Here is a 71378-nt window from a genome sequence, read left to right on the forward strand (position 1 = left end):
TTGTGTGGACATATATTTTCATTTCTAGGGTATATACCTAGGAGTGGAATTGCTGAGTCAAATGGTAAGGAGCTGCCAAACTTTTCCACAGCAGTTACACCACTTACATTCCCCTTAGCAATGTACGGGTTGAAATTTCTCCACATTCTCGTCAACACTGTTACTGTCTGTCTTTTTCATTATACCCATCTCAGTGTGTATGAAACAGTACCTTAGCATTAGCTTTGACTTGCATTTTTCTGATGGCTATGATGTTGAGCATCTTTTCATGTGTTTATTGGCCATTTGTATATCTTTTTTGGGAGGAATATCTATTTAAATCCTGTGTCCAATATTTGGTAGAACTTTTGTTGAGATATAATTCACATGCTATATAACTCACCCACTTGAAGTACGCCATTCAATAGCTTTCAGGATATTAACAAAGTTGTGCCACCATCATCACTAATTTCAGAACACTTAAATCACTTCAAAAAAGAAACCCCATACCTAGTAACTGCCAACCTTTAATCCTCCCATTTTCCCCAACCCTAGGCAACCATTAATCTACTATAGATTTGCCTATTCTATTTATATAAGTGGAATCATAAAATATGTGGTCTTTCATATCTCACTGAATACACTGCCTTCACTCACTTAATATAATGTTTTCAAGGTTCATCCATGTCGTTGAATGTATAAGTCCTTCATTGTATTACTAATATTCTCTTGTATGGATATACCAAATTTTACTTGTCCATTCATCAGCTGATGAACATGAGGGTTGTTTCCAACAAGTTATTAGTATACAAGTGGACGTATACTTTTATTTCTCTCGGGTAAACCTTGGAGTGGAATTGGTGGGTTAAATCATAACTATGTTTAACTTTATTTGAAATAGGTTTTTATTGGTTTTAAAGAGAAAGGAAGGGAGGGGGGTGGAGAGAGCAAAAGAGAGAAATATCCATGTAAGAGAGAAATATTGATCAGCTGCCTCCTGCATGCCCCTACTGGGGACTGAGCCCGAAACTCGGACATGTGTCCTGACTGGGAATCAAACCAGTGACCTTTTGGTGCATGGGACTATGCTCAACCAACTGAGCCACACTGGCCAGGGCTATGTTTAAATTTTTGAGGAACCACCAAGACTATTTTTAAAAGTGGCTATACCATGTTACATTCCCCACCCGCACCCCCCAGCAGTACATGAGGGTTCTATATCACCACCAATTGTTGATATTCTCTCTCCCTCTCTCGTTTTTAAGCCATATTAATGGAGGTAAAATGGTATCTCATTGGGATTTTAATTTTGACTTTGACTTGAGGATGAAATCCAGGTTCCTGGTTGGAATGTTTGGGTGAATGGAGATATCACTGGCTGCTTTGCATTGGATATTATAGGAAGAGACTTAGGAGCGAGATAGTGAATTGCATTTTGGACAAGTTGATATTGAGGTAACAAGGGGATATTCAGATGTAGTTTTCTAGAAAATGAATGGTTAAGTGGGCATGGAGCCCAAGAGAAAGGTCTGGTTGGGTAGGCAGGGAAGTCCTCAGGTGGAAATGGGAACCCTCAGGAAGTGTGCAGTAGAAGAGGCCCAGATCCAGAACCCCGGGGAGACCAAGCTTTATGGCAAATTAGTGTGGTGTTTCAGAGCACCGGGCTTTTGAGCCAGGCAGCCTGTTCTTAGCATTGTGACCTAAGGCAAGTTATTTTACCTTAGTTTCCACATCTGTAAAATGAGCATAACAATAGCACAGAACAGTGCATGCTGTTTTTCGTTTCTTTAAACGATCTATGAATAAAAAGCTGCCCAAGAAGGTGAAGAAGGAGGAAAAGCTCTAAGATATTTTGAAAAAAGAAAATTTCAGCGATCATGTCAAATTCTGCCAATACAATATAAGGTCTGTAAAGTGTCCATCTTTCAGCAATTAGTGGCCTCACCAAGTGCAATCTCTATGCAATGAAATGACTGTAAAGGGATGAAGAGTAATTAGGGTGGACACTGATACATCCTTCCCTGCCCTGACTAGCCAGGCTCTCCCATTAGATGCTTCCTTTCACGAGAGTCAGTTTGGGGTCTTATCCCACTTTTTCCAGTCAATTTCAGCCACCAGTGGGATATGTTGCACCGGGTTACCATTTTACTGTATTTTTGAGAGGAAGGGAGTGGGATAAAGAGATAGAAGAAACATCAACGAATGCGAGAGAAACATGGATTAACTGCCTTCTGCATGCCCCCCATCGGGGATGGAACCAGAAACCAGGCATGTGCCCTGACCAGAATCCAACCAGTGACCTCTTGGTTCATGGTGATGCTCACACGGCTGGGCACCAGGTTACCTTTAAAAAAATATATATATATATATCGTTACTGATTTTTTATGGAGAGAGGAAGGGAGAGGGAGATAGAGAAACATCAATATGAGAGAGAAACATAGATTAGCTGCCTCATACACGCCCCCTACCTGGGATGGAGCCCACAACCAGGGCATGTGCCCAGACCCGGGAATCCCACCGGGGACCTTTATTAAAGGGCATAAGATGATGTTCAACCAACTGGGGCACACGGGCCAGGGCGCACCAGGCTACCGTCCCCTCCTCCACATCTGTGCCTCGCACCCCTTAGGGCCTACGGCTTAGGCGACTGGGGTAACTGATGATGCAGGGGCTTCCACAGACTCCCTATGGCGTGTTGTTTGGAGTAGACCGCTGGGCACCAGGCCCAGGTAGACTTCGAGCAGTGTCATTCCCATCACGGCCACAAGGTGGTGCCCTCGCCCTCCTCTGGGCCCTGCCCCCCTCACCCCGCCCCCGTCACGACCTCGGAAGCGCTTCCTCCACCCAGCGCCCAGCAGAGATGGCGGCCGCGGCGGCCCGAGCGGTGATCTTACCCGCGGCGCGGCCGCAGCTTTGGAGTTTCGCCCGGAGGTTCCTGGCCGGAGGCGCTGCCGGACGGGTGAGCTGTCTTCCTCCATCGGGGTGCCGCCCCGGGCGGGCGGGCGGGCCTCTCCGGCGGACCCCGCGTCGCAGGCGCCCTTCCCGGCCGCGGCGTCGGCGCCGCTCACCCCGGCGGCGGGCAGGGCCGGGCTCCGCGAAGGGCGCCGGGCGGCCGGGGCGCCGCACTCCCGCCGGGCGGCTGGCTGCGGTCACCCGCTGCGCGAGGCCTGCCGTGACTTGTGGGAGGGATGGCCCTGGCTACGGGCCCGCTACCCCGGTACTCGGGGGTCACCATAGAGTGCACGTTGGTTGAGGTCTGTCCCGATGGGTCTTTCCTGCAGACTTACATCGTTGGAAACGCCTCGCAGAATAAGTATGGTGCTTCCTTTGTTCACAGAACTGTGTGTTAGATCTGTGGGAAGGAGTTACAAGACAGCTGCTAAAACTGCAGCAGATTTAATAATCTTTCTAATTTCTGTAATCTTAGGTACGTTTTTATACCCTGAAGATCTGTACTATTCTAGGGAGCGAGAGCTTAGGAGTGAAGATTTGCCCTTACTCATGTTTAGCGGGTGTCGGAAATGAAAAAAACAAAACAAAACAAACAGGCAGATCCATCTGCTCAGACCCTAACCATGGCCCTCAAGTACATTGCTTGAGGAAATTAGTTCCCAACGATTATAGGTGCGGAGTTTTTGAAGCATGTCCATATCCAAGTGTAGACCAGAGAAGCTCAACTGAAAAGAATTGTGGACAGACCGAAATGACATCAGGGTTGAGCAAAACAGGGAGTAAGATGATTAAGACTCAAACTCAGGAGGAACTAAGGAAGCGGAAGAACTAAGAACATGTGAAATTCCTTAAATAAATAAGGGTTTATTAACTTTAAATAATTGTGCCTATGTTACAAATAATAAAAGCCCTCTATACTTAAAAAAAAAAAAAAGTGCACGTTGGTCACTCAGACCAGTGATTGCGGACGGGGGGTGGGGGGGGATGGCGAGGTGAGATGGTTTCTGCCAGGTCTGTGTTGTGGAGACGTCCTTTCACCTTGTCCTCCCCCTTCCCCGGCTTCCCCTCCTGCTTGGTGGTAACGGCCCCCACCAACGGGTGGCTGCTCTGGCTTTAGGAGCGGGTTGGTGGCGGCAGGGCACAGGGGTGCCCCCCCCCCCCCCCCAACAGAAGCCGAGGAGGGGAGCGCACTGCACAGAGAGAGCCTCCCTGAGACAGATGTAGGGTTCCAGTCGACATTGACTATCGGAATGATGGCGTGTTTTGGTTCCTCCCCCGCCACAGCCATTGCCTTTTGGAGGAAGCAGGTTGAGAAGCACCCAGGCGGCTGCACAGGTGGTTCTGAATGTTCCCGAGACACGGGTGACCCACTTGGAGAACGGCCTCCGGGTGGCCTCCGAGGACTCGGGGCTGTCCACGTGCACAGTAAGTGGCTCCTCGGGAGGGGAGCCGATGGCTGCTTTTACCCTGAGCCGCTTGGTGGGCTGGCGCTTGGAAAACGGTGGCGGGTATGTCGCTTATGAGTCTTTGCTCCGGGGAGACTGCCATCCTGGGTGCATGTGCCCCCAGTTTAAGCGTCTACAGCTGGCTTTTGTAGCCTGTTGTTATATTATTTGTTGTTAGTAATGTTGATAGTAATGAACGTTATATTTGCTGGGCTGCTCTGTGCCAGCTGCTTTTACATACTATATTTTCTTATTTGATCTTTAAAACAGTTCTTTGTATTTAGGCACCGTCATCCTTTTTACAGTAGGGGAACAAGTTCAGAGACGTTGAGTGGTTTTGTCCGAGGTCACACAGCTAATACATTCCAGCACCAGGATTTGAACTTATATTTGACAATACCTGATATTCTTTATGTTATAGTTGTTAATGGCTACAGTACAAGTTGGACTAAGAATCTGGGTCCTCAGTGAAGCATCCAGCAGAGTATGGATGACCAAAATTTTTAAATCGCATAGTTCATAGCAATATACTATCAATCCACTCAAGTCAGGAAAACTTTAGTGTTAAGACTAGAAAGCATTTGTCAGATAAAGGAAGGTGCCTTCTCCCTGGTTCCCACTGCCATTTTCCCCAAAGAAAGGAAATGGTGCTTTACTTAATTGTGCCTTGGTTACATTAAGGTTGGACTCTGGATTGATGCTGGAAGTCGATATGAAAATGAGAAGAATAATGGAACAGCTCACTTTCTGGAGCATATGGCTTTCAAGGCAAGTTGTCTGACATCCTGTATAATAAAAGGCTAATATGCAAATCAAATGAACGGTGGAACGACTGGTCACTATGACACGCACTGACCAGCAGCGGGGAAGACGCTCAATGCAGGAGCTGCCCCCTGGTGGTCAGTGCACTCGCACAGGGGGAGCGCCGCTCAGCCAGAAGCCCTGAGTCGGGCTCACAGCTGGCAAATGTAGCAGTGGTGGTGGGAGCCTCTCCCGCCTCTGCAGCAGCGCTAAGGATGTCTGACTGACTGCTTAGGCCCACTCCCAGCAGGCCTAAGCCATCAGTATCCCCTGAGGGATCCCAGACTGTCAGGCCGGGTTGATGGACACCTCCCACCCCCCCAGTGCACGAATTTCGTGCACCGGGCCTCTAGTATTTTATAAAAATGCATTGTTTTAAGAGAGCACAAAATTTCATTCTAAGGCATGAAAAACTTCAACAGTATGGCATATTTTATTTTTAAAATCTTTTCTTTTTTCCAGAATAATTATCGGAAGTAATTACTTATAATTGCTCTGTAATATTGAAACAGAATTTTCTCTTGGGATGTAAGGGTTATCTGAAAATATACCATGATTTCTGAAGCCTAATGTACTTTAGAAACCAAATTTGCTCCTTGCCTGAAACTGACATAGACTTATGTCCTCGTACTCATTGTCTAAAGTATTTAGAACAGATGGGGGATAAAGGCAGGTATCATAAACCACCCCCCTCTTTTATTTCAGGGCACCAAAAAGAGATCCCAGTTAGATCTGGAACTTGAAATTGAAAACATGGGCGCTCATCTCAATGCCTATACTTCCAGAGAGCAGACTGTATATTATGCCAAAGCATTTTCTAAAGACTTGCCAAGAGGTATTGTTGTTATTTATACTGCAGATATGTAATTTCCATAAGTATTAAGAAAATTTAGTACTGTTTTTATTCTGCCTGTTGTGAAAGGGTAACCCCCAGAAGTGTAAAAAGAAAAAATTGTTTTTTCTCCCAATATGACAAATGATAGAAAATATTTATAGGCACCCTAGCTGGTTTGGCTCAGTGGATAGAGAGTCAACCTGCTGACTGAAGGGTCCCAGGTTCAGTTCTGGTCAAGGGCGTGTACCTTGATTGCAGGCTTGATCCCCAGCCCTGGTTAGGGCTTGTGCGGAAGGCAACCAGTTGATGTTTGATATTTCTTACATTGATGTTTCTCTCTCTGTCTCCCCCTCCCTTCCACTCTTTCTAAAAAAAAAAAAATCAATGGAAAAATATCCTTGGGTGAGGATTAACAAAAAAATACATATGTATGTTTATAGCAGTGATGGGCAACCTTTTGAGCTTGGTGTGTCAAACTTCGCCAAAAAACTGAGCATAACTCGGGTAGTGTGTCACTTTGAGGAAAAAAACATTATTTCGCAAATGTTTCATCCGCAGGAGCAGCAAATGTTTCATTCTCGGCATGCGGCCGCCTCAGCGGCCGCGTGTCATCAGAAATGGCTACGCGTGTCATAGGTTCGCCATCACTGGTTTATAGGCTGCAAGACTTGTGTAAACTAGGCCTTAATGCTTGATTTAAAAATACTTCCTACAGAGCCATATCTGTGTAGTTAAACATTTTTAATTGTTTGAATTTATTTATTTATGCCGACTGTTTTTTCCTCCCTCACTTTATATTGTTATCTGAATTTTTTATTTCTATAATCCTGAACACGTTTTATATTTACTGACTGCTGGGCTTTGTTTTTTTTAACAAAACTTGCTTGCTTTTTTTTTTTTTTTTTTTTTAATCCTCACCTGAGGATATGTTTTTGATTTTTAGAGAGAGGGAGAGAAAGAGAAACATTGATCTGTTGCCTCCCATATGTGCCCCAACTGGGGATCAAACCCACAACCTAGATATGTGCTCTGTCTGGGAATTGAACCTGCAGCCTTTTGGTGCACTGAGTGACACTTCAACCGTGCCACCTGGCCAGGGCAAAACTTGGTTACTTCTTTATTGCATTTGCACATTCTAACATTCTAGAGCCTTCTCCTAGAGTGCGCTTCTTTTTGACCTTCCTTTCCATTAATTTATTTTTTAGTTATTTTATTTAAACTAAAAACAAAAACAAAACAGTTCACCCATTCTTAGATGTTCTAATATGGCTAATTTTCTGCTTTGTAACTTTCATACAATTTACACATATGCAGGTGTCCATGACTTCTAAAAAAATGTATTTTTATTGATTTCAGAGAGGAAGGGAGAGGGAGAGAGATAGAAAAACATCAATGATGAGAGAGAATCATTGATTGGCTGCCTCTTGCACGCCCCACACTGGGGATTGAGCCTGCAACCTGGGCATGTGCCCTTGATGAATCGAACCTGGGACCCCTCAGTCTGCAGGCTGACTCTCCATCCACTGAGCCAAACCAGCTAGGACCATGATTTTTTTGTGTGTTTTTTTTTGTTAATCCTCACCATTGATCTTTTTGGTTTTTTTAGAGAGAGTGGGAGAGAGGGAAAAACAGAGAGAAACATTGATGTGAGAGAAACACATTGATTGGTTGCCTCCTGCACACCCCAGACCAGAGCCTGGACCTGGGAGGAGCCCACAACCAATGTACATGCCCTTCACTGGAATCGAACCCGGGACCCTTTGGTTCGCAGGCTGATGCTCTATCCACTGAGCCAAACCAGCTAGGGCGTCCATGATAGTTTTGAAGTGGTTGTAGGTAGTCATTAAGTGTGTGGGTCCTCTGGCAGATTTACATTTAAAAAATGTTAAGCCTGGCCGCAGTGGCTCAGTGGTTGAGCTTCGACCTATTAACCAGGAAGTTGAGGTTCAATTCCCAGTCAGGGCACATGCCTGGGTTGGGGGCTTGGTCCCTCCTGGGGGTTGGAGGTAACCGATCAATGATTCTCTCTATTGATGTTTCTGTCTCTCTCTTCCTCTCCCTCTCTGAAGTCAATAAAAATATATTAAATTTTTTTTTTTTAATATTGTCCTTTTAGATCTATTGAATGTATAGAAAAATGTGTTTCTTCTAAGTTTAATTATTTAGTCAATATTGAGTGATGGTCAGTATCATGGTTTTTGGTGCTAGTTAACTAGATTTTAATAGTGAATATTAAGATTCTTAGTATTTCCTATGCTTTATTTTCTATTAGCTGTAGAAATTCTTGCTGATATAATACAAAATAGCACATTGGGAGAAGCAGAGATTGAACGTGAACGAGGAGTAATCCTTAGAGAGATGCAGGAAGTTGAAACCAACTTACAGGAAGTAGTTTTCGATTATCTTCATGCCACAGCTTATCAAAATACTGCACTTGGACGGACAATTTTGGGACCAACTGAAAATATCAAGTAAGTATAATTTGCAGATTTTTTTTTTTTTGAGAAAAACTTATGAGTTGTGAAAATTAACATTCATAAACATTCAAAAAATGTGTTTCAAAAAGTAATTCCTCTCCCCCGCCCACCCCCCCAACCCATGCTAATCTGAATGAAATTGTAGTTAGCTATACTTTAGCCACACCTAATTCCCCGGTGTCTGGGCTCCTATCTACTTCTGGAAAAAACAAGTGATGGTACCACATCTGGCTTCTTTCTTCATATAAAAAAGTTTGAATTTTTTGATATTTGATGCCAATATATTTTTTCGGATTATGTATTTTTTATTGATTTCAGAGAAAGGAAGGGAGAGGGAGAGAGATAGAAACATCAGTGATGAGAATCATTGATCAGCTGCCTCCTGCACCCTCTCTTTCTCCCCACTGGGGATGGAGGCCCCAACCCTGGCATTTGCCCTGATTGGGAATAGAACAATGACTTCCTGGTTCATAGGCTGACACTCAACCACTGAGCCACACCAGCCAGGCTTTCTAACTGTGTTTAACTTAGATTTCCTTTAAGGTCTGATTTAATTTCAGGTATGTTATGTGAAGTTCTGTGCTTTTTAATTTCCGTTTAATTACTTTTCTTACTCCACTTCACAGATCTATAAATCGTAAGGACTTAGTGGATTATATAACTACACATTATAAGGGACCAAGGATAGTACTTGCTGCTGCTGGAGGTTAGTTGATTTAAATATCTATTACAGTAAAACTACAATATAATGGCTAATTTGGGCAAGGGAGTGTCTATTAAAGCCGAAAGTCCATTATATATAATAAAGTAGGTTTTCTACATGCATATGTTAAAAAATTGACAAATTAGTTTACCTGTTTTTACTTAAGTAGACACATTTGTGTAATTAAGTATGAAAAGTTTAGTTTCACAGAAAAGTTTTCTATATGTATTACTGTAATTTTAAATTTATACTGAATAGGTCTAGTACATGCGCACATTCAGCAGTCACCTTGAGTAAACAGATGCACACGTCTGGGGTGTGGCTTAGCACACTTTGGAACATTGGCTGGCACGTTAAAACTGCTGCAGAAACAGAACCAATTACCATGTGCTATGCGGTGTGATCCTGTACTAATCATTTGCTGAACATTGTTTACGAGCAGTGACGCTTGGATTTAAATATGTAGATCAGAGGTGGGGAATATCCCGCAGGCAGTATTAGGCCCACTAAATCATTTGGTCTGGCCCTGCCAAGGGATGAGTTAACTAAATGTTTGACCAAATATACAGGCTAATTTTTAAGTTGATAATTTTGTATGGCCCCAGAATGATGTTATAAATATCCAAATGGTCCTTGGCAGAAAAGGTTTCCCACCCATGATGTAGACTATAGTAGGTATGTAATATTTATATCTGTCAGTGAAATTACTACAATGTTTTTTCCAATATAATGGACTCTTTGCTAAAATTTGTTTAAAATAACAGTGAATTAGTAAAAAAATAACCTGTTAATTTAATTTTAAGCAAATTTTGGTTAAAAGTATTTTAAAATCAGCAGGGTGTTAATTTTTCACATAGGACATACGGACCGGAAATTTTGTCTGTTAAATCTGAAGTCTGTTAAATCAAGTGTTTACTGTACTTTTAAACAGAGTAATGTGCTTATCAGTTTGATTCCGTTGGGCGATGTCCTAAGAGTATTTACAGAGGGGTAAGGGGAACCAGACTTGCCCCTCTACTTTATAGTAGAGTTTTTTAATAGAAAAATGTATGGACTCTCTACTACGTAAGTGTACATACATGAAGGAATTTACTTGCAAGAGAGGGCATGAGTGAACTGGGAGACAATGACACTTGGAAGGCAGTGCCCTGCAGTTAGGGAATCTTTCAAGATTTTAAATTACTTTTTGAGAACCAGCTTCATTGTTGGTCAGGCATGGAATGGGTATGTTATGTTCTTTAATTCTTTCATTTGTTCATTCTTCCATTAATCTAATATTACTGAGAAGGGGAAGTACATAGGGAACCATGAGAATGTTTAATGGGAATCCAAACATGCAATCCACGTGGCTGACATTAGGACAAGGCTTCTTTGGGGACATGTTTAAAGCCGGTGAATGATAAGAAAATTCACATTAGATTCTGTTAGATTTCGTGGCACTCTGAATTCAGGCAAACAGTACATTTTATTGGTTTCCAATTTTTTTTCTTCTTTTTTCTCTTTCTCTTTAGGGCAAAGTGAAGATAGATAAAGTATAGATACTTTGTGTTAATTTTTCTTCCATTGGAAATTATAGTAAATTAAAATTCTAGTTGTTCTGGATAGACTTATGAGCTAATTACTTAGAAATAGTGGAGAAGATGAAAAGGAGGGTTAAATATCTCAAACATATTATTCATTGTGGCTCTCAGCTAAATTATGTTATCTGTGTATGGCAAGCAGTGCACTCCAAAATTCTCTTGGGAACTGAAGGACTGTTGGTTAGGTGGGACGTCAACATCCAAGCTGTCTGGAATGTCTCTGCTGTTGTTGTGGCATATGGACACAATGGGTTTTATTGTAGTTCATGAATTCATTTTAACATTACTGAAGTTAGGATATCTTATAGTAATGGTTTGTCCTAGATCAATTAGCCTTTTTTCTTATTGATACATAAACAATGATGTGCCTTATAAACATTGGCATCTTGAATTCAATGAGATAGGTAAGACTTAGCTTCATTAAAAAAAATTATTTGCTCTCCTGCCTTTTGGATAGAAGTAGTAGTAAGTAGAGTTGGTATTGGAACGCCCAGCCAGGGGGGCTACAGGTCAAGGTGATAGAACAGTAGAAGCAGTTGTCATCAGGTGCTGAGAACTATGTGCATGTTCATGGTTTTTCACTCTCTGCCTGTCATTCTTGTACCACAAAGATTTCCCTTGTTTTGTCACCCTCTGGATTGATATCTAAGGTGGCTCTCCTATATAGGGATTCTGAAAATGTACAAGCATGCCCTGCCCTGTCTTGTTTCGTACCACAGATTTGTTTGGAAAATATGGGTATAAGTTGTGCTTTTATATTCTAATAGAATGTTTTATTTATTTTTAAAGTATATATTTATTGATTTTAAAGAGAAAGGGAGAGAGATAGAAACATTAGAGAAAGAATCATTGATCGGCTGTCTCTGGCACGCCCTCTTCTCTGGAATTGAACTGGCAACTCGGGCATGTGCCCTGAATGGGAAATTGAACTGTGATCTCATGATTCATAGGTTGACGCTCAACCAACCACGAGCCATACCAGCTGGGCTAGAATGTTTTATTTAAAGAGATTTTGTGGCAATATTTTTTAAACCATTTATACATGCCTAAATTTGTTCTGTAAGTTTATATTTGTGTTTAAAAATCCTTCACTAAGATTGAATGTGTTTGGGTCTCGAGTTTGGATAGTAAGGGATATAGCATCTAAGTATTTCTTAAGTTTTGGGTAGCAAGTAATAAATATTTGCATAGCTAGGGATTTATTTGGAAATTTAGATGAAATTATTTTGTTCCTAAATTTGATAGCAGAGCTCAGAGAAAAGCATATCTGTATATCCAGCTTTCTTTAAGTGTTAGAGCTCACTTTTTCACTTAAAAAATTTTAAATATTACTTTTTTTTTTTTTTTGCTAGTTTGCATTCTAGGACTTTCAGTGACTTAATATAACATGATTTAATATGGAATATGGTATTTTCAAGTTGCCTTATCTTTTCCTGTGAATCCATTGGTATGTTAATAACTGTTGATTGCTCTACAGAATGACAAAGCTGTGCAACCAAAACTCTATAACACCAAGGGAAAAAGGTGTGCTGTATGAGCTTACTCTTAAATGGTTTAGTGAATGCAAATAGTTACGTGTAACCTATATCACATTACATCACCTTGAGTTATTGTAAACTGAAGTATTTAGTTCTCTGCTTTGATTGTACTGCTATTATATATGTAAAATATTTTCCTTTAATTAGGAGTTTGCCATGATGAACTGCTTGAGTTAGCAAAGTTTCATTTTGGTGACTCTTTGTCCACACACAAAGGAGAAATACCAGCTCTGCCTCCCTGCAAATTCACAGGAAGTGAGGTAGGGCAAACCTCCTAAGCTAGTAGTTAACCCTTTTGAGTTTCTTGTGTTGTATTTATGAATGAGTATACAAAATGTGCATGTTTGCAACAGGAGTAAAATGGAAGAAACCAAAAGCTTAAACCGAAAAAGGGAAGAGGATGGACTCATTTGCTTATATTCATTCCAATTTCATATTATTTAACCACCTACTTCTCCTAAGGAAGCAAGGTTTTAAGGGCAGCAAATTTAGTCTTTTTGTGCTTTTGTTTGGCACTATGCCCATTTATATATTGTAAGGTATAAAAGTAAACTTTTATTTTAAAAACACCCCAAATTTTGACTTTCACATTAGGTTTACTCTTGGTTAAGTTCTTTCTTCTGCCCAGTAGAGCCAGAACTTGCAGGAAATCTGCCGCTTGTCAGCTCTAGTTTTAAGTCTTAGTAGAGGCTTAGTCTGCCACATTAGGAATCATGCTCAAAGTAGTGTCTGGAAGGAGGCCTGATGTTGGCAGTTAAATAGAACATAGCATTGGCAGTACAAAAATAAGCTTAAATTCCGATTTAAAAATTCAGATCAACAAACACAAAAGATTGGTTTCTATCAGTAAAATAATGCAATCCTTTTTTACCAGGTAACCATCTGGTGGCTATGTCTAGTATTTCAATTGGAGACCTTTTGATGAAAGTCCCTAACTCATGAAATTCTTCTAGATTAGATTGTACAGTGTAATGAGGCTTAATAGTTTAAACCAAAATAAGTCATGGTGAGCATTTTAACTTTGCAATTAATGGGCATGGTGAATTTGTTTCTTTCTTGTTAAGCATGTTATGTAGTGTTTTGTTTTCTTTATCTTAACTAGATTCGTGTCAGAGATGACAAGATGCCTTTAGCACATCTTGCAATAGCGGTTGAAGCTGTTGGTTGGGCACATCCGGATACAATCTGTCTCATGGTTGCAAACACACTAATTGGCAACTGGGATCGCTCTTTCGGAGGAGGAATGGTAAGTGATTTAAAATTTTTTTTCAGCCCTAGACAGTTTTCTCAGTGGTTTCAGCCCACAAAGGGTCTCAGGTTTGATTCTGATCAAGGACACATACCTTAAGGGCACAGCTCCATCCCCAGTCCGTCTGGGCATGTGTGGAAGGCAACCAATCGATGTTTCTCTTTTGTCTCTCCCTGTCCCTTTCACTCTATCTAAAAATCAATGGAAAAAATATCCTCGGGTGAAGATTAACAAAAATAAAAACAGAAACCAAGTTTTTTCATAATAATCGCAAGATAGAATTCTGTACTAAGAATTTTGACTTTTAAAATTCTGAGCCAGAAAAAAAAATTTTTTTTCCTTTTGCCATAAAGTTTATTAGTGGGATAATTGGCAAGATTTGATTAAGGATAGAATTTGTTAACAGTCAAAGTTACATCCTAATTTTTAGTAGTTGTTGTGAAGTTAATTTTAATTTCCTTGTTTTTCTTAAGTGCACACTAAAAAGTATTTAAGAGTAAAAAGCATCACATCTGCAAAGTATTCTCAAATAGCTGAAAAAATATGTTAAAAAGAATGATAGTTTGCATTCTAGGACTTTCAGTGACTGGATAGTAATATAAAGCAAGCATGGTAATATAAGAATTGTTAGGTAATTTGAATAAAGGGAATTCTTTTCACTGTTTTTGTAACTTTCCTGTAAGTCTGAGATTATATCAAAATACAAAGTGTAAATTTGTACTCGAAGATTTCAACAAAATACATTTTATTTCTTAGGTTTCACATGCCCTATAATTTAAAATCTTTAAGCATACATAGCCAAGAGCACTACAGATTGGGTTGATAACAAGGTATTATTTTAGGAGTGTAACTATGTTAATTATAGAGATACATTTTTTTTTACATTATGAGTTTTTCTGGGGGTGCATTGGGCTGGTGAGATAAGTATAATTCTTAGTCTCATTGAATTTTAAATTATTGGACAGATGTTGATAGATAAAACTGAGAAACTCAGGCTCTTAGGTCATTCATGATTTATCTCATATCTCCTTATTCTTTCTGGTAAATTGGACATGTATGTATATCTACAGTTCTCTTGGACAGTTTTATTTTCCTTACAGAACTTATCTAGTAAGCTGGCCCAGCTAACCTGTCATGGCAACCTCTGCCATAGCTTCCAGTCCTTCAATACTTGCTACACAGATACTGGATTATGGGGAATCTACATGGTTTGTGAACCAGCCACTGTTGCAGACATGTTACATGTTGTTCAAAAAGAATGGTAAGAAAATAAATCTTGCCCAGAATTCACACCTAATTTCCTCTATACACTATTCATGTTGATTATTTTATACTGATGTTATAAATATGTAATCAAAAGAACGAGACTAGCAGCAGCCATGTTTTTAAAGATCACAGATGTTTCCTCTAAGTCTCATGTGAAGCTGCACTGACTTCAACTATAGAAAATTCTTTAAGGAGAATACTTTAGAAAGGAGATCCTAGAAGTTTAAAATCCTATATAATAAAACCTAATATGCAAAGTGTAACATGCTAATGATATGCTAAAGCTGCTCAACCACTCACTATGACATGCATGGACTACTAGGGGGCAGACGCTCCAGCCAGTAGGTTAGCTTGCTGCTGGGGTCCGGCAGATTGGGACTGAGCGAGACGGGCTGAACATGCCCTGGAGCCCTCCCGCGGTCCCTCCCTGGCCCCAATTATGCACCGGTGGGGTCCCTCCGCCTGGCCTGTGCCCTCTCGCAACTTGGGACCACTTGGGGGATGTCGGAGAGCCGGTTTCAGCTTGATCCTGCAGGCCAGGCCAAGGGGCCCCCCTGGTGTACAAATTCATGCACCGGGCCTCTTGTGTTTAAATAAATACCAACTAGAAGTTTGGAAAATATCTCTAAAAGTTATCTAGCTTGGAAAGGCAGTGTTATGAAAATGAATCTGAAGTTGCCATTGCTAAAAGAAAAATGTAGTGTTTTGTAGTCAAAACTAGTACCATGAGACAGAGGCAGAAAGACCCACAGCTTCTTGGAAAATTTCCTCCACCATTTCCTTTTCTCCACCATTCTTAAATGGCTTACATCTCTAAATCTAGTTGACTGGGGTATAATTATTAAGGATCAGGTTTAAGTTATATTCAATTGGATTCTTTTGAGAAACTAGTTGCCTACCAAACTATCCTCTAGCACCGTGGTCCGCAAACTGTGGCTCGCAAGCCACATGCGGCTCTTTGGCCCCTTGAGTGTGGCTCTTCCACAAAATACCACGGCCTGGGCGAGTCTATTTTGAAGAAGTGGTGCTAGAAGAAGTTTAAGTTTAAAAAATTTGGCTCTCAAAAGAAATTTCAATCGTTGTACTGTTGATATTTGGCTCTGTTGACTAATGAATTTGCTGACCACTGCTCTCGCATATCAGAGCCTAGCAGATGGGGATTTGTAAAGTCTCAAAATGGTATAGCATTTCTCAAAATATGGTTAGGCTATTTAAAAATATATTTTTATTGATTTCAGAGAGGAAGGGAGAGGGAGAAAGAGATAGAAACATCAGTGATTGGCTGCCTCCTGCATGCCCCACATTGATGACCAAATCCACAACCTGGGCATGTGCCCTGACCGGGAATCCAACCGTGACCTCCAGGTTCATAGGTTGATGTTCAACCACTGAGCCATACCAGCTGGGCTAGCCTATTTTTATATTTTATTGATCTTCTGTTTGCTAGCCATATCATTTTCAGAAATTAACAATACCAGGAAAATAATCAGTAATAGATTAGCTTTTGCTTAGCTATTGGGATCATTAGTAATTTCAAGTTTTTTATAAGTTGAAATCAAGTTGTGGTATAATACATAGGATATAGTATGTCTTTCTTTAGATCATTACTATAAAACATATACTCCAGCTACTTGACATTTTGATTTTTCCAATTGGTTTTTAGGATACGACTCTGTACGAGTGTCACTGAAAGTGAAGTTGCACGAGCCAAAAACCTTCTGAAAACAAACATGTTGTTGCAACTCGATGGTAAGAATAAAGATGTAAATTCTATTTTCATATGATTGATCTACAGCCCAATGCTTAGCTTTTTTTCTCTTTAAACAGGTTCTACTCCAATTTGTGAAGATATTGGTAGGCAGATGTTGTGCTATAATAGAAGAATTCCCATCCCTGAGCTTGAAGCAAGAGTAGATGTGAGTAGTTCTTACATACTTACTATTGGGTCTTGTGTAAAAATATTATTACAAAAGCTAAAAATATGTATCATTCCAGGTATCGAATTTGTTTTTACTGTAAAAAGCTCTGAATGCTAGTATCTTCTCTATTTTAGGCTGTGAATGCTGAGACAATTCGAGAAGTATGTTCCAAATATATTTATGACAAGAGTCCAGCTATTGCTGCTGTTGGTAAGCCTGGTCACTTTTCTCCTATGTAGAAAGTTGGCTAAGTACTTTCATTTTAGTCAGTTTTAACTTTCTTTTCTTTTAATCCTTAGGTCCCATTGAGCAACTACCAGATTTTAACAGGATTCGCAGTAACATGTGCTGGCTTCGCAATTAAAATGCTCCTAAGCAAAATATTTTGAACATATATATTTATAAAATTAATAGAGACTGGCAAGTTTTAAGCTATCAGTCCCCAAAGGAAAACATAAAAATGAACATATGTACTTGGAAATTTGAATGAAATACTGCATCAAACTTTCAACGGATAATGCTACCACAGTGAATGGTAGATCTCTTGAGAAATTATGTTGGAACAGCACACTTTCAAATTATCTCCATAAGTATAATTACAAGAATGAAAATTTGTAAAGTATTTTCAGTTTTATTATAAAAACGCACACACAACAAAGATTGTCTTAAGTCATTTCTTGGCTCTACTTGCATTTAGTACTTGCTCTTGAGCAGCTTTCTTTGCTTTTACCATCTCGACAAGTTCCTAGGAAAGGAGGAAGGTGTTATTTAGAATTGGCAGACATTTCTAGTGTTTGGTATAAATATGTAAAACATTCAAATTGGATAAATCTATGATTAAAGATACTACTAAAAGGTTGATTTTACTAACTCCCAGAGCTCTGAAAGTTTCTAAGATGGCTCATGACTACTGTGGTATTGAAGCAAGCAAACATCTATAAACTCAAAACATCTACAACCTTATATCGTTTCATGCAGTCCTTCTTTGTCCTGCCAGGCACTGCTTCTGCTATTTTTTCCCATCTTTCAGGTGTATTTACTGGGTATGTTTTCAAGGCTTGTTCCAAAAGTTTCTGTTCTTCTGTTGTCCAAGGGGTGAAATCTGTGCATGGACCTGCTTAAGAAAAATTTTTATTTGAAAACCCCAGTTTTAGAAAAATGCTTGGAACACCTTTCCAGTGAGTCTTCTGGTGCACAGGTATCTTGGTAAGTGCCCATTCAAATCTGTGATGTGTAATTTTAAACAAATTTTTAGACATAAGACACATCTCTAAATATTAATGAGAGGGAGAAAAAACTTGAAATAGCTCACATGCCAGAAAAATATCTCAAAGGCTCTTTTAAAAATTTATATTTTTATTGATTTTGGAGAAAGGGAAAGATTTGTTGTTCCACTTATTTATGCATTCTCTTAAAAAAGTAATTTTTATTGATTTTTAGAGAGAGAGGAAGGGAGAGGGAGAGAGATAGAAACATCAATGAGAGAAACATGGGTTGGCTGCCTCCTGCCCCCTACTGGAGATTGAGCCCGGTATGTGCTCTGACCAGGAATGGAACCTGCGACCTCTTGGTGCATGGGTTGACACTCAACCACTGAGCCACACCAGCTGGGCCATTGGTTGATTCTTATATGTGCCCTGACTGGGATTGTACCTGCAACCTTGGCTTATTGGGACAATACTCTACAGAACATAAGTTCTTAATATTTTCAAACTGAAATTTTGGGATAATAAACCAAACCAATCTTAAGAATACAGGAAAAGTGGGATTGTTAAAGGCCAGGGACAGATTAACATGTAAAAGTCAAGGCTGTTGCCCTAACCAGATTGGCTCAGTGGATAGAGCGTCAGCCTGCAGACTGAAGGGTCCCAGGTTCAATTCCGGTCAAGGGCATGTACCTTGGTTGCGGGCACATCCCCAGTGGGGAGTGTGCAGGAGGCAGCTGAATCGATGTTTCTCTCACATCGATGTTTCTAACTCTGTATCCCTCTCCCTTCCTCTCTGTAAAAAATCAATAAAATATATTAAAAAAAAAAAAAGTCAAGGCTGTTAGTTAATCCCAAAACACATTTGGAACTATGATCTGGAAAGCATATCCAAGACTAGTCTGTTTAAGGGAGAAAGGACTGGTGGCTCACAAATGTGTGAAGTGAAAGAGAACTTTTTCAAACTTGGTCAGCAACTCAATAATGGCACATCCCAAAACACACATATATACATGAACAAAAGTTTCATAAATAATACTCACTTATAAAATAGTTATAATGCTCTATGACATTTTCTATTCATGACCCACTTATGAAGGAGGCTTGGGGAGGCTGGGTCATGATTTACAGTTAAACACTGTAAATTGGTCCAGAGCAATAAAATTGGCTAGAATACCCAACACAATCTTCTCAGCACCCTAACATTTTGTAACTTTTCATTTTGAAATAATTTCAGAAGAGTATAAAGAATCCTGATGTATCCTATCCCAACTCCCCACATAGGAACATTTTATCATACTTGCTTCCTCTTCCTCTTTATAAACACATTGGTTCTGAACCATGTAAATTGCAGATATGCTTCCCCTTTATTCCTAAGTACTTCCATACATTTTTCCTTAAAGACAAGGACATTTTCTTACACATTTATAGTGTACTAGAGGCCTGGTGCATGAATTCATGCATGGGTGGGGTCTGGCCAGCCTGCCCCGATTGGGACCAATCAGGCTGGGCTGATGGGGGAAAGGGGATTGTGGGCGTTTGGCAGGCTGGCCCCACCCTTGATCTGGATGGGGACTGATCAGGGGAGGGGCCGCCCTCTGATAGAGCTCCTGGTTGAACTCCCAGTTGAGGGGATAATTTGCATATTAGCCTTTTATTATATAGGATTTTTCAGTCAGGAAATTGACCTTGATAAAATACTATTATCTAGTTTATAGACCTCAAATTTCAATTGTCCCAATATCCTTTAGCACTGATTTGTAAAATCTGGTGAGGAAAACAAACACAGCCTCTCCCCTAACGGCATATGAAATGGAGGAACTGTGATTCTCAGTGGTGTTAAGTAAGTCTATCACTGTCCTGAAAATGTTTGCTTTACATCTTCCAGTCTAACCACTTTATTTCCCAATCATTCTGAACACAGACCTTAGGTCTTGTATATCCTAACACAGTGTGGATATATGGCTAGCATCTTCTACTTATAGAAAAAATTTAATTACCTTCAAATCGTTCTGAAGGTGTTGCATTGTCTGCTTGAGGCACTACTCCATGTTCTTTTTTAAATTTATCAAAAGCCTTTTTGTTTATGTCATCTTTTTGATGAGGGTCTGAGGAATGAAAAAATTTAAATATATTTCAGATCATCTCATTTAATCTTTCATTAAATTGCACAGATTATTTTAAAATAATCAAGGTAACAAAGAAACTGATTTAGCAAAATTAACTCACCAAGTTTTTGAAGACTTTTTGCTTTGCTGATAACATCTTTGGCGGTTCTCTTGATTCCAGAAGAAGAATGTATGTTCATGTAATTAGCAATAACTTCCCATCTAGAACAATCAATAGGGTAATTAAGGCAAAAAACACCAAAACAAAAACCAGAATGACTAACATTTTTAAAAAATATATATATTTTATTGATTTCAGAGAGGAAGGGAGAGGGAGAGAGATATAGAAACACCAATGAAGAGAGAGAATCATTGATCGGCTGCCTCCTGCTTGCCCCACACTGGGGACCAAGCCACAACCCAGGCATGTGCCCTGACCGGGAATCGAACCGTGACCTCCTGGTTCATAAGTCAACACTCAACCACTGAGCCATGCCGGCCGGGCATGACTAACATTTTTAATGCAGGAGGGTTAGCTATAGTATCTACAGAATTGGCTCTAAATTGGTGGTCTAGTCATCACTATTGCCTGGACTATAGTTTTTGCTTTTCATATGTTTAAATCAACTGTCATATAATCTTGATTTCAAGTGTATAAAACCTTATAGATTCTGTGTACAAATCAATGGAAATAAAAACCATACTTTGGTGTATCCCACCATTTGGACACACACTTAAGGAGATAAATAATTCTGAAAACAGCTTTAGTTTCCTGATGTAAAGAATGAGGGAATCTGGATCTCTAAGGCTTCTTTGAGTTCTAAACTCAGAACTGCAATAAGCTCGGGTGTGAAGTCAGAAGCAACAATGAATTAAGACTATGAATACACACTCTAGTCCCTAATATAAGCCATGATGGAATAAGCCAACAAAACAGTCAAGGTTTTTCTTATGATTTTTAATTTCTGAAAAATTGATGAAACATACTGCTGTATGTATATGTGTGTGTATTGGTGTAAGTTGATAAGACTATTAGGTTCAGCCCGGCCAACGTGGCTCAGTGGTTGAGCGTCAACCTATGAACCAGGAGGTCATGGTTGGATTCCCTATCAGGGCACATGCCCGGGTTGTGGGCTCCATCCCCAGTGTGGGGCATGCAGGAGGCAGCTGATCAATGATTCATCAGTGATGTTTCTATCTCTCCCTCTCCATTCCTCTTTGAAATCAATTTAAAAAAAAAAAAAAAAAAAAGACTAGGAGGTTCAAAATGCACTCTGCTTTTCACACTTCCCTCTGGCACAGAATTTAGAACAGGGCAGTCTGTCTAGACAAGCATATCTCTGGAAGTTCCTGCTATAACCAATGCTGTTACTTGGATGCTTTGTCTAGATTATCCCCAAGCTCTGGGTTGAAGAGAAATTTAATTAAAATCAGTACCTTGAATTTGTTCCAGCAGGGAAGAGGTTCACAGCTTTAATTAGTAATTGCAGATCATCTTCTGACCAGTTTTTACTGCCATTTCCACCTCCACCAGCTGACTTCTCTGCATTCTTAGATGCTTGTCGCATACGAGCCTCAGCTTCCTCTTTCTCTTTTCTAATTTGCTCATTTATTTCTTCTATCTACAAAATATAGTAGGTAAGTCAAGAACTTAATGCATCTTGCTACTCTACACTCCCTTTCTGGCTGGGGTTTGTGGTTTTCAACTCTCAGTATTATCCTGACAATGACCCAGGCCAACCCCAAAACTGGCATCAGCTTTTCACTCTGGCTTCCGGCTGCAAAGCTCTGCTTAAGGAACCAAGAACCACCCTCTGCCTGACCTACCCTGTATTTCTATCATGTGATTTCTATGTGCCTTCAACACTACTTAAGTCTACAGTCACTGGGTTATTCACCCACACAAGGCCATTTCAAACCTCTGTTTAATAAGCTCATACCCACTCTTTCAGCAGATACTTTCAATTATTTTTCAACAAAAAGGTAACTGCATAGCAAAGTGGTCTCTGCTTTATCTTGAAGTTCTACCCTTTACATTGTTACCTAAAATCTTTCCTCCAACATGCACAAGTAAAAAAAGGAAAACCTTTTCTTGACCCTTGTTGCTTCTGTGGATGCTATCTTGGAGTCATCTTGGACTCATTTCCTTACCTCATTCCCTCAGAACCAATCACCAAAATCCCAATGATTCCCATCATCACTCTCCCAGTCCAAGCTCTTCCATTCTTATAGTCACTTGCACTTACCTAATACATCCTGCCCACCAATGCCAGATTAATAGTGCAATGTTAACCCTTTCCTACTCAAAGATCTGCAGTAATGGAAACTAATAATGACATTAAAAACATACTTAATTTAGCACTACTTTTCTTAACCAACTTCATCTCCCCCTAACTTTCTACAGCTACCCGTATTTTATAGTTCATGCTGTTACTCTGATCTTCATTTTCACAGTCTTTCCTTTTAGGCTGGCTCAAACCCTTCACTAAACCTTCCCTGACCACTCTGCCCTGGGGTTGGCACTTGCTGTCTAACCTACAGCATTTACTGTGGGCCCTCCATCTTTTGGTCCTTACGCCTTTTCTCTTCAGCATCATTGTTCCTGAACTCCTTTGTGCAGCAATAGCATTAGGCATTTCTATGAATCATGTGGGTGTAGTGCAATAATATAGCAGGTACTAATGCTTGTTGCATTGAATTTAATTCCTGGGCCTGTTTCCTCATCTGTAAACTAAAAGGTGTAGAGACTAGACAGAACAAATGTATCTTTTGGTTCTAAATATTATTATCCTACAAAAATGCTCAAGGAATAGGCAAAACAATTATTTTTTTTCTGAGAATGATTAAAAAACAAAACAAAAACCTATGATTAATGTGCTAGGATACCACAAATCAAACGTTATATAACCATATCACTGAATAAAATTTAAATCAACAATACCACTTCCTATCAACAAAGCATAGTGGGGGACCCAAAGAGAAATGCTCTCTTGCCCTCATAGTAACTTATATTAGGTGGGGAAATACTGAGGTGAAAGCAACACTATAAGCAGAATTAAATGTTAAATACAAATAGAAGTGATGTTTTCCTCCATTACCTGTTTTTCCAGAGCAGCCTTTCCTACTTCTTTTGTAGATGATGTGAGTGTTTCATTCAAGCACTGTAAACTAAGGGCGGGAAAAGGATGAAACTTTATCCTAAGCCCAGGAAACGATTTCAATAGATTTTTTATTTTAATTTTTATTTGTTGATTTTAGAGAGAGGAAGGAAGAGAGAGAAAAAGAGAGAGAGAGAACCACTGATTTGTTGTTCCACTTATTTACGTATTCATCAAGTGATTCTTTTATGTGCCCTGACAGGGCATCAAACCCGCAACACTGGCATATCGGCAGCATGCTCCAAACTGAGCTACCTGACCAGGGCTGAAGACTTCAATGTTAGTTCTGTAGTTATACCTTGCTAATTCAAGGCGATCACAAAGTTTTTCCACTTCTTCCATCATTTTAACACGCTCTGCCTCATTGTCAGAAAAGTGATTCCAGGTCTAAAAGCACAAACATAAACATTTTCATCTTATATCTAGTGACACTGCAAAATACATTCATAAACACAATTACAAAGCATGATGTTCTCAAGAGGTTCTTGAGATGAACATATGGCCTTCTGACCATAACAACCATATTTGAGGGCATTCCCAGGGCTCTCCCTGACTGCTAGCAATAAAAAGGCATTCCCTTTTGAGTAGGAGAGCAAAACAAAAATGGTGATGGTGCAGAAGACTTTTGGATGTTATAAAAATCAGAACGAGTTCTCTGAGAATCACTTAATCAAATTCTGTATGATGACTCAAAATCTAGTGTGTGCTGAACTGGAAAATTTCATGGAAATTTTAAATTTACTGAAATTAAAGAAAAAGATAAAGTGTTAAGGAATAGGAGGTATTAGAAAAATTATGCTTAGAATAAAACATCATGATGTACAATTGGAAAGTACTTCCAATACTGCTGACACTTATGCCTCCCATTCCTCACTTTTCTTTGCTTCCTTAAGCAAGGCAGCTTGGCTTTCACTAAAGTTCCAATGGGTCTTACTGCAGCTACTTCCCTAGGCTTCTAAAAGCACTAATTTTCTTCCTACCTGTCTGAGTCACTTTCTCAGGCTCTTCTTCCTCTAACAGTACCTTTACTACTGGTGTCTGCCAGGGTTCCACCCTCCTCACTCTCCCCTCTCCCTGGGTGATCTCATCTACTCACAAGGTTCCTAGTACCACTGAGTTTTTTTTTTAAAACATTTTTATTGATTTCAGAGAGGAAGGGAGAGGGGAGAGACAGATAGAAACATCAATGATGAGAGAGAATCATTGACTAGCTGCCTCCTGCACGCCCCCTACTGGGGATTGAGCCTGCAACCCGGGCATGTGCCCTTGACCAGAATTGAACCCGGGACCCTTCAGTCCGCAGGCCGACACTCAAGCCACTGAGCCAAACCAGCCAGAACACCACTGAGCTGTTTTTATTTATTTTTTAGAGAGAGAGGAAGGGAGAGGGAGATAGAAACATGATAGAGTCAATCAGCTACCTCCTGCACACCCCCTACTGGGGATTGAGCCCGCAACCCAGGTATGTGCCATGACCAGGAATCGAATCGGTGACCTCTTGGTGCATGAGACAATGCTCAATCCACTGAACCATACCAGCTGGACTGGATGATTCCATTCTTGAACTCCAGACTTAATACACACTAGCACCTATTTTCATTTGAGTGTCTGTGCTCAACATGCCCGAAACTAAAATCATCATTCCCCCTAGCTTTTTCCTCCTCCTTTGTTTTCTATTTTATTGAATTATACCATCACCCATCCAGTATTCCATGCAAGAAACCAGGACATATATTAACCTTCACTCCTCTACTATCTCCAACACATAATTGATACCCAATAGGCAACAGCTTATTCTGCCTCCTAAATGTTGGTTCATTTCATCTACCTTTTTCTATTCCTATCATCTTCACCTTAGTTCATGCCACAATACTCTCTCACTTGGATTATGGCAAAAGACTCCTAATTGGTTTCTCTAACTCTAGTCTTCTCTCAGCATCCTGACCAAAACCAACTCAGGATCAGATTTACACTAAAAAGACATATAATGTCCTTCGAGACTTGGCTCCTCCTCACCTCTTGAGCTGCCTCTGGCTCATTAAACCCACTCCTCTGGAACTCTGCATTCTCTTAATGCTCCTAGACCTCTCATTGCTAATCCCATACATATTCTGTTTCACCTAGCTATATCCACTAGATCCAGAAAGCCTTCCCTGACTACCTTTTCGGTACCTTCTTATCCTCGTACTCATCTTAAAGTGTTAGAAATAGCTGTGTGTCATTCTCCATCATAAACCAGTGGATTCCTTTAAGGCAAGGACTGTTTCATCATTATATTCACATCAATTATAACTGCTTGGCACACAGTAAATGCTCATCAGATATTTGATAAATAAATAAATGAACTCACGCTGGAAAGGAGCAATAAAACAAAGTTATCAAATGTCAGAACTTTTAACCTCATTTAAACATCATCTTTAAGAACTATTCAAGCTTTTTATTTTCTAACTAGTGTCCCAGTGCACGGATTCATGCACATTGAAAGGAAATTAATTAGAAGAAACATTTTAATATCGCTATTCGCGTCTTGTAATGCAAAGAAAATAGGATTCTGTTGAGTCTATCTACCTACTCCAGGACTTCTGTGAGGATCAAATGAGATGAGACATGGGAAAATGCTTCACAAACATTTAGTTAAACTGTAAAATGTTTGCACCTGGCTATAAAGCAAGTCAGGTTCCTGGGCTGAAGAAACTCCAAGGAGGCTAGTCGCTAGGGAGAGGAAGCCGGGCATTGCTACGTGACATCATTACCCGGCACCCACAGTACCCACAGTGACCATTTCCAGGCTGGGCTGGGCTGTGGGCTGCATTTGCACCATGGAGTCTTGGCAGTGTTGGCTGCAATTTGGTGGGGTGTCGCTCTGGGGTGGTGGTGGTGGGGCCTGTGTCCCACTCGGGGGTGGGGGAAGCTGAGTGTTGGTTTATTGGCCCCAAGTCTGTGGTGCTGTTTATTTTTAAATGGCCGGTGCGTGTCACAGCAGCTCTTGCGTTGAGCATCTGCCCTCTGGTGGTCAATGCGCGTCACAGCTACCAGTCGGACAGACACTTAGCCTTTTATATATATAGATTGGCCTTTTAAATTTTTGTATTGACTTCACATCATATGCCAAATGTACCAAGCACTATATGTAAATTATCTCATTTAACCTTTCAGTTATTATATAGGTGAGGAAATTGAGGAACAAAAGGGTTTGAAGCAACCTCCTGAGGCCACAAGTAGTAAGTAGAGAATGACTTAAAACCCAAGCAGCTTGCCCTGAGCCAATGGTGCATCCTTCTCAAAATAATTTTCTAGGTGAAATCTAAGGAAAATACTTCATATTTTCTGATAAGGAACAATATTACTAGTCTTTGACTCTACCAGTTTAAGATGTAAGAACATCTCTTGGACAAAACTACACTTGAAAACTTTTAGTATTATTCGTCAATATTTATTAGTGAAAACTGTACTTGAATGCAAACTACCAGTATTCACCCAAATGATATCCCTTTATTTAGATAAAAATAAAAGCTTTTAAATCCTTAAAAACACCAAAGTTTAACTTCTAAAAGAACATTTTCTAATTTAAGAATTTTACACCATTAAGGAAGCAACCAGCCAAAACCAAACTGTGGTGTATTATCAGAACAAATGATCTGGTTTCTCCAACAAATTAATGGCCATGTGGGCAGGGAAAAAGATGGTGATGACAGGGAGCCTGTTACAGACCAAATTAGGAGACACATAACTGAAGCCTTTAAATGATCTTATTTAGATTCTAATTTGAATAAATCAACTATAAAAAGACATTGTTGAGATAATAAAGGAAACAAGAATATAGACCAAATATTAGGATATTAAATAAGTGGGGGTTTTTAAACTTTGAAAACGGCATGGCAGTTAAATTTAAAAAATTTAAAAATTAGAGTTGGATATTAAAATATAAATGTGGGAAATTTTTAAAAAAGTGAATTTAAAAACCTTTACATTTTGAGATAAAATGTGTACAACAGTTTAATTATATTTGCATAGCATAAGAAAAGAAATACTTTAAAGTGGAATCAGTAACTTTGCTTGGTCAGTCTGACATACCTTGCATGAGTTTCGAAGTTTTTGCCTTTCCTTTTTGATGGCTTTTTTCTGGATATCTTTTTCCTTCTTTGCCAGTAATGCTTGTTGTCTAACTTCCTCTTCTTCTTTTTCTTTAGCTAATCGAGCAGCTTCTAATTCAGCTTGTCTTTGCTTTAAAATGGGGAATAAAATCATTTTAATAAGAAAATTAGAATTCCTAAATGCTCTGTAATATTATTCAAAAATTCAATCTTTTAATAAATTTTTAAAAAGATGATACATCAATGTATTGAAGACTGAAGGTTGAACTGGGAAAAGCAGCTGGTAAAGTTCTACAAACACACTTAGGAATGCAAAACAGACATATTAGAAATAAGCATGATATTAAAGAAATTTATATCAAGTTTTTGCTCAAATATTTGCTGGTAAAGATCCCTCTAACTCTCAATTGTACCAACTTGTCATGATTCATTCATAGTAGCAGCTAATTCTCTGCGTCCATTACAGTTTCTAAACTAGATCTGAAAATTAAAGATTTTATGAATATTAAAAGTCCAACTTCATCAAATGTCATCTTACTTTTTCTTTAGCTTCTTGCTCCTTCCGTTTTGCTTCTGCTTTTGCTTTCTTTTCTGCTTCTTTCTTGGCCTTTTCTTCTTCCTTAAACTTTTTTATTCTTGGATCACAGCTATATGCATTGTCTACCAGAAAGAAAGTTAATCTTTTGAATTTCTAACATTTAATTTAAGAACTTAAAAAATTAATTACACTTACCAACTAATGTTCTTATTCTGTTCATTTCCTCTTTTTTTCTTTGTGCTCTTGTTGCTCTGTTCTGCTTTTCAATCCATCTCCTTTCATCACGACTATAAAATAGATAATATTGGAAACAAAATATTGCTCATAGATATGACTGAAAATGTAACATAATTTTATATGTAAATAATGTCTGAGAAGGTCATAATGCTATGTTATAATGCTATTAACATTAATACGTGATTTTACTTATAATTAATTTGGATTAATATTTTTGGAACATTTATGTCAAACAATTTCCCAGGGAAAACTAAAATAAAACATAGGTTAAGCAACCAGAAGAAAAAGAATTTGCTGAATTGAGCTTTTTGGACAATTCTATATTCCATGGCATTAGTATATCTTAACCGACTACTGATCTGGCCTCATCTAGCTTAACATATGAGAGGAGGGCTCTCAAAATATAAAACACTCATTTATATATAGTATATTTTTACATCATTACAAATACCAAAAAGCCAAATAAATATCTTCCTTGCCCAGCCATTGTGGCTCAGTGGATGAGCGTTGACCTGTGAACCAGGAGGAGGTCACATTTCATTCCCAGTTGGGGCATACGCCTGGGTTTCGGGCTCAATCCCCAGTACGGGGCTTGCAGGAGGCAGCCGATCAATGATTCTCTCTCATCATTAATGTTTCTCTCTTTCTTTTTCTCTCTCTCTGTCTCTCTTTCTCTCTCCATTCCTCTCTGAAATCAATAAAAATATAATTAAAAAAAATCTTCCTTTATTAATGATTGATATACATACCACTCTGCTTTTTCTTTTTCTTCTTCATCTAGATAAGAAAATTCTCTCCAAGAATCAAAATTATACCTGTAGACAAAAATAAGTAAAATAAAAACAAATAAACAAATTCTTTAAAATTAACTTAAGAGGTATATAATTTTAAAAAACATTAATGGCAGTCCTGGCCGATATTGTTCATTGGTTAGAGCATCAGCCTGTACACCAAAAGGTCTCGGGTTCGATTCCTGGTCAAGGGCACATACCTGGTTTGCAGGTTCAATCCCCAGCTCAGTCAGGGTGTGTGTGGGAGGTAACCAATCAATGTGTCTCTCTCATATTAATGTTTCTCTCTCTCTCCCCTCCCCCCGTCCCTTTCACTCTCTCTAAAAATCAATAGGAAAAATATCCTTGGGTGAGGATTAACAAAACAAACAAACAAAAACCCCAATATTAATGGCAAGTGAATGAGGTGTGTTTTTTTTTAATAAATCCCCTCCACTCCGTTCTGGTACTGAATTAACACTATGCTCGTCTTTTCTTCCTTTTTTATTTATTTATTTATTTATTTATTTATTTATTTATTTATTTATTAAATTTCTTTCTTGATTAAGGTGTCACATACTTGTCCTCATTTTTCTTCCTTTTTTAATGACATTGTATTTGGTATGAAAAATCTAAAATATAATTATAATTCCCCTCCAGTAAAAAAATTACACCTCCTTGTTAGGTCTTCTATTAGGTTTCTCTCTCACTGCGGACTTGTTAAGTCTTCCTTGCCTTCATCATTGCTCCTCTGTCAACTCTTAAAGTAACCATAGTAGTGGTTGGTTATTTTTAGTAACTATAACTGATAGAGCTAAATTTTGTCATTTTTGTTTTATGCGATTTTATGTTTTAATTTATCAGATATTAATGAGAAAATACAGCACATATAAAGTGGCACTGAATATTATGCTTATTAAAAATTAAGAAATTAGTTAAAGAGACAAATAGTACTCTTTCATCCACACGTACTCAAGTACTTTTAATAGCAAGATAGCTAGTCAAGATGTATTTATTTTTATTCAATTCAAATGATTACTCAGTTTTAATTTTTTACCATTAGAGTGTGCATGGTATCTACAAATCTGATTAATAGAAAACATTGAAAAAACAATCATAAAAACCTAACTATCATACAGGAGCTAATAGAGTGTTTATTAATTTTTGAACACAGTGCTTTTGATCCCTTGATTAATTTATGAACAGTCAATCAAGTATTTACTGAATACTTAGCCTTTAAAAAAAAATGACAGCACCATAAAATCAGTGTATTCACTTACCAGAAAGAATAAAATGCATCTACATCTTCAAATGATGAATTCATATCACCAAGTTTAGGGACATTTTTTTTATTTGACCATCTGAAACATTAAAAGAAAATTCAATTAAAAATTTGGTACAGAAGTTCAACAGACAAATTTATTAAAAACAACAGTTTTTACTAACCCCTAAATCTTCCTCTCCTAGGTCCTCTAAGACTAAAGAGATGGAGCTGGAAAATTAGGAGTGGTGTGCAGAACAACACAGGTGCAATAGAGGACAAGGATGGATAGGAATGGGCGAGCAAACAATGAAATGGTGTTTTAACCATCAGGTTATCAACAGTCTATAAATTACAGGGCTGTAGCAGCTGCCAGTGGCTGGCTAGGAAAAGCAGGTGCTAAGCCCCCTTTCCCAAGCTCACTAGGCTCCTGCCTGTCAACAGACAGTACAGCCACCTGAGGGCCTAGCCTTTTAAAATGTTAATACTCAAGAGGGAATAAATTTCCACCCCCTCATCACCACCACATTCCCCCTAAAAGTCAGACTTTTAGGTTCAGCACCTCACCCATCACATACATCACATAGTAAAAGGATCTTAAGGCTACTTACTGACTTGTTTTCCATTCTATAAAACCATTCTACAAAAAAATAATTGTCTTTTTTTTTTTTTACCACCTTCAATACTGTTACAAAACAAATGTGAAGAGAAAGATTAGAAGAAATATTAGACCACACCAAATGGCTAATCAAAGTGGTTCTCAAACGTGGATGCACATTAGAATCACCTAGGAACATTAAAAACCCTACATGAATTCGAAAACTATTAAATTGAAATCACAATCTCTTTAGGTGGAACCCAAGTATCAGAAAATTTTCACACTCTACAGTTGAATTAATGTGCAGTCCAGATGTACTCCATAAAAAACCTTTCAATGCAGATGTAACCAAAAAATTTAGAATACTGGTACACCCTATGTAAAAACTGATTTAAATGAAATAAATTACATATGCTTTAATCTTAAATATAAATCATTCTTAGTCAAAGAACCTTATGATAAACAGATGCTCAAAAAATAGAACAAAAGCCTGGCCAGCATGGCTCAGTGGTGGAGTGTCGATCTATGAACCAGGAGGTTGCAGTAGATTTTCTGTCAGGGCACATGCCTGGGTTGCGGGCTTGATCCCTAGTGTGAGGCATGCAGGAGGCAGCCAATCAGTGATTCTCTTTCATCACTGATGATTCTATCTCCCTTTCCCTCTTCCTTCCTCTCTGAAATCAATAAAAATATGTATATAAAAAAAAAGCTTTTTTCAAGCGATAATGGGCCAAATAGAGTAATGTACTCATTGATAATAAAAGAGAAACAAAGAAAGGGAAATTACTGTCACCTAAGTAACAGTATCACACTACATAAAAGCAGTCTGCCCCCAAGGAAAACTCAAAAGAAAAACATTCCATGAGTTATAAAAGAATTTCACTATGGAAAAGTAAAACTTCTGTTTAGAGAGCAAAACAAAAACCTAGAGACTAAAAGAAGCAGGCCAATACAGGAATGATTTTCAACCGGTGTGCCACAAGAATTTTTAAAACATGCAATACCCGACTATTAGTCAGGGGCACTGACCTCTTTTCCCTTAGATTGTCAAATAAAAAAATGACAACAGCCAACACAACAATAGCCGTTTGGTGTAAATGAATCAAAATTATACCTTTTTTTTTTGTCAGATAGGAAGAAAATATATTTTTTGTGTGCCACAGAAGTTTAGTAATAAGTTTATGTGTGCCCTGAGATGAAAAAGGTTGAAAATTGCTGCAATAGAGCATAATGATCACAAGGGGATGCCTTAACTCACCTGGAATTCCTTTCAAACACTGGGGAAAACACTTCGAAGAAATTGTCCTTTGCTTCACTTTTAGAAGGAACTGAGTTATCAAAAGTAGGATCTACACTGTTAAATGCTCGTCTTTTCACTGGATCAGATAACATTTCATAAGCTGAGGAAAAAATGATAAGGTCATATTACCATGACATGACATTTTTTTTCCCTGTGAGAAAAAAAAAATTCCCCTTCCTTTAAAAAAAGTAATTATTTTTCACATTTAAAATTTGATGTGCTTGGGGGGTAAATTTAATCTAGGTAAAGAAAGCTCTAGCACTAGTAGATATAATTGCGCTTAACCCCTTTAAAAGTGGCTCTTCTGGAAGGCAAATGACAAAACAACAGTTAAAAATACTCATCCCTTGACTTCTGATTAAGATGGCAGCACAGGTAAATGCGGTCTCACATCCTCCCACAATCACATCAAAATTATAACTAAGTTACAAAACAACCATCATTCAGAACCTCTGAAATCTAGCTGAACAGAAGTCCTATAACTATGGATGTGAAGAAGCCACATCGAGACCGGTTAGGAGGGGTGATGTGGAATGGCGGAATGGGCGGTCCCACACCAACACGTGGTGGATAAAAATCAGGAGGGCTAGCTATCTCAGCTGCAGAGGTTCCTTCCAAGGAGTGAGGGGTCCCAGCTCACACCAGATTCCCCAGCCCAGGGTTCCAGTGCCGGGAAGAGAAGTTCCATAACTTCTGGCTTGAAAACCAGCAGGGATGGTGGCTGAGATGGAGGGCTGCTGGAGTTCCTGGTGTTCCTCTTAAAGGGCCTGTGCACAAACTTACACAACTCACTTGCTCTGAACTCTAGCACTGGGCCAGCAGTTTGAAAGACACCAAGGACATACGGGGAGGAACTGAATTGTTTGGTATTAGGGTGAGAGCTGAAGGGGTAACTTTCTCCTAGACAGAAATGCTGGCAGAGGCCATTGTTCCTTTGCTGAGGCCTCTTCCCATGGAATCAGCAGACAGGTGGCCTGAGTCTCCATCAACCTGGCAACACTGTTCACCTTGTCCTGGTGATTTCTTGAAACCCTGTCCCACCCAAGCTGTTTCTTTCCAGTGGCTTTTCCATACAAATGGCCTGTCTTTGCTCATGCTTCGGACTTCCCCACAGTCTCTAGAAGGTTCACAAACCCCAAACAAGCAGCATCTGGCCTCTGTATGCCTCGTACATATTGCTAAGTGGTCCTAGACCGGCTTCAGTACACACACAGCTTTTCTTCTCCAGGCACCTCCAAGCCCAGCAGCCATCTGCAGATTGTTTTGTGGCTCATGCGGAGTAGCTCTAGAAAAGGCACAGGTGGTGGCTGACCTTGGCCTGCACCTCTCAGGAGGCCCCAAAGCCAGTACACCTGGTGAAGAGCTTCAGACCATGCTGAAGGACCACTCAACCACCTCCATGAGCAACACACTCGAGGCAGACTCATTAGGCACTGGAGCCCCATAGAAGCCAGTCTTGCTCTGTGGTGTTGGTCCCTGAACAGCAGATCCTCCATGGTGTTTGCGCCCAGTGCTTGAAGCCAATCCACATGGGTCACGCACCTGGAGCACCCAGCTCAGGTGACCCAAGAGGGTGCACCACTGGACCCTATAGGACACTACTACAGAAAACCCCTCTGAAATAAGTCAGACAGAGAAAGACAAATGCCATATGATTTCACTTATGTGTGGAAACCAAAAAACAAAATAAATGAACAAACAGAAGAGAAACAGACTCGTATAGAGAGAGAACATCTTGGAAGGCGGGTTGGTGAGATGGGTGAAAAAGTGATGAAATTAAGAAGTACAAATTGGTTGTTACAGAATAGTCATGGGGTTGTTTATAAAGCACAGCAGAGGGAATATAGTCAGTAATATTGCAATAACTATGTATGGTGTCAAATAGGTTCTAGACTTATTGGGTGAAGTAAGTTATATAAATGTCTAATCTCTGGGTTGTACACCTGAAACTAATATTGTAAGTGTAATTGAAAAATAAAAAAATTAGTAAAAAAATACTCATCCCTTAAGAAAACATGACTCTGAGGAAAAACAAATTGTTAGAAAATTAACTTAGATCCCCAGCTTGTGAACGATCAAAGGATCTCAGACTTCTTGAGCATTTGTGTAAAAGTGGGCCAATAAGGATGTGTTTAAAAGGTGTGTTACAATTTTTAAAAAATTAGCATCAAAATGTAAAATCACATTTAAGGAAACATTTAGAAATGGTGGCACCTACATTAATCTGCTTAACAAGGAAATGGTTATGTAATTACCAATAAACATTTGTGGGTCCTATATTAGGATACAAACAACTTCTTAATATAAATTAGTAAAATGTCTGAGCAACAGTTTAGTCCCATAAAGTATCTGAAATGAGAAAGATTTTAGTATTCTCATTATTAGATGTAACAGGTATGAATTCACCCTAGGATGAGCTACTTAAAAAAATCACCTGGTGATCTCATTAAAATACAGATTCCGATTCAGTAGGTCTGGGGTGGGGCCTGAGCTTCTGCATTTCTGAAAAGCTGTCAGGTGTTGCTGATGCTGCTGGTAGAGAGAACCTCATTTTGTTTAGTGAGGTTTTGGGGAAAATTACCAAAAATAACCACATGTAACTGAAAATGAGTAATCATCACTATTAGAAATTCCTGACTCTAAAATATTTCCTTACCTTTAGTTATGCAAGTGAAGTAGTCATTATCTCCTTCTTTTATTGGTTCACCAGCTGCTTTCCGTTTGTCTGGGTGATGTTTTAAAACCATTGCTTTATCTACAAAATAAGCCAGATTTAGATAATTTGTTACTTTAGACATCAAAACTAAGAATAAAGATGAGCTAAATAGCATTTCTAAAATCATAATGCTAATTTAAAAATATTTTGCCTATGGTAAAACATAAGCTTATTAAATGTGGTAATTAGAGACACAAAGAATCATTGTAAGAAGTGGCCAAAGTGCCAGCACCTAAACCCAATTACTGTTAACATTTTAGTGTATTTCCACAGACTTTTTTCCCTTAAGCATATGCTTCAAAAATTTTAGGTATAATTGTATCATATATGTCAGTTTATATTCTGCTTTTTTCCAACTTAACATTAGAGTATTTGCATTTTCCATGTTGTTAAAAACTTCAAAAATTTTTTAAATGATTGCTAGTGCTTAGTACATTTCAAGTAGATTTACCATAATTTATTTAACTATTTCTCTACCTACGGATATTTAGATTGTTTCAAAATTTTCTCTATTATAAAAAAATCCCTATTTTAATAATTTTTTAAACAAGTATTTTTCGATACTAAGAAGGTTTTTTAGGACATATTTACAGAAGTGAAATTAGTGATTGAAAATGTATAAACAAGTTCCCTTCTAAAGTTATACCACTTCATTCTATGTGAACATCCTATGCACTACAGCCTCACCAGCACTGGATGCAATTAAGTCTTTGATTATCACTTGTATTCAACAATTCTTTTCTTGTTTCTATCTTTCATCCTTTATCTATGGAGGAAGGAAAAGTCAGTTTTTCTTCTGAGTCTGTGTGAGTCGCTTTACAGTAATAGCTAGCTGTTAACAGCTATTGAACATTTAATATGTACCAGGCATAATTTATCAGTTAATCTTTTCAATCACCCCATAAGGAATATAATCTTATTTTCTCCATTTTACAGATGATGAAAATGAGGCAGAGAGAGATTAAGTAACTAAACACTGTAACCTGTCCAAAGTCCTGCTAAGTCGGGCTCCAACCCAGGGACCCTGACACCTCAGCCTGTGATTGTATGGTGCCTCTCAGTCCTTCGTGCTTGATACTAATGCTTTCCCAGCTGCTGGAATTGAGCTTACATTTTTAAAAAACACTCAATTATTTTTATTTATATTTACTGATTATTTCCTTTATAATTTCTTCCAGAAGAAATTTCTTTCAAACCTAGAAGGCCCTTTTTCCCCCAAAAGCCTGATATATGTTTCTAGTTTCATTGATAGTTTATATGATTAGAACTGAAAATTAAAAAAAAAATCTTTAAGTATTTTTGGAATTTTAATATAGTCAAGCAAATATCTAAATTTGTCATTTTTCAAAGTCCTCATCCCATAGTAAATTTTACCAGGGTTTGATTCTGATTACCTACCCTTGCCTCAGGATTTACTTTAAAATGACCATTATTTTCCAATATACTTGATAAATTCTCAAAACTGCATATTATTTTTGCATATTTTTCCTGCATCTAGCCACCTGATACAACTCTCTTTGCTTTTCTAGGAGGTTTATATTACCTACAAAAATATATTTCTTCCCTTTTTCTGAATAGTTCTGTTATTTAATATCTAACTCACTGACCCACAATCACAACATAGCATAAAAAATAATGGGCAGGTTAGCTACCCCATAAATTTTAATGGTAATATGGTCTAAAATACTTTTCAAAGTAGGGAATTAACTGCATTTATTTTCCAAGTTCTATTTATCAAAAAGGCATGGATATCTACTTAAGAAAATCACATAATATTATCTAAGCTATAAACAAATTTAGTTATATTAATATACTAGAGGCCTGGTGCACAAATTCGTGCACGGCTGGCGATCAGGGCCGTCTCGCCCAGTCCCCATCGGAGCTGATGGGGGCCAGCCGGCTAGGGGGAGGGATCACGGGAGGTTGGCCAGCCGTGGGAGGTTGGGTGTGGGAGCACACTGACCACCAGGGGGCAAGTGCACATCATAGTGACCAGTCAACCAGTCATTCAGTCAACGGTCATAATATTTGCTTAGGCTTTTTATATATAGATTCTGTTGGTGAACATTTAGGTGCTTTCCAATTTTGGGATATTGTGAATAAATTTGCTGTGCACAGTTTTGTACAAATGCTTTCATGGGCATATTTCTACATATAATGCAAGAAACTGACATAAACATTATTGTTTTTCTTGAGCTCCAAGATTTTTCTTACAGTCAGGTATATTAGTGCTTCCATTAACACTCAAGAAGAGGCATTTTCACCTTTTAACTGGTTTAAGCAGAAAAAGAATTTATTAATGGTTATTAGACAGTTCACAAAACTCTGAGCCAGACTATTATTAGGCTTGGAGGCCACATAGTCAGGAATAATATGTCCCACGGGACGGTTTGGCGGTATGATGATAGCACCATGGTTGGCACTGCAGAAACTGCGCTCAGGCTACTTCCACTGCCAGGGCCTGAGGGAAAGCCATGAGCGTCTCTTTGTAGTGCTCTTCCACTCCTGCTGGCAAAACATACTCTATACAGCTCAGGCCTAATTTAAAAAAAAAATTTTTATTGATTTCAGAGAGGATGGGAGACCGAGAGAGAGAGAGAAACATCAATGATGAGAGAGAATCATTGATCAGCTACCTCCTGCTTGCCCCACACTGGAGGAATTGAACCGTGACCCTCTGCTCAACCACTAAGTCACACCACAGGAGAGCTCAGGCCGAATTTAAACACTGTTCCCTTTTGAATTGCAAGTGTGTGCTGAGTAGTAAAACCTAAGTTATATGACTACAAATATTTTCTCTCAATTTCAAGACATATCTTTTTGTAAATTAGGTAAGTTTTCTTCTTTATTTGCAATTACTGTTTGTTACATTTATTCTTTCTTCCCTAGGGAAATCTGGCATCTCTCTATTCTTTCTCACAGAATCTTGGGAACATTCCTCAAGGTTGTGCTCTGCTTTACTGCGTTTTCTAATTGTATGTCAGCTTTTGTAATTCTAAACTCTGCTTTCATGTTGTTTCCAGGCAATTCTACTTATTTCTCCCCTATTTTCTTCCTTCAATGTCTAAACTGCCCCCAAAGTAGTGTCTTCACATTACACTGCCAACATGATTTAAGTTTTCTTTTGAACCTTACGACAAAGCCTGAGAGAGATGATGTCTCAAGTTTTTGTTGGATAGTCTCCTCTTGTGCTGCACTATTATTTTTATTCATTGATTTTTCTGCATTATCTTTAGTTGTCCATGCACATTAGGGGGTCCTGAGATTGTCCTATATGCTGTCCCTGAGCAGGCAAAGGATGCTACCTGGTATTAAAAATAAGGTAAAAATGACCAAGAACATTATTGGTTTGAAAAAGAAACAAAGTAATTTGAGAGCAGCTGTTATCAGAAATTTCAAAGACTTCTTTTCTTCCTTTTCCCCAAAGACAGTTTCTGGGGTGTTCTCAGGATACATTAGCAAAGAGGCTTTTTTTAAATTGTTACTCCTCACCTGAGGGTATTTTTTCCATTGATTTTTATTGATTTTTTTTTTTTTTATTTTATTTTATTTTTTTTTTACAGAGAGGAAGGGAGAGGGATAGAGAGATAGAAACATCGATCAGCTGCCTCCTGCATGCCCCCACCTGGGGATGTGCCCGCAACCAAGGTTACATGCCCTTGACCGGAATCGAACCCGGGACCCTTCAGTCTGCAGGCCGATGCTCTATCCACTGAGCCACACCGGTCAGGGCTCCATTGATTTTTAGAGAGAGTGGAAGGGAGAAAGAAAAACATCTATGTGAGAGAGACACATCAATTGGTTGCCTCCTGCACGTGCCCCAACCAGGACTGGGGATTGAACCTGCAACCCAGGTATGTGCCCTTGACAGGGAATTGAATCCACCATACTTCAGTGCATGAGCTGATGATGCTCTACCATCGAGCAACACTGGCCAGGGCACAAAGGAGCCTTTATTGTACATTCATACTGTTATCATAAAAAGCCTCCAATATGATTTTTAATTTTACAGAAGTTTAATGTGAAAGTTTCCAGTTTAAAATATCAGGAATATTTTAAGCTAAAAGTATTAAATTCAAAAAATTCAAATTACCAAAGACTTTATTTCCATTCGAAGAATATCAAACCTACATACATCATTTACCAGAATGGCAATTTTACTTCAAAATTATATAAGCAATTGAAATATCACCTTTAGTATTCAAATACTTTCTCTTAACCTATCATTATTCAACTTTTCTAGTATTTTATTCTTTTCAGAAATGCAGAGAAGGAAAAAAAGGCCACTAACTTTATTCACCTTTGATTGACTTCCTAATTTTCATTGTAGCTATTAAAATATATTAAACAGAAATAAAACTCTTTTGTGTTTGCAATACGATGCAAGAACTCTAAGGCTCTCAAATGCTATCAGACTTTCATTCTGATTAGGTTTGTTTGTACTAATTAATAACATAGATCTGAAAACACTAAGTTGGCATTTTCACTTCTGGACAAGATTTCAGAAAGCAGTATGCAGCAACTGTCTATTTTATAGGTATAGAGGAAAGAGAACAATAGTTTCCTTCTGAATAAACAATAAGAATATTCAACCAGAGAGTGAATTACAACTCCACTTAATGTTAATAACCTGTGCACTGGGGTTATAAAACTTTTGGCTACAGAATTAAAAAATGTATATTATGCCAATAAAAAGAACGGACTTAACAGAAGCAAATGGATATTCCTTTTACAATTTATTTTACAATTTTTTTATCTTTAGAGAAAGGAATAATTCTTTCACCTAAAAACACCAACTATTTTCATAGTTCTAAATCACACAAATTCATATGTATGAAGTCATATTTGGTATTTGTATGCTATTATTTAATACAGTAAGACTTTGCAAATACTTTTCCATGGCAAATTAATTTTCCTGGCATTTATGTATTTTACAACTATTAATGTGTATTAACATATGCTTAGTCTAAAATCACGTCAGCTTTTAAAGAAATTCAATAGGTCTAAAGTAATCTCATAAATTCCTTTATCTTCTTAAAGAATATTTTCTGTGATTTCCATTAATAGAGAAAATTTTTAATTGATCAATTAGCATTTTTCAACATGTGATAGGACTCCTTCAGCCATTTTCTTATACACACAACATTCTCTCTTCTTGACTGGCCTTGACGCCCTATTCCTTTTCCCTATGGCCACAATCTTCTCCTCTAACCTCAACATCCATTCTCTAGAGTGGAGGGCAGAACATTCTTCTAAGATAAAACACAGAAAACTAATCACCTTCACCTCTTTCATGAAACTTTACTAGTTAGTTGAACCAAATGCTGTACAGGGAATTATGTCCACAGGAATGGAAAAGACAGGACATTTAGAAGCAATAAGGGGATGATGTTTTGTAAGGCATATGAACACTGGCTTCCCAACAACCCCTTCACCCCAAATTTTTAACCTTGTCAATGAAAATAATAATGAAACATTGAATAACTCTTTCTTGCACAGAAGAGAAAGGGTGGTATCAACAAAGGTGTGATCACAAAACAACATTAAAAAAAAATCTAAGTAACAAGGCAGCTTCTACTAAATACAAGTGAAGTATTTTTTTAAGAATTTTTTTTTAATGAGTCAAGTTACATTCCTAATTTCTACTATTACTGTTTCTTGTAGAGTGATTTAGAAGTGGTATACGGTACAGAGGAAAGAACTATTTGATTTTGGTCAAGTTATTTTTTCTCTTTGATTTTAGAAAGAAGAAGGAGTGAGGGAGACGGGGAGAGATAGAGGGGGAGGGGAAGAGAGACAGAGAGAGACACACAGAGAGAGAGATATCCATCCACCAGTTGCCTTTTTTAAAATTGATTTCAGAGAGGAAGGAAGAGGAAGAGAGAGATAGAAACATAAATGATGAGAGAGAATCATTGATCAGCTGCCTCCTGCATGCCCCCCACTGGGGATCGAGCCCGCAACCCAGGCATGTGCCCTTGACCGGAGTCGAACCTGGGACCCTTCAGTCCGCAGGCCGACGCTCTATCCATCAAGCCAAACCGGCTAAGGCCACCAGTTGCCGCTTACACATGCCCCAACGGCAGTTGAATCCAAAACCTGGGTATGTACCCTGACCAGGAATCGAACTGTGACCTCCTGGTTCATGGGTTGATGCTCAACCACTGAGCAACACTGGCTGGGCTGAAGTATGTTCTTTATCCTGTCACAACACACACACCTACAACCCTGATTTCTTATTCCTAATGAGAAAGGCCACTCATGAGACTGATTGCTTTTTTCCTGGTTCTGAAGGTAAACGAGAGTGTGGTCAGGCATTGGTATAACCATATGGTACATGTGGTTCAATTTAGAGTTATGGCTATAGACTATGATCCTGCACATCTTTTCAAAAGGAAAACATTTCCTATACCAGATATCGGATTATTTCAAAATAACTAAATACTTACGTGCTGCTTTGATCTGTCTCTGTGTAGCTTTGTATCTTACATGGCCAAGTCCAAGTACTGCATAATGATCTTGGTTCTGATAAAGACATAAAAGGGAGTCAAATTTAAAATGCAGCAATATATACTACCTCTTGTATTTTGGCACCCTGAAACAGTGCTTCCCAAAGATGTTCCCAAGACAGAAGTCCAGTGAGACATTCTGTATAAAATGGGTTCTGTGGTCATTTAAGTTTGGGAAATGCAGACTCTTGTATAGCATTTTGATGATTTGATGCACATAAGCCTAATAAAGGCTCTGAGAAGTTCTGCAATTAAGAAAACAGAAATCTGTAAAACCCAGCATTTTCCAAACTTACTTGACCATAGAACCCCTTTTCCTCTTAAAATCTATTAATATCCTATGGCCATTCTTAAATGAAAGTATAGCCAGGAAGATTCAGATCTGAAGAGAGCATTACAGCAGTCCTAGGGCAGTGATAGGCAAGAACTAGGAGCCACAGGGACCAAAGAAGGTAGGTAAAATGGAAATTTTGAGAAACCTAGGGGTGAGACTTCTCTCAATAGAAGTACCAGCTTTCATTTCTGTTTTGATTAACAGCATTGCAAATTTAGAAGTTGGGGTAGCAACTGGAGTGAAGGCTCCTTACAGAACTCTAGTATTGGAGAATGAGTGGGAAGGAAGGGGAGTTACGAGCATAAAAGATAGGAGACAAAAGTCAAATAGGGCTGACTGGTTTCCCTTCAAACTCAGGATTGCAAATTTCAGAGGGATTGGCCCCTTTATTAGACCTGGCAACCACACTTTTTCAGTTAGTTCACCTTTCCACTCAAGATTACTATTACATCGCCGAAACTGGTTTGGCTCAGTGGATAGAGCGTCGGCCTGCGGACTGAAAGGTCCCAGGTTCGATTCCGGTCAAGGGCATGTACCTTGGTTGCGGGCACATCCCCAGTGGGGGGTGTGCGGGAGGCAGCTGATCGATGTTTCTCTCTCATCGATGTTTCTAGCTCTCTATCCCTCTCCCTTCCTCTCTGTGAAAAATCAATAAAATATATTTAAAAAAAAAAGATTACTATTACATACTAGTACCTTCTGTCTTCTGGTCTTTCTTTAAACCTTACAGATCCTTCTCAACCCTCTCATCAATGTCCGTGCCTCTTGCTTAACTAAAAAACTTAAATTACACTATTCAAATTCCAGCTTCTTTCCACCATCCTACCTGCATCCATACATTTTTTCCTCCCTTTCCCTTTATTCATAATTGAGAAAGCCTGTCCTACCAAGACAAATTACTCCTTCGTCTTGGTTCTGAATATCACCTTTTCCAAGGCTCCTCAAATACTAGCATCTTTCAGCTATCTCCTAATTTCAACTGGGTTATTTTCATCAGTATAAAAAGATGCTCTATTATATCTCATCTTTAAAAAAAACCTTTCCTGGACCCCTTTTCCAGCTACCATCCTATTTTTCAGCTGCCTATCAAAGTTAAACTTCCTTTTTTTTAAAAAAAAATATATTTTTATTAATTTCAGAGAGGAAGGGAGAGAGAGAAACATCAATGATGAGGGAATCACTGATTGGCTGCCTCCTGCACGTCCCACACTGGGCATTGAGCCTGATCTCCTGGTTCATAGGTCAATGCTCAGCCACTGAGCCACACTGGATAGGCAAAGCTAAACTTCTTGAAGAAGCTGTCTCCTCTAGCATTAATTTTCAAACCACTCCAATCTGGTTCAGCTCTGTCCACTTCTAGCCCAGGTGCTACAAAGTTGCTCTCTTCAATATCAATTTCCAGGTACCAAATCCAAGATCACCTATCTGCCCTCACTTGGCTTCAACTCCCATTGGCAGCACAACCAACTCTTTTTATTGAAACATTATCTTCCTTAGTTTCTGTGAATCCACTATGTTTTCCTCCCACCTTTCAGTAGCTTTTTCAGTCATTTTTACTAGTTAATCAATGACCTGCAAAGCTCAGTCCTGAGGTTTCTTTTGGTCTCTCTATACTTTGATCCTAGGTGACCTGATTGAATGCTGGGCTGGAATATGGTAAGAACCGTGTAAATGTTCATGTCTCTCCATTTCTGTCCCTCCCCCACCCGCCTAAGTTCTTAAAAGATTGCCAGTGCTTCAAACTCTACAATGGCTCTTCACTGAGGACCACTACTCCCGACTTCCTCGACCCTCCCTCATTCACTCTGTTCCAACCACTTGCCTTCTCTCAGTTCCTGGAACGTTCCAAACTTCTTTCTGCCTCAGCACAAGCTCTCTGCATGGAATGCCACTCTCCTGATCCTTGCAAATCATCCAGTTTTTATCTTAAATGTCAATTCTACTGGCCTTCCCCACCTACTCAGTCTAAGACAGTCATCTGAACACTCTATCACTCTGTTCTTCTTTGCCCAGCACTTAGTGGCCATGTTCCTGATTGCTTGCTTATTATCTATTTCCTCATTGGAATATAAGGTTTGTGGAAGGAGCAAAACTATCTTATTCAGCACAGTATCTTTAGCACCCAGAAAAGTATCTGAAACACACAGCAGGTGCTTGATCCCTATTTGTTGAATGAAACAATTAAAAGAATGTATGAACTCTGCCACCTTGCTCTGATGCCATCTACTCTTTTCTATACCAAAGATCTTCTCCATTCTTTCTTCCTTTCTCTCTTGTCTATCTTAATGCCCCCCAATTCTATGTCCTCCTGACCCTTCCTTTCCCTCAAGTTACTGTTTTCTCTCATTTTCTTTACAACCCAGCTTTGAAAGAGTATTTTACATGTAGGTCTCACTTTATTACCTCCTAATAACTCTTCAACCTACTGCGATTTCTTGCTATCCCAATCATTTCACTAGAAGGGCTTTCACTGTGGTCACCTAAACTTCATTTGCAAACCCAGTGGCTCTTTATCTTTATTTATGTTATGTGATTGACCTCTCTCCTAAGCAGGACATTGGAGATTGTGTTTTCTTCTTGTGACTTCCTCCTCCCTTAATTTTTGGAAGAGTATAGTGCCTGATGTTTAATGAAACTTTGTTAAGCAAATGTTTGGTCTTCCTTCTACTTCTTTTACTCTCCTTAGTATCCTTTGCTGTTTCTTCTCCTATAACCATCCTTAAATATCTATAGGTGCTGAGCTCCTCAATGTTGTTCTTTTCTTTTAAAACTGATGATGATAGCAGGAGGATCAATTCACACTTTCTGAGTGCTTATATACTTTTCTAAGTGCTTTATACATATGCCTTACATCATTTAACACTCACTTCAATCAATGAGATAGGAACTCTTATATACTATTTGTTTTGAATTTATCATGTGTCCAAGCACTAGTTAAGTGCCTTATATGCATCATTTCACTAATCTTCACTATAATCCTTTGAGCTGTTAACAATATTATTGTACCAATAAGGGAAATGAGGTGCAGAGATGTCAGGTAACTTTCCCAAGGTCCCAGCACACTAAATGGGCAGAATCAGATTCGAATTCAGGCACTCTAATTCCAAAGTATGTACATTTAAGTATTATACTAGCACCTACTTAAGCAATAATACCTATTTGTCTGTATTCTTCTCCTTGGCTGATGTTATTCCATTTCCCACAGCCTCAACTATCCCCTATGTGCCAACGACTTGCAAATGCTTTTTGCCTCTAACCTCTTTGCAGAGTCAGACCAATTTTTAACCACCAATAGACAACTTCACCAGTATGTTACCAGAACCTCAATTTTGACATAACCAAATCTGAAAACACCACTCCCCACAAACTTCCTTTTCCTGCATACCAGTGTTGGTAACAAACCCAAATGCACAGAGGTCTTCTGAATACATTCCTTTTTCTTGTGACATACAGACAAGGTCAAAACTTCTCAAGACTACTTCCCCTCCCCCACAAATTTATCCCCTCTTCCTCAAAACCCAGCCACAAATTTAATTCAAGCATCAGGCATTCATTTGAAGGCTTAAATTATTGCATTAGGCCTATACTAGCAAATTATTCACTTCCCCCCCAGACCTGCCCTCCCTTTTCAAGCAATTTTCTGTGCTGCCAGGAGAATTACTTTTCTAAAATTAGCTTAGAAACTTTTAATGACTTCCTACTGCCCTGAAATAAAATTCCTTCCTTAGCATGGCATAAAAAGGACACTACAGAGTTTGATCTAGAGGAGCGGTCGCCAAGCAGTGGTCCGCGGACCATTGGTGGTCTGTGAGGTCTGAAATATTGGTGACCACTGATCTAGAGTCTGTTTTAGGCGGAATTTCTCACCACCTTCCCTCAAGAACAACCCTTACCCTAATCTTAACTAATCCCAAAAAGGTGGTACATATTCTTTTACGCCTTTGTGTTTTTGCATCTCTATTCCTTCTGCCCAGAACACCTTTTCTCCCTTCTTTGCTTCACAAACTGCCTCTCATCCTTTTAAGACGAGCTCAAACATTACCTTCTCTGTGAGGCCTTCCTAGACTTCTTCAGCAGAAAGAGCATCCTACAGCTAGTACTATCCCACTCAAGGCTTAACAATGAAAAGGTGCTCAACTATAGTTGTCTTACTGAAGCATCTTAAAACGTGGTTTATTATTGGAAAACTCATGAGAAAACTGCCTGTGTCTAACAAAGCATCTGATTGAACAAAAGATTCAGTTATTAAATACCTTCCAGTCCTTGGGATCAAGTGTTTTCAGCATGGGAAATTCTTCTAACTGCAATTCTTCATCTTCTGATTCCTCTGATAACTCTTTCTTATCCTCCAGTTCCTGAAAAGAGGCAGAAGCATTTCTGTTTCTCCTCTTAACAAAAGCTTCAAACCATCTTCCCACAGGTTCAACTTGACAGAGTGTTGAGGCTGTGATTGAAAGTGTTAAGAGAGGCTTCAATGTATTGCATGGAATAAATCTGTTTCAAGGCAATAAGATCAAAACAGTGATAGCATCAGAATATAATTTTAAAACCATCAACTAAGAAAATGGCTGCAATAATCCAGTTAACATGAGGGTTGGCAATAAATTTAGAGTATTCAATAACCCTCCTCCAATTAGCTGAGAAAACAACACATTCATCAATGTCAACAATAAACCAACACTTTTCTGGGGATCTGAGAGGAAGGTGGGGAACGGAGAAATGTTGCAAACTTTTACTTTGAGGCCAATAATTGTAATAAAGCAATAAGTGATAATCATCAAGAGCTAGCCTTGTCAAAAAACAAGACAACCTTCTAAAAACAACTAAATGTATCTTAATTTTAAAACCCTGAATTCAAATAGCTTTTAAAATTTTTAAGAATTCACTAGGAGTGATTTGTTCTGAAAGACAACTGTCCAGCAGCTAAGGGGACTTATTAAAACAACTGCTATAGTGGAACAAGCTCTGGCCTGAAATCAGAGGCGCTGGAGTTTAGTCCAGGTCTCACCATTAGTGGCTACGTGAAATGAGTCGGAGATGTCTTCAACTCAAAACGGGAGCCAAGATCTACCTTATATGATTCCTTGGAAGATTGACTGACAAACCGTGGAAGCACTTCGGAGTAAGGCTTTAACATTAGTCACTGTAAATTTGTACATTAACATTTCAAAAAATGTTATTTAGGTCAGGGAAAAAAGTTAACATTTTAATTCTAATTTCATATTCCATATGAAAGCAAAAGCTTTACTTTGTTCAGTTATCAATAACTCAGATGTAAATGTTCCCTTGTACCTAAAGCCACAATTTTCTAAAAATAACTGACTTTTTATATTTTAATTAGTTGTGGAAATTAAGATTTCCTCTACCACACACGGGAGAGGATTCAAACAGTAATGTTCAATAAGTACTGCCCTACCCATGTGGCTCAGTGGTTGAGCCTCGACCTATAGTTGGTCAAGGTTCAACAGGAGGGCAAGGTTCAATTCCCAGTCAGGGCACATGCCCAGGTCGCTGGTTTGATTCCCAGTAGGGGGCGTGCAGGAGGCAGCCGATCAATGATTCCCTGTCATCATTGATGTTTCTATCTCTCGCTCCCTCTCCCTTCCTCTGTGAAACCAACATATACACTATCTGTGTATGTGACTTTGTTTTCTTACCACGTTTGTTTGTTTTTCAAATCCCCACCTGAGGACATGCTTATTGATTTTAGAGAGGGAAGAAAGAGAGAAACATCCATCCGTCGCCTTCCCCTGGGCGCCGCAGCGGGGATCCAGCCCGCAGCCCAGGTAGGTGCTCTGCCGGGAAAGGAACCCTCGGCCCCCCGCGTCCCGGAGGCGGCGCCAACCACTGGGCCACACCGGTAATGGTTAAGGAGGTTACCTTTCAAGCCTCTCCCTCTGCTTTCTACGTGATATACACAGACACTTCTCTGCGCACGAATGCAACACGTGCCATGATATACGTTCACAACCACGTTCAACACGCGTGTCTACAGGCGGCTGCAGTGATTCCTGTGGATGGCTGACACCGGAGGCTCGCGTTGGCGATGGACACGACTGCCCGGGGCTGTCACCCTCAGGACCCTCCAGCACAGGGCACGTCTCCCTTAGGACCGTGCTGAGAGTCCCACACGGATCTCACCAGCAGCCCAGCCTTTTCATACTGAGCGGGTGGACCGGCCTCTGAGTTATGACATTTAAAAAAACAAAGCGGAGCAAACGGAGGGAGGGAGAAAGGTGCCGAGCACCGGCAGCCAGGGTCTGGTCCGACCCCACGCCCTGGGGAGCGAGCAGCGGGCAGCAGGGTACTGGGGGGTTCGGTCCCGAACCGCTCGGCCCAACCCGTGAGTCAGCGGCCGCGAGAAGGGAGAAATCTGGGGGGGCTGAAAAGAGACGCCCCCTCCCTCGCAGGTTGGGGAAGGATGACGGTCTAGCAGGGAGCAAAAAGGCGCTCGTCACGGCCCCACACGTCCCGGAGCTGGTCGCCCGGGGCCAGGGCTGAGAGATTTCGGGGTCGCGGAAGTCGAGGGCTGAGGCAGGGGGGCTGAGGCGGGACGGAGCCGGGGTTGAGTGGACACGTACCAGAGGTCAGAGCGTGGGTGATGGCGGTGCCCTGGCCCTCCGCAGCGCTCGGCAGGAGCAGCATGATGGCGCCGGGGCCAGCCCCGCGGGCGCAGCGGCTCGGGTCCCGGGCGGAGCGCGCTTAGCGTTCCACAGTTCTACCTCCCGGTCCGAGCCTCGCGCCTTGGCTCCACGACGCCCAGGAACCGGCGCCTGGAGACAACCAGTAATTACTTCCGGGTTGGATCTCTCCTGTGTATTGGGGCCATTCGACCCCCAAGCCCGCCGCCAGCGTGTGCGGCAGCCTGGTCCGTCCACTGATTCAGTTCCGGCTGGGTACCAAGATTCAGGAGAGAAAGATTCCTAGACTCATCAGTTCCCTGGTGAAAAGGACGACGAATTTTCCTCATCCAGGTGCAAAATGTAGAGCATAATTTTCTAAAGCAGCTTTTACTATATTCTTTTGGTTTTTGTTACTCCTACTTATATTTGTCTGAACCTAACCACTGGTTTTTCCAGGAGCTCTACTTGCATAATCAAAATGGAAAAAGATATGTTTATATTGAGAATTATTTTAGTTTATACATCCATAGAGAATTCTATGGATTACATTACATATACCTGTAATGCATTTGTGTTTACCTAAATAATAATAGCAGCTAACTTTTTTTTGGTACTGGAACTAAGTAATTTACTTACATCATTTAGTTTAATCCTCATAATATTTGGAGAAGAAACTTTTCTATCTAGTGTTAGATTCTAATAAAAAGCCAGCAATTTTTTCTCCTGCTCTAAAGCATGAAGTTTTCTGTAAAGATTTTCCCAATTACAGGACTCTGGAACTTAATTTGTAATGTGTAATAAAATCAATTGTACTCCTACTATATGATTCCTTCTTGTACTGGGGTCAAAAGCAAGAACTAGCAAAAGGAAACCAGTGGGTGAAGATTCACTTCCTTAATCCCCCCGTTCAAGCTGGTATAGGTAGAGCAAAATAAAAGGCATGATGTGCTACTCTTTGGGAAAAAGCGTCATAAACTAACAAATTATTCTCTGAGAATTACATTTCACTGTTAAAATATATTGAATGTTACTGAATGACAAAATGGTCACTTCGAAATTGACATTTCAAAAACGAAGCTAATCATCTCCCCAATCCTCTTCCTGACTCATTTATTAATGCAACCACTGTGAAAAGAGGCTCTAAGTCTCAAAGTAACCTGACTCTACTTTCTTAATATTAATAATTTTTTCTCCCATCTCTCCCATACATTCTCATCATCACTCTAAGGTCATAAAAGGAACTTTTTTTTTTTTTTTTTTTTTAGAATGAGAAAGAGAGAGAGAGAGAAAAAAACAGAGAGAGAAAGAGAGAGGGAGTGACTGAGAGAAACATCAAGGTGAGAGAGAGACATCGATTGGTTGCTTCCTGCATGTGCCCCGACTGGGTCCAGGGCTTGAGCCTGCAACCCAGGTACATGCATTGACCTCAAACCCAAGACCCTTTAGTCCGTGCCTGAAGCTCTAACTACTGAGCAAAACCAGTTAGGGCGAGGATACTTTTTTAAAAAGTGTGGTAAAATTTATATAACGAAAATTAATATCTTAACCATTTTAAAGTGTAAAGTTTAGTAGCATTAAGTACATTAACTATTGTTTAATCAATCTCCAGAACTCTTTCCATCTTATAAAACTCGATCTCTATACCATTAAACAACTCCCTATTTCCATCCCCCCGCCCCCATTTTAGTTCCCCATGAACTGTACAAGGTTTCCATTTTCTCAACATCCTCATCAACACTTGTTTTCTTTTTCTCTTTTTTTATAGTTACCATTCTAATGAGTAGGAGGTGATATCTCATGGTTTTGATTCATTTCCCCCCAATTGCTAGTGATGTTGAGCATCTTTTCATGTGCTTGGTGGGCATTTACTAGTATATGATCTTCTTTGGAGAGATGTCTATTCAAGTCCACCCCCCGCCCCCCCCCCCTGATTTTGTTAATCCTTACCTGAGGATATTTTTCCCATTGGTTTTTCTTTTAGCGAGAGTGGAGGGGAAGGGGTGAGAGAAACATCAACGTGGGAGAGACATAAGAATTGGTTGTGCCCCCCCCCCTCCAATCTCCCCAATGGGCCTGACTGGGGTGGGGAATGGAACCTGCAACCCAGGAACATGCCCTTGACCGGAAATCAAACTTGCAACTCTTCCCTGCACAGGTTGGTGCCGTAACCACAGAGCAACACTGGCCAGGGCACATTTACAAGTTTTTAAGGCCGGTTGTTTGCTTTCTTGTTGAGTTGTAGTTCATTATATAGTCTGGATATTAACTATTATCACATGATTTGCAATATTTTCTCCTATCCTGTACTACTATCCTCTCCTTTTCACGTTGCGTCCTCTAGTACTCAGAAGAGCCAGACTTTATTTCTAAACTCTACAATTGTTTCCTAATTGCTTTCTTCCATTCCTCATCTCCCAAACTCACTTCTTTCAAAACGTGCTCTTTTCCTGACTTTTTTGTATCTGAGGATGGTACCACTCTGCTTTAGGAGCAGGCTCAAAAATTGAAAGCAGCCCTAGCCGGTTTGGCTCAGTGGATAGAGCGTGGGCCTGGGACTGAAGGGTCCCAGGTTGATTCTGGCCAAAGGCATATGCCCAGGTTGTGGGCTTGATCCCCGCTAGGGGATGTGCAAGAGGCAGCTGATCAATGATTCTCATCATTGCTGTTTCTCTCCCCCTCTCCCTTCTTTTCTGAAATCAGTAAAAATGTATTTTTTAAAAATTGAAAACATTTACCTCCCCGAGTTAACTCAAGTTTGTAACTCAAGGTAAACAGAAGGTAAACTCCTATTTACCTACACCCTACTTGTAGATCTAGCCACTGTTATTGCATATTTAATATTCTGTTATTTAAACAATAAAACACTGTTATTTAAAGCCTCCGCCTAGTGTGAAGTAAAGGTTTAATTAAAGCATATGTGAAGAAGTTGCCCAAGAGGACACAATACATAAATAACTAAATCAGAACTTGAACTCAGCGGCTGCGCCAGGGTTGGTCTTGAAACCTGTTGCTCGAGGAAGGAATAGCGAGGGCTGGGGTTCTCTTCTAACAGGGAACTCTTCCTACTTCGCACAACCGCGCCCCCGACGGCCCCGACGCCGGCGCGCGTATTCCAGGGCGCTCTTCCGCTTCCGGTGCCCAAAGTAAAGGGGCCCGCGGAGCCGGATCTACTTCCGGGGGGAAAAGAAGAAGGCAGGCACCACCGGAAGCGAGGAAGGTGCTGTGTAATTACTGCGGAGCCGAGGCAGCTGGATCTGCTAAAATGCCGGATTACCTCGGTGCGGATCAGCGAAAAACCAAAGAGGAGGAGAAGGAGGACAAGCCTATCCGAGGTCAGGTGACAGAGGCGGGAGTTCCGGGCGGGCCGCGTTCGGACCAGGCTTGGTCCTGGGGGCGAGGCTGGATTCCTGTCGGGCGCTCGGTCCTCGCTTCCTTTTGTGCGGCTGGTGATTTGATCTGGGGCTGCAGCCGGATTAACCCGCCAACCCTTTCTGTCTCTTTCATCCGCTCCAAGTTGTTACGCATCTCCCGCTGATGGACGTTGTTATTCCTGTTCAGTTCTCGGGTCTTGAAGAAGGCAGGCACCCTGCCTGGCCTTGCAGGCCTTGAAAAGTTACCCCGCCCGGTGGTGCGTGGTCACCTGGATCCTCTTTTCTGTCCCTGGCCTCTTCAGTGGGACAGCCTGGGGCTGTTGGGCGGGAGTGGGGTCCGACCGCGCCTGGCTTCCGCAGCCTCTGTACCTGGGTTCTGGCTAGGAAAGAATTCAGAGCCAAGACTCAAACTATAAAGAGAACATTTATTTGGAAAATCACAAAGGTAGAAGAAGTAATTTGTAGAAGAAATGGATTTAAGAAACACGTTTTAGAGGCGAAGGAAGGGCCCTTGGAGTTCGGGAATGAGGAAGGTAAAGGTAATGCGCCTGGGGGGGGGGGGGCGGGGGGGCGGGAGGGACAGGGTCCTCAGTCCTAAGGGTTTTAAGAGGGGAGATTTTAGGGAAGGTCCCGCAGTGGTTCTCAACCTTTCTAATGCCGAGACCCTTTAATACAGTTCCTCATGTTGTGGTGACCCCAACCATAAAATTATTTTCGTTGCTACTTCATTTTTTTTTTTCTTTTTTTAAATATTTTATTGATTTTTTACAGAGAGGAAGAGAGAGGGACAGAGAGTCAGAAACATCGATGAGAGAGAAACATCGATCAGCTGCCTCCTGCACACCCCCTACTGGGGATGTGCCCGCAACTGAGGTACAAGCCCTTGACTGGAATCGAACCTGGGACCCTTGAGTCCGCAGGCCGTCGCTCTATCCACTGAGCCAAACCGGTCTCGGCCGTTGCTACTTCATAACTGTAATTTTGCTACTGTTAATGTAATTATCTCTGTTTTCTGATGGTCTTAGGCTCTACAGCAGCGGTTCTCAACCTGTGGGTCGCGACCCACAGGTTGAGAACTGCTAGCAGGGTCGCCTAAGACCATCGGAAAACAGATATTTACATTACAATTCACTAACAGTAACAAAATTACAGTTATGAAGTAGCAACGAAAATAATTTTATGGTTGGGGGTCACCACAACATGAGGAACTGTATTAAAGGGTCGCGGCATTAGAAAGGTTGAGAACCACTACTAGGGGAACATCTCAATAGCATACCCAGTTTTCCAGGTGTGTCCTTTCGGCGTCTAGGTCTCCACTAATTGATTGGTTGGCGTCAGGGCAGGGGGTCATTATCCAATGCAGCTGGTCCTGAGGTCAGCCATAAGGTGCCTGGTCTGGTTTTGTTGCCTTTTTGGGCCTGGGGCTCCAGGGAGGGAAGGTCAGGGGGTCCAAACCGCTGGACCAGTGATATGTAAGGGGAGGAAAGGTCACACTGGGGGCAAGGTCCTACCCTACAGTTGTCCTCTGTTAGGCACCCAGGGCTTTCTGCCCTGGTGAATTTCTGTACCTGACCCATCATCCTTGCTCTGCTCATGTCTAACTGCCTACCACAGAGCCAGGATCCTGAAACATAATTTTCTTTAAAAAACAAACAAACATTCCTTTAACTTGATGATACATTTACATGCCTAAAACTCAAAAGGTACATTGACAAATGTCACATCCCTGGCCCCAGCCACTCCCTTATCCACAGAAGCAACTAGACATTTTCTATGCATATACAAGCAAATTTGCTCGTGTATTTTATTTTTTACATAAATGCAGCATGCTGTACATCTTGCTTTTCAGTTTTAATATGTATTAGAAATAAGTTCATGTTATATACTAGTAGAGTCAGTGTTATGTCTCTCTGCATCTGCATAATACTCCAGTTTTGGGGGTGTAATGTATGAAATTAATCATTATTCATGGACACTTTTCTTCCAGTCTGTTGGCCGTTATAGAGCAGTGAGTAACCTTGTTCATATAACTTTTACTGCATGCACAAACACAAGCTGTAGGATAAATTTTAGAAATGGAGTTATAATTTTGATAGAAACAGCCAAATTAGTCTCCTAGAGACTGTACACTTTTACACAGTGCATGAGACATGCACACCATTTTCATACACAATTTCCCAACACCCCTTATGTAGTCTCATCTTTATGCTGTTTTCTTTTCTTCCTTATTGACTATTTTAAAGCATTCTTACGGTGTTTTTTTCTCTTTTCTCTTATTCTTCCCTCTCTAAATAACTTCAACCTCTCCTAGTGTTCTTTCTTCCCTGTTTCCAACCTCTCCTCAAAGAAGGAGCATTCCCTCTACGTTCATCTCATATTCTGCTCTTGCCCTTGAAAATATTTTAGGCCACTGTAAACCCCAGTGGTACTCAGTCACCCAATGGAAAACTTAGTTACAGAGATTTAACATTTCTTCTGTGCATTTCTCTGGGTATGTTATTCTGTCAACATACCCAGAGAAATTTATCCCTTGGATACAGTTAATGGCTAACGTGTGTATAGTATTTTATGCTCTCCATATTTTATGTGATCTTTATAGCAACACTGAGGATAAATTATCTCTTGTCATTATTTATTTTTGAGAGAGAAAGAAAACATCAATTTGTTGTTTCACTTTATGCATTCATTGATTTTTTAAAATATATTTTTATTGATTTCAGAGAGGAAGAGAGAGGGAGAGGGAAAGAGAGAGAGAAACATCAATGATGAGAGAGAATCACTGATCGGCTGCCTCCTGCACGCCCCCTACTGGGGATCAAGCCCACAACCCAGGCATGTGCCCCTGACTGGAATCAAACCCGGGACCCTTCAGTCTGCAGGCCGACACTTTATCCACTGAGCCAAACCAGCTAGGGCCATTGATTGTTTCTTGTGTATGCCCTGACCTGGGATTGAACCTGCAACCTGGCATATCAGGAGGACACTCTAACCAACTGAATTACCTGGCCAAGGGGTAAAGTCATTCTTTATGTGCTTTGCTATAAGTTATGTAATTTTGGGTTTAACTTTGTTGTGCAAGATGAACCCACTGTGGAGGGCGTCATGGTGAAGGTCCTTTCTTGGATGCATGTATCTGATGGTCTGATCATTGGCTCTGGAGGCTGGAAGTCTGAGATCAGGATGTCAGCATAATTGGGTTCTGGTGAGAGCCCTCTTCCAGGTTGCAGACAGGCACCTTCTGACCGTCTTCACACGGTGGAAAGGACCATTATTTCTATTTTTCAGATGAGAAAACTGATGCTCAGAGATTAAATGATTTTTCCAAGGTTACTTAGCAAATGCTTGACTTCGTTGGAACTAGTGCTAGGTTGTTTTGATTCTAAAACTGTTCTTTGGGATACTGTTCTTATTGGATCACATCACTTTGAGACTCTCCAGCAGCTAGGCTGTGCATTCTTTTAAATCCACCTTCACCCAATTATCCAGGATTCCAGGAACTATTTGAAGGTTGTAGTTATATCATTACAACTTTGCACATTTTTTTCTCAGCTAATGAGCTTTGGATTTGAATAGAGAAGAATTATTAGCTCTAATTTCTCTTGTTTGAATCTTAAGTGTTTTCTCCTTTTTTTTTTTTTTTCCAGCTTTGGATGAGGGTGATATTGCCTTGCTGAAAACTTACGTAAGTCCTTTCACTGTCTACAAAACATAGATGTTTTATGTTGAAATAAGAACTATTGTTGGTATTGCTCTTCCAAAATAATTAGAAGAGAATATCTAGAAGTTTATAGTAATCTTAATTGAAATAAAGTCACCTTTTTACAGATTCTATCTAGAATAAATCAGAGTGTAAATATTCAGTGTGTCTAAGTTTATACATTATTTTTATACTGTTTGTAATTAAAATGTGGAACTCTAGAAAGATTTGAAGTAATTTACACAAATATTTACTGTACTTGAAATGTATGAACTATTAAATGTTTTTGTAGTTTAATAAATTGTTGATTTTCTGATACTCTAATTAAACTGAGCTTTATCTCCTAGGGTCAGAGCACTTACTCTAGGCAGATCAAGCAGGTTGAAGATGACATTCAACAACTTCTCAAGAAAATTAATGAGCTCACTGGTATATTTTAATTCCTGTTTCCTCTCTCTAGATGTAATATATTAATCATATCAAAGGATTTTAAATATAAATGTTGCTCTTTCATGAATTACAGATTTTTAAGAAATTGGATCTCATTTAATAATCTCTTTTACTTCCTTTTACAAACAAGTTTAATATTTAAGCAATTAAGAAATAACATCATCCTTTAAGCAAGTAATGTTTCTGTTGGTTAAAGCCATATTTAATAAACTTTTTTTTATATTGATTTCAGAGAGGAAGGGAGAGGGAGAGATAGATAGAAATATCAATGATGAGGGAGAGTCATTGATTGGCTGCCTCCGGCATGCCCCTCACTGGGGATTGAGCCCACAACCTGGGCATGTGCCCTTGACCGGAATCGAACCCGGGACCCTTTAGTCTGCAGGCCGACGCTCTATCACTGAGCCAAACCGGCTAGGCCAAAACTCTTAAGACAGGTTAAAGTTTCTTATTGAATAAAAATATGATCTCACATGGTACTGCTTGAAGTAAGTAGGCTATTGCCTAGTAATTGGAAACTACTTAGGAATTTCAGTGGTGACATTTTATAATATTTGACCACAAAAAATGTCAAATATGTTATTAAAGTTTTGGCTTATGACTACTTTAGGGCAGCAGTTTTCAGCTGGGTGATTTTGCCCCCCCTCCACCCCTCAGGGCATTTGGTAGTGTCTGGAGGTAGTCTTGATTCTCAGGGCTTGAGGGGGAGACAGTGCTAGTGGCATCTAGTGACTAGTGTCCGGGATGTTGCTAACCATCCTATACACAGGACACCATCCACAACAAATTATTTAGTTCAAAATGTCATTAGTGCAGAGATTGAGAAAGTTTGCTTTAGTGATGCGTTACATTTTAGTGAATTTTATAATCTCTTTATGTAGGTATTAAAGAGTCTGACACCGGCCTGGCCCCACCAGCACTCTGGGATTTGGCCGCGGATAAGCAAACACTCCAGAGTGAACAGCCTTTGCAGGTTGCGAGGTATGTCCTGTGGAAATTTGAGTCTCTGGTATAATGTGATAGTTCATAAAGAATTTTCATTCTAAATCCCAAGTAAATAAAGCTTTCTACAAAAGTATCTGGGGTTAAAATTGTATGCCTTAAACAATTATTCAAGAATAGGTGAAGCCATAATCATATAAAAGATTCAAAGTGATACAGAAAGATGCAGGGCAGATGTGAAAATCTTCCCTTCTATCTTCACTGTCCCACTGTCCCTTTCTCAGACATAACAAATACTGAAAGTAGTTTGGTCCTCTTAATCCTGCTGTATAGCTTCCTGTCCCAACATCCTCCTAATGTAATTATATTAAAATTTAGGTTAGATCACTATTCAGTATAATTATGGCTAAATAAACCCTATTCATAAAGAGCCAGGAAATAAACTGTGATTTCTTTTCCTTGTACCACTTTTTGTTTTACTTGTCATAATTGCCTGGTTTTGTATGTGTATTACTAAATCAACCCCTCAGTTTTCCCTGGTTGTCCAAACTGCTCTTCAGATGCATTAGGTCCGTCTCCATTAGGTTTTCTCTCGTGTATACCTCAGGTGCACCAGCTGCAGCTCTCAGGTTGATCTTCCCCAGCACTTTCTGACCTGCTTCAGTTTGACCAGTTGCCCTTTACACCTGTTGCATCACAAGCATCCAAGCATCTTACTCTGGAGGTTCCCTTTGCCTCTCTCCTATTGCTTGTGTACCAACTCTTTTTGGTTTACTCTCACCCTCATTAGATGGGCCATATTCTCTGGTAGCTTCGTGAAAGAGGGTCATTTAGGAGGTAATATTTTGAGACCATATATGTCTTTAAATGTCGTGGCTGGTATAAAGTTCTTTCTCCTTCAAAAGTCTGAAGGCATCGTTTCATTGTCCTCCATCTTTAGTGTTAGTCTGAAGCCATTCTGATTCTCATTTCGGTTTATGTGACCTGTTTTTCCTTTGGAAATTGTAGGGTCTTCTCTTGTCACTTGTTCTGAAATTTCATGATGATGTGCCTTGATGTTGGTGTATGTACATCCATGATGCTGGGCTCTCATGTCCTTCAATGTGGCACATTTTCTTGAAATTATTTGAATAATTTCCTTCTTTCCATTTTCTAATATCCAAATAATCGAAGTCCTCTATTTTGGACTTCTGTTATTTGAATATTGGACCTCCGTGATTGCTCTTCTAATATGCTAATCTTTCTTGCTTTTTAAAACTATTTTTGCCAGCATTCACTTAACTTTCAAGGAGGAGCATACTCTCAAAGGTTCTTATTGCACCATTCTGGAAGTTGAGGTTCCTGTATAATCTATACCTTTTCAGCTGTGGATTAAAAACTCCGTTTCTGTGCATACAGTGTTGGCAGGGTCTGTCAGATAAAGTAGTGATAAATACTTTTATATATGTAATTCTACCTCCCTGGTAGACCTTGGCTAGTAACAGGAAACAGAGTGTTGTCACACAGTTATGCTTCAAGGACAAAACATCTTTACCTTACTGTCGATGCTACCCATATGCATACTCCAGAAACTGTTGTATTTCCCTGTATTTGTTATTACAGATTATGACATGAGTTCTCTCTAACATGAGTTCTGTCTTTTGTTTTTTTCTTCAGTACACAAATAATATAGAAGAGGAAAGGCAGTAGAGTACTTTCTATATAATGTACACATTATTATAAATTTTCCTTCAGATGGCACACAGAAAAAGAATACATTTAAGTTAAAAACAGCAACAACAATAAAAATTGTTGTATAAACTCAGGAAAGAATGGAAAAACACTTATTACTTAGTGTAAGACAAGATGACTGTCTTCTGATAGGGAAAATAAAAAAGGAAAGTCACTTAAGACAGCGGTTTTCAACCATTTTCATCTCATGGCACACAAACTAATTACCAAAATTCTGTGGCACACCAAAAAATATATTTGCCAATTTGACAAAAGGTATACTTTTTATTCATTCAACTGGATGGCTTTTGTTGTGTTGGCTGTTAGCATTTTTTTACTTGACAATCTAAGGGAAATTGAGGTCAGTGCTGCATGTTTTAAAAATTCTTGTGGCACACCAGTTGCAAATTGCTGAGTTAAGACATAGAGAAGTATCACTAATAAAGTAATATAGTTATGAAAATCAAGAAATTAGAGAACTTCCTAATGATGAAATATTTGGGTTAAATTTCCAGGGGTATGTATCTTTTAAAAATGTTATGGCTTGGCTTAAGTTGGGTGGACTCTTGGAATTAAGCATATCTATAGAAAAGGATCTTTTAACAGTGGCCCAGTTTCTGCAGTTCTAGTTTACACCTGCTCTTTAGTGTGCTGCATGCCCAGGGGAGAATCTAGTTACTTGAATTCGTTTTAGTGGTTTCGGTTCCTTACTCTAATCGAGTCTTTTGCTGTGTTAGATGTACAAAGATAATCAATGCTGATTCGGAGGACCCAAAGTACATTATCAACGTGAAGCAGTTTGCCAAGTTTGTGGTGGACCTCAGTGATCAGGTAGCACCTACTGACATTGAAGAAGGGATGAGAGTTGGGTAAGATTACTGTTTATAATAAATACTCATATTTCATTAAAGATACCATGTCACCTTCACATCCTTGGCTATCTTTTGAATGAATGTACTGGTAGCCATGGAATACCAAGGGATGATCTAGCAGAGTACCTCTGTTTGAACATCCTTTGTTCTGCATACACTTCCTGACCTCCCCCCTTCCTCTTTCCCCCACCCCCACTATGGCTTTTATTGAATGACTTCAAATGTCATAATCAAAGTAAATGCAGAATTTGAGAGTTGAGTTTGCTAGCCTATTTAAGGTAACATGGTATAAGTGGAGGATAGTTACAAGGATTGCATTAATGTAATTAATGTTTACAGAATACATAATTCACTTAGGAAGTTTTTTGAATGTCTTAGTATCTTTTTTACCTTTTTAGTGTGGACAGAAATAAGTATCAAATTCACATTCCACTGCCTCCTAAGATTGACCCAACAGTTACCATGATGCAGGTAAGACTATGGAGGGAAAAGAAATGGCATGACTTAGAATACAACTGCATCCATCTCAAGAAATTTTGAAACTTTAACTGATGTATATGGTTAATATGTGGGTATGTATTGATTTGCCCAAAATTTCTAAACCACTTTTCAGTTGAGAAAGTCTTTATTAGTCTTTGCTAGTTTATCAATATCATAATATAGCAAGTGGTTCTAGTGCACTGGGCGATATATTCCATTTAAAAAAATTATTACTTGCTATAAATTTGATTTTTCTTTAGGGTATTGGGTATACTCTACTAGATAGAACTTTTGGACTAGTATTCAAAAATCTGTGGCTATCTATTGTACATTTTCTTCCCTCTCTTAGGTAGAGGAAAAACCTGATGTCACATACAGTGATGTGGGTGGCTGTAAGGAACAGATTGAGAAACTTCGAGAAGTAGTTGAAACCCCTCTACTTCATGTAAGTGGCTGAGTGTTGCATTTTAAATTTCTTTGTATAAAGATATGATAGCCTATTGTACACTGTGCACTAAAATTGCCTATAAGGTAGCTTTTTAAATTTTGTAATTTCCTTAATGGAAATTTTTGAGGGGATAGAGGATAGAGGGTAGAGGTGTGGAGAATAGGTAAGTTCAAGAAGAGAAAGCAAAAGGATTGAGTGGTCAAGCCAATTAAAAAAAATATTTTCTATTTTTAGTGACACAGGAGTTTGAGGTATAACCTTTAGGAGTATGTTAAATATGTTATAGTTTATTGTAGAAGAAACCGTGTGCTTGAATGATATCAAGAAGAAATGAGCTTTCATGGAATTGAAGTAAGCTTGGGATGATAATGGAAAACTAGTATATAAAATACCAGAAAATACTTTTGTTCTTTAAACACTGCAATTATTTTACAATTAGAAAAAAAGAATTGTTAAGCCTGGATAGCAGAAATGCCTTTAAAAGCCATTCAGCCTTATGTATCTACTAGAGGCCCGATGCACGGAATTCGTGCAAGAGTAGGCCTTCCTTCCCCAGGCTGCCGGCACCAGCTTCCCTCTGGCACCTCGGACCCAGGCTTCCCTCGCAGCCCCGCTTCTTCCAGAATGACGCCTGGTCTAACTAGCATATTACCTTTTTATTATTATAGATTATTATTATTATAGATATGAGTCTAGTTTATATCTTATATCAGAATAAGTAAAGTTCTTATTTAGATAAAGTATATAGATTGTGGACTTAATAGTTTTGATTTAAATATATTGATGTGGAAATAGTCTTATTTTTATTATATAGAAATGAGTGATAATTATAAATATTGTGTCTCCATTACAGCCAGAGAGATTTGTTAACCTTGGCATTGAGCCTCCCAAGGGCGTGCTGCTCTTTGGTCCACCGGGTACAGGCAAGACACTCTGTGCTCGGGCAGTTGCTAACAGGACTGATGCTTGCTTCATTCGAGTTATTGGATCTGAACTTGTACAGAAATATGTTGGTGAGGTAAAGAAAACTGATCATAATCAAAGGATTTGTAGCTGTGAAAAATTTATAAAGCAGGGATGAAATTTAAGTGGCAGTTTCACATAGAAAGATTGAGACCCAAAATTTCTTGATTGATGGATTGTAATTAGTAGATGTAGAAGCCACCAGCTTTCCCTTGTGGTCATTTGGAAATAAAAAACTGCTTAACATTTTTAATTACCATGCATCCTCCTCAGAAATATGACTTTTTCTATAAATTTGGTTAGTAAGAGAAATATCTCAGAAATGCCTGGTGAATGCTTTCAAAAGGGTGCTTTCGCTTTAGGGCCAACCTTTTATGGTCTACTGAGAAAGAAAGAACATGGAGTGTCTATTTATACTCACACACATTCTCTCTCACACACAGATTTTTTCATTAGAAAATAAGTGTAGGTCTGTATATATTGTATCTGAAATGTTAATGATTAGTATACTTACAATAAGAATTAGAAAAGGAACTGCATGAATTGAGCTATGCAGTACTTTTAGTCTCTGAGCAACACTTACAAATCAAATTCAGTGATCAGAAATGCCAAGTGATAAGTCAGATGCTTTTATTTTCTCGAGTGTTACTAATTGAAATGGTGGCTTTATTAATTAATTTGACCTCTTCAGGTCTTACAGTTATTGGCTGTTTCCTAGGTACAGAATCATAAAATTACTTAAGGCTAACAAGATTAATTTAAGGTGAATAAGATTAATTTGATGGAATAGGTAACAAACTTCAGTGTTTTTTGTGTTGTTTTTTTTTAAAAGCCTGGGATAGCCCTGACCGGTTTGGCTCAGTGGATAGAGCGTCGGCCTGTGGACTGAAGGGTCCCAGGTTCGATTCCGGTCAAGGGCATGTACCTTGGTTGCGGGCACATCCCTAGTGGGGGGTGTGCAGGAGGCAGCTGATGGATGTTTCTCTCTCATCAATGTTTCTAACTCTCTATCCCTTTCCCTTCCTCTCTGTAAAAAATCAATAAAAAATATTTTTTTAAAAAGCCTGGGATAATAATAGTTGAGGATACTTTTAGCAATATTGAAAAGTTTGAAGTATAACTTATTATATTTTTAAAGATTTAAAAATTAACAAATTATTTTTCCCATTAGGGGGCACGAATGGTTCGAGAGCTCTTTGAAATGGCCAGAACAAAAAAAGCCTGCCTTATCTTCTTTGATGAAATTGATGCTATTGGAGGTATGGATGTTATTTTAAAGTAAAAAGAAATGTGACATAGCTTTGCTGTTTTTCAAAGTCTTTATCTTTGTACTTTCCTAATTTCATTCATGTGACACATTTTCACACTTGAACAGTTCCTAACTTGGGATACAACTTCACTTAATGTGATAAGAAAGCACTGGGGCATAATTTAATTGGTGGTGGTATTTCATAAAGTGTACATAAATATTGTTACTGTTGGCTTCATAGATATAATGAAATACACTATTAGCTGTGCGATCTAGACCAGTTGTTTTAACTAACTCTTGAGCCTAAGTTTGCTCATCTTATAACGGGCATGATAATTCCGGCCCTGCTTATTTCATGGGATTTTGAAAGCTGTAAAGTAGTGTGATAGATTTTGAAAACGAAACTTCTGTAGGCCTTGACTGTTGTTATAGTCTATAGGAGGAATAACCCTTACTAGGGAGAAGTGTCATATGTCCAGACATTTTTTATTTAAGGAACTTAGTGATGAAAATTACTTGAAAATATAGTGGACCTCCTAACACTGTAAGGGGACTGTGGTTAGGTTACCTAGAGTCTTGCTTTTATACTGGATGGATGTTGTGGAGTTGGGACAGGCTGTAGCTAATGTCCTCAAGTGGTTAACTTGAGCCCAGTATATTGATGCAGTGTGGTGACTTTGAAGTAATTTTTATAGTGTCATTGGAATAAGCCATAAGCCTTATGATGTCAGGATGCTCTGAAGTTATGCTTTCCAAGGTGGGTTGTGTATAAAACAGTATCAGGGTGCAGGAAGAAAATATTACCAATTTTTCCTTATTTAATTTTAATCTTATTTTTTAAATTTTTTGTGTTGTAATGTCCATTATATGCTAATACAACAGTATGTATCTATAATTTTAAAATGAAAATATATACTTGGAGGCTTATTTTTTGTTTGGTTTTGTTTTTGCTATTTTGGTTGAAATGAGACAGACATTTATCTGAGAGTACACTAATGTATCCAAAATAGGGTGATAATGTAGGTTATATTTCTATTGTATTATGGCTCTAGCTGTATTTTTAAGAAGAGTTTTGAGAAATGTGGAAGAGTGGGGCAGTTTCTTACATTATAGGTGGAAGTTTCATGTATTCTGCTACCTAGTCTTGGTGTACATTGTTAAACAACTGGTGTTTTGATTGATTTAAAAACAAAGTTCCTTGAGATAGTGGCTAGCCTGGTCTCCCTCAGTTTAGGGATGAGATGGTCCTGACTCCTTTAGTTTGAGGAATGAAGTGGATGGGATCCTCTCATTTGGGGAAGCAGGGAGAGGGATCCTTTTCAATTTGGAACAAGAAGAGAAAATACATTCCACTTAGTTTGAAAAACACACACAACAGAGTTCCTTGAAGAGGATTTAAAAAATACTTTATTTTTAAAAATATATTTTTATTGATTTCAGAGAGGAAGGGAGTGGGAGAGAAATAGAAACATTAATGATGAGAGAATCAATTGATTAGCTGCCTCCTGCATGCCCCCTACTGGGGATCAAGCCTGCAACCTGGGCATGTGCCCTTGACTGAAATCAAACCCGGGACCCTTCGGTCCGCAGGCCAACATTCTATCCACTGAGCAAAACCGGCTAGGGCAAAAAAATACTTCAATGAAGCCTATGTTAAATAAATCTATGACGAGCCTTTTGAAAGATTCACTTTCTAATTAGTTTTGTGAAAAGCAGGCAGTTCTTGTAGGATTTGCTTAAAGCTGGATATTCCCTTGCACTGGAGGGCATGATTTGAGCTGAGATTAACAGTACTTTCAGGTTATGCTAGTGCTCCTGTGACCGGATAAGTCTTTCCTTTTGTCTTAGGGGCTCGTTTTGATGATGGTGCTGGAGGTGACAATGAAGTACAGAGAACGATGTTGGAATTGATCAACCAGCTGGATGGTTTTGATCCTCGCGGCAACATTAAAGTACTGATGGCCACTAACAGACCTGACACTTTGGATCCAGCACTGATGAGGCCAGGGAGACTGGACAGGAAGATTGAATTTAGCTTACCTGATCTAGAGGTCAGAAAACCATTTCTGAGAAAAGGGATTTTTGAAATTTTTCTTCCTGTGATGTTTTCCATTGTAATATTTTTCAATTCCCGTTTTTAGGGTCGGACTCACATTTTTAAAATCCATGCGCGTTCAATGAGTGTTGAAAGAGATATCAGATTTGAATTGTTAGCACGACTGTGTCCAAATAGCACTGGTAGGTTGAAAGGTCTTGTTTATATTGCTGGTCTGTCTGTCCAGGCTGCTTTAATGAAGCCTATTATTTTCTTTTTGTTTGAAAGGTGCTGAGATTAGAAGTGTCTGCACAGAAGCTGGTATGTTTGCCATCAGAGCCCGGCGAAAAATAGCTACTGAGAAGGATTTCTTGGAAGCTGTAAATAAGGTCATTAAGTCCTATGCCAAATTCAGTGCTACTCCCCGCTACATGACATACAACTGAGCCCTGAAGCTCTCATGAAAACACTTTTAATTCGAATCCTAAGCTTATATAGACTTGTTAATAACCATTTCACACAAAAAATAAATGGTTTTAAAATGTTTTTTTTCCTCAGATACTTTCTCTGTAGTATAATAAAAGGTGATATTTAGTATCATTAGGCACAAAAGGTTATTACAGTGTATGTTATTTCTTGCTCCACTACCATTTAAGGGTTTCATAGCATAAAGTGCTTGCTTAGAGCATGTACGTCTTAGGCATATATTGGCTGGGTGCTGTACATATGTCATTACATCCTCCCATCTGCCCAATGAGGTAGATCTAATGGATCTTGATCTAATGAATGCAAAAACTTGCCTACCAAATTGACTTGTTGCAGAGCTGGGATTCAAGTACAAGTTTATCAGCTCTATCCCCTGTGCTCCTAACCAGTGTGCTATTGTGCCCTCATCCAGAATAGCTCATCTGGGCACATGATCACATGCATTTCCATGATTTCTCCCTACTGCGTTGAATAATAAAGCTTTGGCCAAACATTTTTTAAAGTGAAAGAAGCATCTTATGTAATATATTTTGCTTTGCTATTTTGACTTGATTTCAAATTAATAATTGATTTTAATTGTTGATTTTGACTTAATTTCAAATTAATCAAGAAGAATTGGTTTACAGTGAAATCAAAAAGTATATACACATAATCTAATTTAGAAAATCCAGAATTGGCTTTGTACAGATAAGTACTTTTTTCATTTTATAAATTAATGGTTTAAATTTTGGTAAAGTTCCTGTTAGACTTCTGATCTAAATATAGTTCCTGTTAGACTTCTGATCTAAATATAAGTTGCATTGAAATTTTCAACAGACTTCTTTAAAATTATTTCTTATGCAAACACCACCAAATCCCTTCCACAATTCCCTCCTTCCCCCAAATTCTGAGTCTCAAGCACAATAAAGAGTGTTTTTATTGCAGTTCAATATTTATAAGTAATGCAAAATAGAGGTGGATACAGTTTAATTCACAAAAAAGTTGACAACATAGAAAATGCTATAAGTATCACATTGAAATATTTAAAACATGGAAAGTTTTCAAAGAGAAAAATTAAAGCCCTTTATTCATAAAATCCAACCACATCCTTTTTTGATTTTTCATTTTTGTGAAATTTATCAGAAAAATTTCCCCCTAAGCTTGCCCTAGTCTTTCATAAGGTATAAAATATAAGCAGAACCTAGAAATGGTTTGCTCTAACATTTTGATAAATGTAAGCATTTAGGATATGCTCTTTAAAGTCTTACCACTTTTTCATATAGCCACATACATCAGATGCATCAATTTGAGACAACTCAAATTGGAGATGTTGCCCTCACTCAGGCCCAACATGTTATAAGCTCTGAATCTTGACATCTCAGTTACAGGACAAAAATCTAACTGGCCATGCATCAAATGTACAATAAATTATTTGAAAAATGTGGGTGTTTCTACCCAGGCATGTATATGCAGATAGTATCAATATTATCTAGATTAGCATGCTTATACCATATTTAAAAACATAAAATATACATTCACCAGTAATTCCCTCCACCTAAAATGTGCATGTGTATATCTGTAGAGATGCAGGTGTATGTTTATACGTGTTAGGGTGCTGATAAATCAGAATACAAAGGGTTTATGACTAGAAAAATAATACTGGAGTAATACTTTAAAATATTAACATTAAAAATGTGATCATATTTATAAAAATTTAATTTTCACAAGGGTCAGATTCATCTGTTACATAAAGTAAATGCTGTATACCAGTATAATGAAAAAGTTGGTAAGCCTTTTCAAAGGCAAGATGGATTTGTGAGATGCTCAAACTTGGTTACATCCAAGTTACTAAGCAGGCAGCTAGCTTTTGAACATTTTGTTGGGATTTGAGGGGCTTCAAAACCATTGCATGCATTTTGGTTATGTTTGGAGAATTAGATAATACTTTTATCATCTCTCATATCAACTGGTGTCAGCACTCAAACCATATTATCAAGAATCTAAACACACTGAATCCTAAAAGCATTCCTGAAAGGTACACTAAAAAGGACAACAGCACTTTTGCACTCACTAAAACATACAGGCTCACACCAAGTAAGTATTATTGGATCTTAGAATTTAAATTGACTATCTTTAAAGGGGCAGACATAGGAAGTAAAGCCTTCCCACCACATACCATTCCCTCCATCCCCACACAAGGGCACACCCCCCCTCCCCCACCCTACCCCCTAAAACACAAAAAAAACCCCACACCTACCCACTCCAGGGCAAATTATCTGGGTTTGCTAGCCCTCCATGCACACACGAGGGCAGACTCATTTTCTCAAAATGTACCTTTGGAGGCAAGCACCTCCTTTCTCTGATAAACAGGTAAGGATACAGGACCAAACCACACGGAGTGGGTATTTTAGATGTTACCTGAAAACTACAAAGGAGCTACTCCAGGGAGGGCTTGCAGAGGATTCATATCCACTGTTTCTTTGGGTCCCACTGCAGATGAGATTGGCAATTGGGATCCCACCATCAGCTGCCATATGAATACACAATGTCTATGACATGAACTAGCTTCCTGAGTCCTGGTTCACAATATTTTCAAACATTCCATCCATCCATGAGGTAGAGATCAACCACTGTCGTATTACACAGGATTTGAGAAAGACAAAGCATTTCTCTATATGGGACCTTCCTGAAAACAGCTTTCCCCTACTACCATAAGAAAGGCTAGTCCCTATATTTATTGATGTACATTATGCCCATTTTGACAGGGCAGTAAGAATCTGAATTTGAACCAGGGCTGAAAAACAGAAAGGCATACACTAGCAGCTATTAAAATCCAGAAAGAAGGTAGAGACAAAATATGACAAGTAAAAAAGGGTCAAGAAATTTTCCACTATATGAAGTAATTATAAGTGAACGATGCCAAAATATTTACATATAGATAAAATACATTTTGAAATGCATTAGATTCTCAGAGGTATACTGAAAAAACTTTCCTTCAGTAAGACAAGTGCTTTTTATGTACATGGTAGAATTCTATTTAGGTTAAACATTAAAGACAGAAAAAATACATAAGTTTGTAAGATATAGACAAATACTATTTTTGTACACGTTCAACCTATCAACTAAGACTTGAGTCACTATTATGTGTGAAGTGTTTGTTGAAGGCTGGTGCTAAGGAATATGCAATGAACTATTTTATAATCTTGCTTATCCTTAAGTTCTACTTTAATGGCCAAAATGATGCAGGCCCTTTTACAAAAATTTCTAGTATAAGGTGAGGTTCTACAACTACATGCTTTTTCAGAAGGCAGTCTGTATAAGAATGCAGATGTATCGGATCTTGCGTGTGATGATTGCCAAGGAAATAACTGGATGTAAATCTAATTTCACTCTAGATCTAGGGAAATAGTTGATTAAAAGGGAGGGGTCTACTTTGAATTAAATTAGTAAAGTTACTGAGAAGCCTCATGGGAGTTAAAGCAAACAAACCATAGAGTTTGTTTTTGAGTAGACCCATGCTCACACAGTTCTTCCTGGCATCTGACCACTTTTCTCCTGCGTGTTTTCTTCATGAAAATTAAGATGAGTCAATAAGAAAACTTTTTAAAGAAGAAAAACATATAAAGAAGACAAACTATTAGCAGGAAATCTTAGCATAGGAGGCTTTAGGCAGGTTAGCTAATATTTGTGCTTCGAATCAGAGTGATTTGTTACAACAATAACTTTTGATGACAGGTTGCCTTAATCATCTCCCCCACTCCTTTGGAGCAATTTCAAAGAGTGCTTGAAATAAGCATTTTGCTCATTCATAGGCTTAAGACCGAGTCTGATGAATTAACGGATAACTCTTCTGGACTTCTAAGGAAAATAGTAAGTTATACGAAGGCATTAGTTTTGTTAAATACATGGTCTTTAAGACTACTTCATTATTAGAAACATTTCTAGGGGCTCCTACTGGTCACAATTGTTACCATTTTAGCACCAAAAGAGTAACTATAACGGACTGAAACACATTAAGAATTCACGAGTCTATATTTATAATGAAACCTAACTTGTAACCTATTTATTAAACCAAATTCTTTGAAGTTGATAAGTAAATGGGAAAAATAAACCTGCCTTTCTAGTAAGAACTGTGTTTAAGGATGACTAAAGAGATCAAGTTGAGGAAGGAAAGCTATAGTTTACATAGAAACATCAACTAATAAATGCAGAAGGAATAAGAAAATTGGAAAAAAAATTCACAAACCTTAACATTTACTGGTTTAGGCAAGTATTATCACCAGATGTTAAAACCCTGGATTAATGGCTCATGGAGAACTGGGAATTCATTAGATGCCAAAGGAACACCATGTTGATAACTTACTACTCACAAAGGTGAAAATGTAATTGAGGGGATTAGACTGTTAGTAGATTTATCTTAGCATTTAATGGTAGGGTCAACTAGATATGATGTGTTTTCTGATGTGATACAATTTAAAGCGTGTGTCTCATCTATGATATATTCTAACAAAATAAATATATATTTTTTCAAATCCATGAGGCCTCTAGATACAACTTCTAGATAACAGGTAGTTCATGATATCAAAGGACAAGCTAAATAACACCTTAAGAAAGCAAGTAGACACGTTAGCAATATGGGATTCTGCAGGATAACTGCCCCAGTCTCTTTAATGAATCCATGTCATAAAAAAGGGGACTGTGCTAGATAGACTTAAAGGACTTAAAGGGATATGACCAGTGATAGTGGAAGGTCATAGAATGGATACTAGTTTGGACAAATCAACTACAAATTTGGGGACAAGTGGGGTAAATTTGAATATGGTAAAAATGTTCTGGAATGAGAAAATGGAAATTGTGGAAGAAAATAGGTTACAGAACACAATGTGGCCTATGATCTTATTTTAGTTAAAAGATAAATGTATTCATAAAGATATGGAAGGATATGCATTAAGTTGTTAGCGGTAATTTTTGAGTGGTGGCAGTATCGTGTTTTATTTTTTCATTTTTGCTTTTCTGTTTTTCTGTAATGCACTATATTGCATCTGTAAAAATAAAAGCCTATTTCAAAAGAAGAACTAGAAAATCGTGGGTATGCAACCTCTGTTCAGTAACTCTCATTACAGAAAGTCTGTAGGGCAACACGTACAAAAGCAAGGAACACACTACCTATCTGGTGACAGCATAACTGATTTGTAAGTAAAGTGCTTAAAGAGAAAAATTCTGACAAAGATAATAGTAAAAATTAACAGAAATGTCACTGCACAATACATTCAGGTTAAGAGGCCAATTTGTCTTGGAAATAGCCAATTAAAAGAAAACCACACAAGTAAGATACATCTTGCTATGCGTCATTCACCCTCCAAATCAAGCCTTGACTACTCATATTTACTATTAGAAAAAATATCTCGCATTTAAAATGTGTAAATTAGTAGTTTTGGAAGAGGCTCCTACCCTATCCCAGGCTGAGTTCCTCATGCCTCAGCCTGAGTGGCATTGGGCTCTGCATCCTCCTGGGGCGGAGGAGTCAAGGCTTCTTGTTCAGCAAGCGCCTCCCGAAGCTGGCTCCCTAAGACGGCATCGTGAATGCTGTGGAACAGCAGCTCCTTCAAGGCTGGATTTTCAAAAAAGTAGTTTGAAGTGAGGTCATTTACAACTTGTACTGGAAAAGAAGAAAAGAATATTAGTGCACACATCAGTCTTGAACATAAAAAACAAACCCACTTTCATGTAGTTCAAATATTAAGATGATATAATAAGTCTCACTCCTGATCCTGTCCCCATGACATCACACCCCCAGTCACAGGTGGCTACTTTCATTATTTTCTAATGCATTTTCCAGTATTTCTTTATGCAAATGAAAGTAAATATATAAACATTTATTCTTATTTCCCCCCTTTTCTCACCCAGAAGAAAGCATACTATATGTTATCCTGAATATTTAAAAAATTCAATCTTCTCACTTAATATTTATGACTACATGGTATTCGATCTCATAGATGTAGCCTAGCTGTTTTACTTGGTCCCTTTTGTTTGACAGTTGAGCTTTTCCCCTCTATTTTTAAAAAAATATATTTTATTGATTTTTTTACAGAGAAGAAGAGAGAGGGATATAGAGAGTTAGAAACATCGATCAGCTGCCTCCTGCACACCCCCTACTGGGGATGTGCCCGCAACCAAGGTACATGCCCTTGACCGGAATCAAACCTGGGACCCTCCCGTCCGCAGGCCGATGCTCTATCCACTGAGCCAAACCGGTCAGGGCTCCCCTCTATTGTCTTTACAGACAGTACTGTGACGACTAACCATATAAGTGTTTCTTACTGAGCACATGTAGCACATTGCCGGATTTGCTGGGTTAAAAGGCAAATGTATTTTTTGTTTTGAGAGCCTCCGCAGAGGCGTTCCATTTTGCACTCACACCAGCAAGGTCTGAGAGTGCCTGCTCTTCCACAGTTTGCCTACAGAGCACATTGTCAAGCAGTTGTCATTTTTGCTATTAT

General features: G+C 39.0%; 4 protein-coding genes across 6 annotated transcripts in view; 2 read left to right on the plus strand and 2 right to left on the minus strand.

Annotated features, from left to right (window-relative positions):
* Positions 1-2785: 2785 nt before the first annotated feature.
* On the plus strand, positions 2786-17664 carry PMPCB (peptidase, mitochondrial processing subunit beta). The gene is made up of 13 exons (XM_079786195.1): positions 2786-2939; positions 4217-4357; positions 5059-5145; positions 5884-6013; positions 8286-8484; positions 9117-9196; positions 12459-12571; positions 13414-13557; positions 14661-14821; positions 16490-16575; positions 16654-16742; positions 16880-16955; positions 17045-17664. Exons 1-13 carry the CDS (start codon positions 2841-2843, stop codon positions 17107-17109), a joined length of 1470 nt encoding a protein of 489 aa, XP_079642321.1. The 5' UTR covers positions 2786-2840; the 3' UTR covers positions 17110-17664.
* DNAJC2 (DnaJ heat shock protein family (Hsp40) member C2) lies at positions 17354-48431 on the minus strand. Of its 3 annotated transcripts, none has more exons than XM_079786194.1 (17): positions 48155-48431; positions 45827-45928; positions 41180-41255; positions 34671-34769; positions 31973-32114; positions 30136-30216; positions 28835-28900; positions 28044-28135; positions 27849-27970; positions 27291-27440; positions 23515-23603; positions 23157-23226; positions 21496-21680; positions 20180-20280; positions 19951-20058; positions 17705-17862; positions 17354-17490 (listed from the first exon to the last, which is right to left on the minus strand). In XM_079786194.1, exons 2-17 carry the CDS (start codon positions 45857-45859, stop codon positions 17416-17418), a joined length of 1647 nt encoding a protein of 548 aa, XP_079642320.1. In that variant the 5' UTR covers positions 45860-45928; positions 48155-48431; the 3' UTR covers positions 17354-17415. The 3 variants fall into 3 exon arrangements, with proteins under 3 accessions (XP_079642320.1, XP_079642319.1, XP_079642318.1); XM_079786193.1 differs by having other exon boundaries at positions 17705-17859; positions 45827-46017; XM_079786192.1 differs by having other exon boundaries at positions 45827-46017.
* A 2947-nt stretch (positions 48432-51378) lies between these two features.
* PSMC2 (proteasome 26S subunit, ATPase 2) lies at positions 51379-64959 on the plus strand. Its single transcript, XM_079786319.1, has 12 exons — positions 51379-51528; positions 55212-55249; positions 55612-55693; positions 56596-56695; positions 59104-59235; positions 59637-59709; positions 60068-60163; positions 61020-61184; positions 62301-62388; positions 64227-64429; positions 64520-64616; positions 64702-64959. The coding sequence occupies exons 1-12, from the start codon at positions 51459-51461 to the stop codon at positions 64857-64859; spliced, it is 1302 nt and encodes a 433-aa protein (XP_079642445.1). The 5' UTR covers positions 51379-51458; the 3' UTR covers positions 64860-64959.
* Positions 64960-70349: 5390 nt separating this feature from the next.
* The window catches only part of SLC26A5 (solute carrier family 26 member 5), a gene marked incomplete at its 3' end in the record, with an annotated part of 46320 nt that continues 45291 nt past the window's right edge, over positions 70350-71378 (minus strand). The window contains exon 19 of the mRNA XM_079786015.1: positions 70350-70537. Coding sequence (XP_079642141.1) covers positions 70350-70537 — 188 coding nt within the window. The remainder of the gene's footprint in view (positions 70538-71378) is intronic.

Source organism: Cnephaeus nilssonii (assembly GCF_951640355.1).
Source record: "Cnephaeus nilssonii genome assembly, chromosome: 12".
In the NCBI taxonomy this organism is placed as follows: domain Eukaryota; kingdom Metazoa; phylum Chordata; class Mammalia; order Chiroptera; family Vespertilionidae; genus Cnephaeus; species Cnephaeus nilssonii.

Bases quoted from the DNA above. Each gene is read 5' to 3' on its own strand.
- DNAJC2 (XM_079786192.1), bottom strand. From the start codon at position 48,218: ATGCTGCTCCTGCCGAGCGCTGCGGAGGGCCAGGGCACCGCCATCACC. The intron at 27,971-28,043 runs GTAAGTGTAATT...TCTTTCTGGTAG, and splicing joins CAGAATAAGAACATTAGTTG to ACAATGCATATAGCTGTGAT. The intron at 17,491-17,704 runs GTTGTAGATGTT...CTCCTTTCCTAG, and splicing joins ACTGCATGAAACGATATAAG to GAACTTGTCGAGATGGTAAA.
- PSMC2 (XM_079786319.1), top strand. From the start codon at position 51,459: ATGCCGGATTACCTCGGTGCGGATCAGCGAAAAACCAAAGAGGAGGAG. The intron at 55,250-55,611 runs GTAAGTCCTTTC...TTTATCTCCTAG, and splicing joins TTGCCTTGCTGAAAACTTAC to GGTCAGAGCACTTACTCTAG. The intron at 64,430-64,519 runs GTCAGAAAACCA...TCCCGTTTTTAG, and splicing joins TTAGCTTACCTGATCTAGAG to GGTCGGACTCACATTTTTAA.
- PMPCB (XM_079786195.1), top strand. From the start codon at position 2,841: ATGGCGGCCGCGGCGGCCCGAGCGGTGATCTTACCCGCGGCGCGGCCG. The intron at 5,146-5,883 runs GCAAGTTGTCTG...CTTTTATTTCAG, and splicing joins TGGAGCATATGGCTTTCAAG to GGCACCAAAAAGAGATCCCA. The intron at 14,822-16,489 runs GTAAGAAAATAA...ATTGGTTTTTAG, and splicing joins CATGTTGTTCAAAAAGAATG to GATACGACTCTGTACGAGTG.